At 44.7% G+C, this 60,948-nt stretch overlaps 2 protein-coding genes and 1 long non-coding RNA gene across 5 annotated transcripts; 1 reads left to right on the forward strand and 2 right to left on the reverse strand.

Moving 5' to 3' along the window:
* Positions 1-17,938: 17,938 nt before the first annotated feature.
* On the reverse strand, positions 17,939-24,885 carry PRDM13 (PR/SET domain 13). The gene is made up of 4 exons (XM_030447557.1): positions 24,745-24,885; positions 22,879-23,010; positions 22,659-22,779; positions 17,939-19,425 (listed from the first exon to the last, which is right to left on the reverse strand). The coding sequence occupies exons 1-4, from the start codon at positions 24,883-24,885 to the stop codon at positions 17,939-17,941; spliced, it is 1,881 nt and encodes a 626-aa protein (XP_030303417.1).
* Positions 24,886-36,132: 11,247 nt separating this feature from the next.
* LOC115598132 lies at positions 36,133-40,838 on the reverse strand. The gene is made up of 3 exons (XR_003987411.1): positions 40,762-40,838; positions 38,362-38,484; positions 36,133-36,208 (listed from the first exon to the last, which is right to left on the reverse strand). It is a non-coding gene; the product is annotated as an uncharacterized LOC115598132 (long non-coding RNA).
* A 2,363-nt stretch (positions 40,839-43,201) lies between these two features.
* Positions 43,202-60,732, forward strand: CCNC (cyclin C). Of its 3 annotated transcripts, XM_030448080.1 has the most exons (12): positions 43,202-43,346; positions 43,777-43,883; positions 47,746-47,830; positions 48,077-48,146; positions 49,586-49,637; positions 52,278-52,333; positions 53,568-53,603; positions 55,168-55,259; positions 55,962-56,029; positions 56,302-56,381; positions 58,225-58,343; positions 58,998-60,732. In XM_030448080.1, the coding sequence occupies exons 1-12, from the start codon at positions 43,315-43,317 to the stop codon at positions 59,050-59,052; spliced, it is 852 nt and encodes a 283-aa protein (XP_030303940.1). In that variant the 5' UTR covers positions 43,202-43,314; the 3' UTR covers positions 59,053-60,732. The 3 variants fall into 3 exon arrangements, with proteins under 3 accessions (XP_030303940.1, XP_030303942.1, XP_030303943.1); XM_030448082.1 differs by lacking the exon at positions 43,777-43,883 and having other exon boundaries at positions 43,272-43,346; XM_030448083.1 differs by lacking the exons at positions 43,202-43,346; positions 47,746-47,830 and having other exon boundaries at positions 43,795-43,883.
* The last annotated feature ends 216 nt before the right edge of the window (positions 60,733-60,948 follow it).

Raw genomic sequence — 60,948 nt, forward strand, 5'->3', positions numbered from 1 at the left:
ACAGGCTCATTTGCCCATACATTTTGGTGAATAGATTTTAAGTTCCAATCCAAACAAAGTCGATTTTGTTTCCACCTTTCAGACTACAGTGTTTTACATCTGGCACTACCTTTAATCTTTTGGAAAAATGCATTGAAATAAAAGTTCAAAACCTATAAATCCATACCTGTATGAAGTGAGTTCAAGATCCAAAATCACATGTTCAATATTACAACATTTGAAGTTTATTTCAGTTTATGCAACTGAAATTCAACTTTCTTGCACCTACTCATTCCACTTTTCTGGCCAGCCATAATGCAAGAAATCTTCACTGGCAAAGCACAAACCTATCACTGTCTGGATAGCTACTGCTAACTGATCAAAAAAAATACACTGTACAAAAAAAAGATTATGCAATTCAAAGGGCAATTTTCAGAGCCCAAATCTAGGGAAATATTAATAAAAACAACAAAAGAGCCAAGTTAAGCTTTGGAATTATTTTCTCGCCCCTGGTTCTGATTAAAAAACATGAGTTACTTAAAATCTATAAAAAATAATACAGCAGCAAGACTCTTTTTTTCTTCTTGCCCACATTCTTGGGACTATTTCTGCCAAAACAGAATCAAGCCTGTGATAGACACTGGAGCATGGAAAATGTCTGTCCAGTTCCTTGTTTGAAGAGAATACAGTGCATTCTTGACAGCAATGCTTCTTCCAGCTCTATGTGTACTCAAATCTGCAGTCATTTCATCTCAGCTGCTGTTAGATTCATTGCAGGCCAACAGATGCAGGTGTCTTTTTTGTAGCAGTCATTCCCTGTACCTATAATATCACAAAAGTGATGATAGAGGTTGCTGTTTCTGAGCATTCTCACACAATATGAGTCAAGTATATAATATTGCTGTAGGCTATGAAGACTGCTACTCAAGATCTCTCCTACCTGTCATTCAGGTATGAGGATCTTCCACCTTGAGTCTGCATATCCAGGCTGCTGTCAAGCACCAGCTCTCATGTCTCCACAAGATTTACATTCATCATTTTCTTTCTGTCCCAGCAATTATAGTCTTGGTGCAGTCCATGACAGTATCATCTACAGCAACCACCTCTTTTCTACATTTTCCATCTCTAGCAACACTCCTCTGGTCAAAACAAAATACAAAGGCAAAAAGTATCACCCTGCCTTGTTAATAAATGGACAGACTTCTATCAGCAAGGTGGCTGCAGTGTTACACATACAGAAATCTTTCTTCCTTCTGTCCAAAAAATAGAAGTATATTTCATTCTGATTACAAATTCTACAGTGGCTTACATTTAATAATTGTGGCAAGGTAACAACTGGGACAGCAAGAGTTGTCCTGCGTATTTTTTATTTTATAATTTTATATGTATTTATGCAAAAAAACAGAGCCCAAAGTAATAATGGGAAAAACAATGTGTGTCACTTTACGTAGTCTGCATGTTTTCTATTGTATTACTTTTAAATTATAGTGGTTTCAGGTAATTAACAACTACTAGTTTCTTTTAACATTAAAAAAAAAAAAAAAAAAAAAAAAAGAGCATCTCCTTTTTAACAATGGCACATTTCATCTAGCTTGCCCAAGATTCTTGTTTCTATGGCCTGGGTTTGACAGACTAAGAATACATCCAGCTGGTTTTCAAACCAACATTTTCAATAGTCTGGGGAAGGGCTGTGTGACTTGTCATAAAAACAGCTGCCTCTGTCTCCCCCAACCAGCCAGGAATAAGCTGAAGAGAACAAAACCTTGAATGAAAACACCTCGACTTTTCATGCAAGGACAAAAGGTGGTCATTATGCATACCAGGAAGGTTCTTTTATAGATGGTAATTACATATAAATTGGAGAGTTATAATAAAAAAAATCATTTCTCTCTTCATTTACCTAAAATGTGATTTCTACAGCCATTATATAATTACTGGTATTTTTCAGTAACATTATTAAGAACAAATGAGGTAGTGTTTCTGAAATAATCATAAAGATGCAAATACTGAAAGTTCCTTATTAAAACTCGTTGTTCAGCATGAAGCAAGTGGCATGAAAAAAATATTTTCTTGAAAACCACAAACTGAACTTTTTCAGTGATGAAAAAGGATCAATTTCTACCTTTCTACTGTCAAGAAAGAAATTATCCCTATTATCCCTGACACATTATTTCAAGCTCCCAATTTTTCTGTTTCTCATTTGTTCAGAAAATGTCTGCCAACCACTGACCTTCAGCACCAAACCTAAAATAAGATGTAGAAAGATCACAAAAATTCCTTAAAATTCAGGGAAAGCTACCTGCTGTCACTACTCTTATTTTTCAGAAAATGTCAGTCCACCATGAAATAAGTTATTTGTGACACCTAATCAAGCACTACTCATATATGAAACTCTGAAACGTTAGAATTTAAGCAACAGTAAGCAACATCTTAGTGGAGGAGTATAAAAATAAAGAATAACCATCTCTTAGGAGATATTTTTATCTCCATGAACTACAGACTAGGTAGCATTTAGACAGCTAAGTTAGGTCATATACGTCACCATGGTGAGCAATTTCAGATGTCTTGGAGCCTGAAAATCCATACTAAATATTTTTAAGATTGAGAAAAAAGGAGTGATACTGAGAGCAAAGGGAAATGACTTGCCTGAATTTCGGGGGAGGAGGGCTAGAACCTGATGCTTGAATATTATCATGTTATCACACAGTCCACCAGTGTGTTATCACACAGTCCGCCACAGTCCACTTCATTTAGCTTAAGGCAAATTACTTTTTATTACCAGCAGCACTTCTTTAAGTAGATAAAAATGGTCAGAAAGCACAAAAAATGAAGAAACATATATCCAGTCCTCCAGGACATTCTCTGTTGGCAGAAGGTGAAACCACTCACATCTCCACAATAGCTCTAGGGCTCTGGTGTTGGCTTTTCTAGAAGATTCCTGCTGTCCTGGGCTACTTTGGGCCACAATGGCACTCGAAGGTTTCAAACAAAAAAAAAAAATTAAAAAAAAACAAAAAAAAATAAAAAAAAAAAAAAAAAAAACCAAAAAAAAAAAAAAAAAAAAACTCAGAATATGTGAGAGCAGACAGAAACCCATTGTGTGGGCCCAATCAACCCCATGTCTCCTTTCCCCATAACACACTCTGGCCCACCAGATGCTTCTGCCTGCTGAGGGTTCCCTCCTGGGGTGGGGGGGAGAGAATTTTTTTGTCTTCTAACAGGAAGCAACAGGTTAGGTCTGAGCTGATGGTGAGAAATGAAGGATTCTCTACCAGGGTGAACAAAATGACTAATTTTCAAGACAAGGTATCTTGGGTTTGGTTTTTTTTTATTTGTTTGTTTTTTGTGTTGGTTTTTTTTTGTCACTGTTTTAAAATAATGGAGGTGTGGGAGGTTTTTTTAATTATAGCAAAGAAACTTTTTCTACACATCAAAATTCATCTGACTCCTTGAAACCTTCCCCTCTCCCACATATTCCATTGATGACAGGAAGATGCTCTTTCCTTAACTGACTCAGACTATTGAAGTGGCTTCTTCCTGGCTAATTGTTAAACAACCTGGTTCAGCACAACCTTGTTACCTTGTTCTTTCTCTTGTGATTACATGCAATGTTTGAATACCATCTGTTTTGCTGTCCTTGATTTGTAACATCACCAAAAACTCGGAGTAAAATTATGTACTTCTTAGTTATTTACTGGAATGGTTTTAATCTCATATTTCAAAACACATAGTAGGAACTTAAATTTGCCTGTGACTATGTCTGCAGTATTTGGTATAATGGACAGAAGTCCATTATACACTCAAAAACACACGCAAAAAAACACATGCAAAAAAAACACACTCAAAAACACACGCAAAAAAATCACATGCAAAAACACACACACAAGAAAACACACGCAAAAAAACAGATTTTCCACCTGTGAGTATGGAAAAAACTACAGCTTATTGATCACATTACATGACACACATCTAAATGGTATAAATATGTGAGTATCTGAAAAAGTATTCACAGGTTTGTATGAAGTTCACAAGTTCTTCAGTAGGACCCTTTCACTAAATTCACATCAAACACAATATTAATATTTCAATTAATGTCTTTTGCTTGGTTTGATCACAAAATGCACTTTACTTACATGTCTGCTTTTGCTCTGAAGTATTTACCAGTCTTTAGCTGGTATGAGCACTACTTGGTACTTGCTATTAGAAATACTTATCAGTGAGTACAGCCTTGAACCAAACTCAGAGAGAGGGTGAGAGACAAGGAAGTGGAGCCTGGATACAATAAATAAGTCACAGGAAAAATGAAACATGAAAGGTGGTAAATCATAAACAAAATAATGCGTAGGTGAATATGAAGCATGGAGTTATGGCTGCCTTTGAAAAACATTTATTCTTGCTCTTGAGTCTTGTTGCCAAACCGCAGTTTTCTGATGAGTGTCCTCAGTGAGCCTTTTCCATGACCACTCCCTTCATCTTGTGGGAGCAGATGAGACTAGATAAGGCTTTCTGCACACTATATATCACAGTGGAGAAGCAAAGGATGAAAATTAATGGGCAAAAAAATAGAAAAAAGAGTTTGGGTAGTATGTCTCATTATCATAAAGTGGCAAGACGAGAAAAAACAGTACATGGTCTCACCTGACCGTACCTATTATCAGAGTCCTGGTCAGAAGCTCTGGTTAAGGTTAAAGAAAGAAAAATCTGAGTTTGGCTGGTGGGGAAGTTTAGATCCTACTCCAAATGCTTTCCATAGGCTGATGCTGATAATGTTCTGCATTGACTTTGCAATTCAATCTCTTGCCATAGAATCACAGACCTACACTGTTAGAAGCCTCCTCTGGAGTTCACATAATCCAAACCCCTGCTCAGATCAGTCATCTAGACTAAATTGCCCAGAACCATGTCCACTGAGGTTCTGAATACTTCATCTGAAGACCAAAACTCCACAACCTCTTTGGGCAACCTGTGCCAGTTTCTCACAATTCTAACAGGAAAAAAATTGTTTTCTTATGTGCAGATGTAGTTTTCTGTGTTCCAGTTTGTGCTCATTGCCTCTTTTCCTGTCACTTGAGAAGAATCTTTCTTTGTCTTCTTTACTCCCTCCCATCAGGCTTATATACACTTTGATCAGATCCTCCTAAGCCTTGCTGAGGGTGCACTTTTCCCAGCTATTCACAGCATTAATGAAGATGTTAAACATCATTGGCCCCAGTATGGATGCCAAGAGCACACTGGCAGTGACTGGTCTCCAGTTGGACTTCAAATGGCTGATTGCAACCTTTTGAGAACATCAGTTCAGAAGTGGTTTTTTGTCCATTTTACTATCTATCTTGTTTGTTCTCCATCAGTTTGTCAGTGAGAATGTTGTGGAAGATAGTGTCAGATGCTAATGTCAAGATAGACAACTACATGAGACATTCTGTTCTCATTCTTTTAACTATGATCAGCCATGGCTCCACCAGAGTTACCAAGTGTCCCAAGCCCTGAACAACCTGACCTGAACAAGCCTGCACTGAGAGCAGGAGGCTAGTCTGGATAGCCTCTGTAATGAACCCATGATTCATTACAGAAAAAAACAGATTAATTGATCCACACCAAGAACAGGACCCAAGATTAGGATGATGCTGTTATGGAAAGAAGCTGGGATGGGAGAGATGGGAGACCATCATGAAGGGTAAAGATGACTTGTTCAGGAGGAGGGTAGGAGAGATGAGGGCAGTGAATGCTGCTGCTGGGAGGGTTCTTTCTCACATTCAGCACTGAACTGCTGTGCCAGCCCAGCATCCCACATCCCAGCACCCTCTACACTGAGTGTGGGAGCCCCTCATCTCAGCTTCATCAGCTGCCCTGGGTGGGCCCACCTGATAATTATGAGCTCTGGCTTACAGCACTCCTTTCTGAGTGCCAAAGAGCAATTCCTGGTTGTAGCAGTGGAGGTAAAGTCAGAGGATTAAATCCAGAAGAAGAACAACAGAAGGAGGTAAATAACAAGAACAGAACAGCTGATCATGCAGGCTCAGCAGCTTTCAAAAGGTCATTTTTTTCTGAATATTTTTCTATAGTTGTCTCAGACTTTCAATAACCTACAGTGCGTTGGGGAAAGGATGTTGTTATTATATGGTGCTAATGGAACTCAAAGAATACGACTTCCTGGGAAAAAGATACTTCTAAAAAATTATTTTGCTTTTAAAAAAATTCTCAGACTAGTGATTTCTTTTTGCCATTTAACACACCTGAGACTGTTGAGTCAGACATGCAGTATTGTGATTCCTGTAGCAGCATTAACTCAAAATCCACTTATAATGAGGATCAGAAACACAAAATTGAAAAAGTCACTGTTAGATGATTCTCATCTAGATTTCTAAAAGTTGCAGAATCAGGAAGTAAGTTTTAAAGGTGATATAAATAAAGGGACAGGGAACTGAAAGACAAAAACAGATAAAAAGTTACCCTGAGGGGTAGGTATGTTGAAAACTAGGTACCTGGTGAACGAATTAAGAAAGTTTCTGACATTAAGGTGAAAGTCTGTGTAACTCTGGCTAAGTTATGTTAAACACCAATGGATAAAACTGAGATAACAGAGAGGTCAGAAATTACTTCTTACTTTGGCCACTTCAATATTGTTATAAGGTTGTTAATTTTAATTTTCACTCTGAGCTCATGCAGGACCAAATCATGCTTCTCCATCCAGACTGCATGCACTTCTGGAGGCTCCCAACTTCGGAGGCTCCCACATTTGGAGGTAACATCCACACTGCCCCAAACATGTCTCATCTGTTCTGTGAGCTTTTACTGCACACCTGGCAAGCTTTCCATAACCATTACTGTCCCAGGTGCCTCTTTCACAGTCTTTAAAAGAGACACATCATTACTTCTTGTTATAAACCAAGGACTAGGAAGGAGGGGCATTGGAAATAGGAGGGATCAGTGGATTTTTCCTTTTCTATGCTCTTCCCATGCTTTGAATTATTGACAAGCATAATACAGAGCAGTGAACATCTGCTCTGTAGGACCGGCTCATCCCAACGCAGGAAGCTCCTGCAGGGATGCAGCACACTGTCACATCTCATGGTGTTCATTTGTCATCTCCCCAGCATGTGTCCTCAAGCCTGAGCTCCTTCTCCTCAGAGGGAGCCCTTGGGCATGGCTTAGCATCAGGAGCTCTCACTGTTACCCAGGGACATGGCCAAGGCTGGTGGGGAATCAGGGGCCTTCTCTGATTAGTGTATGTGTGGTTGAATCCTGAAGCTAAGGTCCTTCCCCAGGGCACAGATTCAAGAGACAAGTCACATGTCAACAAATAAGACATATTTTATTTTTGGCAGAAGCCTCTGCTGCAGTCTAATACCATAATTCCTGCTCAGAGAAATCGTGGGCAAAGAGTAGGCCCTCCTAACACTTCCCTAACACTCCAGAATTATGTAACTTATTTCACAGACAGTGATTGGTTCCCTGCACCCTGAAGTTGGCCACATACAGACAGAGTCACTCTTAATCCAGTGACTTGAGAGCAGCAACACAGGGAAAGACAGCAACATCCAGGATGTCTCTCAAAGGAAACAGATCCCACAAAAGCTCTCTCCTTCTGAGCCATTAAAACTTAGGTCTAATTGCGTAGGTATCAAGGAAAAAACAAAAAACTGTTAGCCAAGCTGCCCTCTTACACAGAAACACTTTCCTCAAACTTTTACTAGGATCTTTGGCCTCTCTGTTTTTTAACTACAGAGAACGATGGGCATCTCTTACAGGGAGAAGCAGGAATGGGTATAAAGCAAATCATGAAGCTGCAGAAGGTTTGAACTGAAAATGTATCATTTGACTAGAAAAATCTTCATTTTTGTGCTCATTTAGTGTCTGACCTTAAGACATCCTCCTGAGCAGGCTACTTTTGAAGACACCTGAGAAAAACAGAATTATTACCCAAAAAAAATGGTTATTGCAGTCACACTTGCAGTGAAATTCTTATGGCTATATAACAGTTTTATAGAGCAAGTACTAAAATTGTTTAAACAACGTTTAGGAAAGCTGTATATCCAATATAGATTCCTACCCGACACCAAGGCCAGAGCAAAATGCTCAATGCTGACATCATTGGAATCACTGGACATTCTGGAATGTCTTTCCGTACAAAATGTAGAAAGATATCATCTGGCCTGGAAAAGATGATTTGAAAAATGGTTTAGAAATAGATGAAAGAAGGTAAGTGCAAGATGTAAGAAAGTCTATAAATGTATTAGCAATACCCAAATTAATACAACCTGCTCCTCAGGACTGCAGACTTGACCTGATAACTCAAGTAAGGACTACAGGCTGGCTTGGCTTCTAAAAAGAGTTAATTCTACTGAAGAGCTAAATCAAACTCTCATAGAGAGCTAAAACTCAAATACTACTAAATTACTTACTACTAAAGAACCAACTCAAGCTAGTTAAGCTAACTCAAGCTAGACCCCAAAAGAACTAATTCTGCTACAGAGCACTGAAGTAAGATATCAGTGATTTCCATTTAAGAAATCTTTCATGTATGACTTCCAGAGTCTAACCAAATGATGCTGTTACTCCTCTACAACATATTACCAAATACCTTTAGCCCTACATCATTACTGCATACTGATTTTCTCATAACCTTCATTTCCTTCTACTTGATTCAGTTTCTGTGGCACCCCTATCCCAAAAGGCCAAATCCCTAACAAAAACTTGGTCTAGCAGATGGGAGGTAAGATGAATTTCTATTATTAACAATATTATATGGTCCAACATAAGTATGTTGCACAGCTGAGCAGTTTTTATTCTACCAAGTAGAGAGTTGTTGCTTACATGTAGTTCATTGTCAGTATTCAGGCATGGTCCATACAAACCACACAGAACAGGAACATTATTCTTGTATGATTTTTTTCCTTCTATACTCTAGTCTTATCCACTAGAGAGAACAAGATGCCTGTGGTCCCACAAGGCTTTTAAATAGTAACATGTGAAATTTAAAAAAAAAAAAAAAATTGCCAGAAAACGAATCAGAGGTGGGGAGCAGGAAAAGGGGGCAGCTCGATTAGGCAAGGCAAGCAAGAAATGGGCTAGAAAATGGAAAAAGAAAAACAGATGGGAGCTAATTTTCATGAGACCTTGAAGGAAAGGAGTCTGAACTGTGTATGGAAAGCACCTGACTAAGAATCCCAAAAGAGTGTTTCTCCATTCCAGAAAGGGCTTCTGAAAAGGCTGTGGTGTCACTGCTTCTTTTGTGTTGTCAGTCTTGTATAAGGTGTGTGAGACATAACTCTGCATCTCTCTTTGTATGTGTGTTCCTACAGCAGTGTCTTTTCAAGTTCTATGCTTAGAGTCTCTAATGAAGGTTCTTACAGTCAAGGGACAAATCAGCCTATTTTGCAAACTATTGCATCTGTAATTTTCTAAAGACTCCCAATAAGCTATGCACCAAATGTCCATCATATTTCCTCAGGAGCCAGAAACTGAGCTCCTTCAGTAATGCTTTAGCCAACAAATTCAATTATCTTGAGATACAGGTGATGTGACTAGAGCTGACTCAACTCACAATTTCTCATGCTGGATGTGGGCAGGAAAACACAAGGGCAGAGTAATGTTAGAAGCCATGTGGCATCCAATGGTCTGATAGTTGTGTATGGTCACTTCTGCAGAGCTTTCCTCTCTAGCAGCTTTAGGTGCCAAGCTGCAAATATGCACTCTAAGCCTGCTCAAAGAGCTATTGAGGGGCAGTCTGAGTCCAGGTCTAAACATGCATCCTTCTCCAGATGCCCAAATACCTTGCTTTTTAGTGGAAACCTATCATAGAGACAGCATATGGCAGACAAATTCACTTGAGTACACTCTAGAAAGACCCCAATCACATGCCAAAAGGGTAGACAGGCTTTGAAGGCAACTGAAGTCTGTCTTGTGTTTTTAGAAGCATGGCTGTACCTACCAAAGCTGTACCTACCAAACCTTGGATCAGGAAAATTACCAAGCTTTTGGGATGTTGCTGCTGACAGAAGCTCTAGCACAAAAGAGAAATTAAATTTGTGTAAACTCCTGTTACCTCTGCATCTGCTGTACAAATTCTTTAGATAAAAGGTACTTGTTAGAACTGACTATAATTCTGTCACTTGGTTCCTTGTTGGTTTTGACATCTTTCATAAGCATAGATAGAAGCCAGTCTGAAAATCTTGGAAGGGTGCAGAGGAGACATCAGGAAAAACACAAACACCACAAAAGACTGTGCCAAAACAAATGAGTTTATAAAGATCACTTTGCTATGTAGTCTATTTGAACACTGTACATGCCACATCTTTCACCGTATATCCTTCAGATTATAAATAAATCCAATTGACATATATTCACAATCTAGCACCATCTGCTGCATAGAAGAGGTAGACATTTTAAAGAACATTTTAGAAAAAGCATCTCTTCCTTTTCTTGCATGATACATCTTAACCCGTGACACATATTTCTGCTTTCACATATGTATCATTTGACTTTAAGTATTTGAAAAAAGCCATTTGAGGAAACCCTTCTAAATTGTGGATTCTCATTTATTCTTAGAATATGTACTGCAGTAAAATTAATTTACTTCTGAAGAACTAAGCTGAGAAGAAACAGCAGAAAGGTCTAGTTTGAAGTGTAGTGAATCAATCTTAGTGGACGAGATGCATGCAAACAATGAGAGGAGTTATCTTTTCTATATAAATTCTGATTTAAAATAAACATTATATCTAATAAGTGAAACAATTCTCTGCATCATCACATAGTGTTTTAATTTGTTGAGTGTATTTTTCAGCTGTTTTGTTTATATCCCTACAAGAGGTCATTTTTTTCATTAGCTATGACAAAAGCATGAGATAATATTTCCAACAATTTTCATTCAGGAACAAAAGTTACACATTTATGTGTGATTTATTATGTAAGTTATATATATATATATGATAATGAAATTCTAAGTGTCAAAGCATAGAGGCATATTCTAAAATTAATACTGGCTGCCTCAAAAAACTAAGCTTAAGAAAATGCCCCACATTTTCTAAAATTAACTCATTCATGAACTTTGCTCTTCTTCATTTTTTCAATAGTTAAGCTGCCCCATTTCATGTTAACACACAATTTGCTACAGACCACAGAAATAATTTAATACAACAAACTGATTTATTTTCTTAAGTGTCTCACACTAAAGCACTGAAAAAAATAATTTCTCTTCCTCCCTCTGCTTTGCCCAAGAGACATTATTCTTAGCAAACTGGCTGTCAGCAACACAAAACAAAGGGATGTTAAATTAACTTTCTGCTTTGAAAACAGAAAGGAAAAAAGAAAAATAGACCACAAAATGTCAGTGTATTCATGCAGTGAATTCTAGCCTCTGGAAAACCAAAGCAGTTTCCTTACAGGTATTGACCCAAAGACAGCTATCACACTGGGACACAGGGTGCTGCAAGTCCTGACCAGAATCCTGCCTGAACTCAGACTGAAGGCTGAAGATGGCTCACGGAGTCTTTCATTTCAATCGAAAGAAATTTTTGCTTATTTCTACAATGAGGGCCTCTCTCAACAGATAAAAAGTAGAAAGTGCAGGCCAACCATCAGTCACATAGTCATTTGGACATAATTCTATGCTGCTATTTAGCTGCAAATGTTCGTTCTCACCAGGATGCTTTAGCCCTGTGCTGTGGCTAGCAGGATCTTTGGTGAAGTACCTCTGAAAACCCCAGATTACCCAGCCTCTTTGATTTTTCAATAAATACAATAAAAAAATACATTGTCTGCCTTTTTCATTATTTCTTTTGGTGAGCTCATGCACAGTTTGGAGTACTGGAAAATGGGAAATTGGAAGTTTGACGCAGAAAAATAGGACTCAGAGAGCTGAAATGTATTTTTAGTGATTCAATTTTCTGAATAGAGCTTAAAAAAATTGCTCATGTTGTAAGAACCATTCATATGCTCCAAAGTTAAAGTCAGGCTCCAACTACTCTGACTCACCAGGTTTTACAAACTACAGAGGAGTATAAAGGCATCACCTCTGCCCATTCTTACAGCAAAAAGCTATCAATTATTCCTTACCACTCTGAAATTTAGTTTATTGGTGCTGAATTTCTAAATCACGTTTTCTGCATTTCAGATCAGGACTTCAGATTGCCTGTTACCAAATCACTCTCCTCAGGAGTACTTGCTCCTACAGTTTCTGAAAAAGAAAATACATACAAGTCCAACCATTATCCTTGAAATAGAATAATGCATTCCAAAGCAGAACAGATGAAAAATTATAAAATGTTAAACATCAGAAAACCACACACAGCTGCAAGTCTTAAAAAAAAACAACTTGTGAACTTTTCTTTCAGTTTTCCTTAATATTTCAGAATATCAGATGATGGCTGAATATACACCTCAGATCTAGTGATCCATTTCTTCATCTGTGGTGGGTTTTTCCAGTTGCTAAGAAATTTCTTTCTCTTTTTTTCTTGTAAAATACAAGTTTATAACATCCGACATGCTGTAGGGAATCATTCCTCATTGAGTTGACTTTGAATATACCTGAAAGCATTTTGTTGCTCCTAGATTTTATCTTCTATGGTCCAATGAACTGCAGTGAGCTTGAACCCGACCTTGACATGTTGCTCTTTACCTTCAGGTGATAATTCAGGAAGTAACTGCTCACAGTCAAGTTTAAAATCATTCTTTTCAGACAGCTCTGAGAAAAACAAAAAGATCAAAAACTATCCTTGACCTTCACGATTCCCTAACCTGAAGCCAAGTGCAGTTCGATTTTCTTCCATCCTTGTATGTCCCTGTCAATTGAAAGTCTGAATCCAAAGCTTGCTGCTCTTTTCATCAGGTTCAGGTCTGGGATTCTTTTTAGTAATGAAAATACAGTTCACAAATATAACAACTACTTCAAAATGTACTTCCAAGCACATAACTTCTAGTGAAAAAAGAAAAACAGTTCCCTGAAAATATTTTCAGCATGAATGCACCCAAATGAATTCATAGGGTTTTCTGAATCAATAAATCATTTCTTTGCCACATCAGAGTTGTGCCTTTAGAAAGGGACCCTTAAGAACACACACATTTTCATACCTGTAGCAGTCTAAGACTCAGAGCTTTCTGATCAGATCACATCCCTATGCATGTGAATTTAAAACATAAGCATCATGCAAAAGTTTTGAAACCTATGTCCTTTTAAGTATATAGAGCCATAACCTTGCTCAGAACTGATCAAGTCCTCCTCAAGTATTGTGCTAGCAACCACTCCTAAACCTAAAGCCATTTGCATGACAGCAGACTACATCCATCTCAACTAGATGTCAAAGAACTTGGCAAAGTTTAAATCAGTCCCATTAGCTTCACTGGGAAGTGTACGTATTTAACAGCTTTGCAAAATCAGGTGATTTGATGGCTTGTTTAAAGCTGTGACCTCAAGTCGTTTGTTTAAACCCATTCAGCAAGTTTAAAAGAAGATCAAGATCTCTGGTCTGTAAGACCCTGCCCTACAGCTTGGTCATTCACAGTGCCATTGACCTCCCATGTGCACCTTTGGACTGTAAACACAAAAGTACCCACAGCATCTTTAGAATCTGCTTCTTGAGAAGCAGTTCCCATCAGATATATCCATACTTCTTGATGCCATGAATAGGCTATTAAAGAGCATGTCAAAAATCATAAAAACTCTTTCTCATATTTAAAAAATGGAAAGTTACCCAAATCCATTGTTTTCACTAGAATACCAGATGCTGCTGAGCATGAAAGTTTGGAAGCTGAACAACCAGTCTCCTTCCATTACAGTCTGACTAGACTCTAATATTGTCCAAAAGTAATCACAGTGTATCTATTTTCCTTTGCTCTTCATGTCCAGAAAGCAAATGATGTTCTAGTCTTCATTCACAAAATGCAGTTTTTGTTATTCTCTGTCCAACTTCACTTAGAAAACCTGAGTTCTCCCATAGGAAATAATATAGGTAAACCTTGTCGTTTAATCCCTGTGGCCCTTGAACAAACAAACTTCTCAAGGAATAATATTTAAAGGAGATAGTTTTTCTTCAGCCTCACCACGATGCTTTCTGCCTATGCCTTCCACTTTGCATAGATCAAAGCACTATATTTTTCTTAAAAGGTCTTTTTTCTTGTAAATGTGTTTTATTTTTTTCATATTATATAACGAGGAGGACCTGCTTCTTCACTGCAGCTATCAATAACTACACATTCAGAAACTAAACCAACGTTTTGTTCTTTTATTTCCTAGTGGCAAAAGGTAGTCACTGAGGCAGGCAGCCAGCAGCAGTAGACCTGGGGATGCTGAGAACGCAAAATCCAGAGCACATTGTGCCAAGGTGGGGTCCGCAATCAGCTCAGCACGGAACCTACAACCCGCAGGTTTTTCATCACTTTTCAGACGCAAGTTCGCCTCCAGCGAAACAGAGGGTCGCAGGGACCGCCGTGACTGGCACATGACTTAATAACCCCACGAGCTGCAATCCACCAGCCCACCGGCAAACCCGAGGAGCCCACGGGAGGATGCTCCATTGACCCCCTGCACCCCGCCCTCCGCTGCCCCCCGCACAGCCCCGGCCCCGCCGGCACCTCGGGGCGGTGCCGCTGAGCGCGGCCTGGCCAATAGGAGCGCGGGACGCAGGGGAGCTCAGCCAATCAGAGTCCGCGCCGGAGGCCCGGGACGGTGCTGTGGGAAGGAGCCGGGGAGCCCGGGACTCGCAGCCCCGGGGCCGTCGCCCGAACGGGACCTGCGGCAGGGCAGAGAGAGCCCGTCTGCGCGGTTCCAGGGGTGTGCCGGAGCCCAGGGTGACGATGTGCTCCTGGCTTTCTGTCGAGCTGCTTCGTTACTCGGCCGTGGCTACAGCCCGGGCTTCAGGACTCTGCCCAAGTCGCAGAGGTTTCGTGAGAACATTGCCACCTCCTCCCTTGACCGAGAGGGAAAAGGTATAAAATAAAATAAAATAAAATAAAATAAAATAAAATAAAATAAAATAAAATAAAATAAAATATAAAAAGGAAAGGAAAGGAAAGGAAAGGAAAGGAAAGGAAAGGAAAGGAAAGGAAAGGAAAGGAAAGGAAAGGAAAGGAAAGGAAAGGAAAGGAAAGGAAAGGAAAGGAAAGGAAAGGAAAGGAAAGGAAAAACACAAGTAAAATAACGTAAAATGAAATTTTAAATAATCCAAAAATACAATAAAATTTTAAAATAATCATTATCAACCAGCTCTTCTCAAGGGAGGGGCTGCCTAAGCGCATCGTATTTCTGACAGACGGGAAGACCCACCCTAGCCCCCTCGTCGTCGTCCCCGGAGCCGCGCTGGACTCCCGCCGAACCCGGCAGAGCCGCCTGGGGCAGGGGACAGCGCGGTTGCAGGTCGGGTCCCGCACCCCCGGCGGCAGAAGTCCGCAGGGCTTGTGGCGTGGCCATCGTGGTTCGCATCCCAGGCGGGCCAGCGGAGCCCACACGCTGCCCCCGCACATGGACCTGGTGCACCTGGGGATGGAGTGGGCCTCTCCCCTGCCGGCTTCCCAGGCGTGGGGCTCTAAAAATGTAATTACCTCTCCCTGTGTCTTCCCTTGTGCTTGTATTTCCACTTAGCCGCTGCGTAGCAGAAAAAAAAAAAAAAAAAAAAAAAAAAAAAAAGCCACCGTGTTTTGTCTTGTTTTAGGTGGTTTGGTGGTTTGGGTTTTTTGGTTGGTTGGTTTTGGTTTTGTCTTTTCTCCACCTCAGTTATTTGCGGTTGGTTTTATTTAGTTCGGTTTGTGTTCTATTTCTCGATTAAAACACTCAAACAATACATCAAATTTTTTAATCGTTAATTCCCACAAATTGACCGTCCAGAGTACCTTTTATTTCCCTTTTGAAATGTAGCTGAAGTGTTACTATTTGATGGGACACTTCTACTAAAACACACAAACTCCACTGGCGAGTAAGTTCCCCTAACACGGTTTTGTTATTTTACCCTTTTCATGACCTCATAACGTACCTGACTCGTCTCTCCCCGGCACCAGCTCCATGGTGGGTGCCTTGCTTTTAGAGGGAAAAAAAAAATACTGAAATAATGAACCATTTGGCTAAATTCCTGGTCCCGCTGCTGGTGCTATCTATAAATGACAACACGATTTCCGACTCCAGCGACAGATAAACAAGATGCCTCTCTCGGCAGGAGAGTCTTTTTCCATTTACTTTCATGACAGGAACACCACTTGCGTCCTGGGATAATAGTGAATAGAGGAGGTGGGTATTTACAGCACAAGCCAGAAGAAGAATTTTAAAATATATCCTCAATCCCACAGCTTCTGAATCTAAATCATGCCTTTAAAGGAAACCCAAGCCTGGCATTTGATTTCTCATGTCCTATTACTGATAAGCACGTTTAGCCTTAAGAGACAAAAAAATAGAATCAGAAATTCTGTCAATTTTGTTTCTGAGATTTTCAGATGCTACAAATAATTTGACTGTATTTTACATTGCATCACCTACACCCTGAACTGAAGTAGGGCCCGATCCTGGAAACTCACAGCCGCATCAGCTGAAGAGTTTTACCACCTGCATCACAATTGGGAACCACGCAAAATCAAAAAGCGGGAGTCCCTCCTGTGTGCTCCCCATGAAAGCATCAGTTCGGATATGAGCAGGGAGAGAGAGCTGCGCAGCTGGAGGATCACTGGCGGCAGAGTTGCATCGCTTTGCGAGGTGACCTGGAGTATTTTCCAGGGGAAACAGATGTTTTCCTGACAGTCTTTTTGAAGCTGGACGCGTTTCAGGTTTTTCAAACCACCAGTAGACGAAGACTTTTTTTCCTTCAGATAAAAGTACCAATTGTTCTAGAGACAATATTTACAAAAAGAGAATGCTTGACAGAAAGCAAATAAAGCAGATTAGTAGTGCTCAGCCCTTAATGTCTCTGAACTTCCCTGTGGGAAAAAGAGGAAAAAAAGAAAAAGGAAAAAAAAATGTTTTCCCAAAGTCGTAGGCATAAGGAAGAATGGATTAGATTTTGTTTGGGTTTGTTTTGCTAAACGAAAGAAAGAAAATTCTCATTCCTTAGAGCTTGACCCAAATACAGTGAATACAGCGGGATCTGGGCCGAGCTGCCGATCATCAGAAGAGGTGTGGAGAAGCAGGAGATCCTGCTGACAGCACTTCAGTCAACTAGACAAACAGTAGTTTGTCAGTAACTTTATTTAAAAAAAAAAAAAATATATCGCATGACAAAGTGGAACCAAGACCAAAATACTGTATTCACTGTACATCATTCATTAGAAAACGAACATACACCACATTTGTATTCTACCAAACAGAGAGTGTATTTCCTTTAAAATTATATAGTGCGTGCTTTTAGATGCATGCTTTTCAGTATTTATTTTACATTTGTTACTCAAATATTATCTGTTATAAATAATTGCAACTTGATCAAATGGTGCACCTGTTATCATATGGGAACCTCCTGAGTGCTGCAAGTGTGGCCTTTTTTTGACTTTTTTTCTTCCTTTCTTTCCAAAAAGCTGTTGGTATTGCTTTATTAGGACCCAAGAAAGCACGTCTGAGGGTCAGATAAAGTGTACAGATGCCAGAGGCGCTTGCAGACCCCGGGGCTGCTGCTGAGCCCCTTGGGGGTCGGACCGCTGGAACAAGTGACGGGAGAGCACATAGAAAAAAATCGTTTCAAAAAGGCACAATTTCCTCGACACAAAGGTACAATAAAAATATATGGCCACTGAAATACGGGCGCCTATGGGGAAGCGGTGCCTGCCCGATGGGATCCCGGGCCCGCCAGGGTTTCCCCACCCACCCCCACCCCAGCCCTCTCTCGGCATCACGGCTGCAGCCCGCGTACTCCCGGACGCCCCGCCGCCCGCGGGGACCTGCCCGCCCGCGCTGCCCGCCACACGGCCTCCGGTGGGACCGCCCCGGGAGCTCAGAGTAAATGGGAGGGGGGTCTGCAGCGCTCTCCCCGCCCCGCCCCGGTCGGCTCCTGCATCACTGCTCGCGGTTCCTGCTGCCACTCTCCGGGTCGCTCTGGTCGTCGGTGAAGCAAACGTCCACGTCGCTCTCGTTATCAGTCTTTTGCTCCTGCTCGGGGTGCGCGTAGCCAGAGTCACTCTTGTCCTCGGCTGCCTTGCCGAGGCTCTGCCCCGGATGCCGGGACTTGACGTGCCGCTCCAGGTCGCGGCGCCGCACCAGCACCTTGCCGCAGTACTCGCAGCGGTAAGGCGTGTTGCCCTCGGCGTGCAGGCGTATGTGTTTGTTGAGGTTGCTGGGGTCCCCGAAGGGCCGCAGGCAGACCTTGCACTTGAGCGGCTTGTAGCCGGTGTGAGTCCGCATGTGGATCTTCAGCCCGTACTTGCGGGAGTACAGCTTCCCGCAGTAGAGGCACAAGTGCCCGGTCTTAGGCTTCCCGCCGGCCGCCCCTGCCGCTCCCGCCGGCAGAGCTTCCAGCCTCCCGCGGCCCTTCTCGGCCGCCAGCTCGGAGAGCTGCTGCGTGTGCATGGCGATCTCCCGGTCGATGCTGGCCAGCGAGCCCAGCTCGGCGGCGTGCAGCCCGGCCGCGGGCCCCCCGAAGTACGACACCGACTCGGGGTACTTGAGGAGGCCGCCGAGGTGCAGCTTCAGCGGGTAGTAGGGCGCGGCGCCGTACAGCAGCTCCCCGTTGTAGACGGTGAGCGGCATCACCGGCAGCCCGCACTCTCCCGCGTACGCCTTCAGCCCCTCGAAGGGCGGCAGCGCGAACCGCTCCAGAGCCCCACCGGGCAGCGGCGGGTAGCGGGCGGGCGGCAGAGCGGCGGCGGGCAGCCCCCGCTCCACCTGCCGGAAGGCCGAGGCCTCCTCCAGGGGCGAGAGCAACGGAAAGGCCCGTAGCCCGCCACCGCACGCCAGCCCCGCCGCCGCCGCTGCCGCCGCCGCTGCCGCCGCCGGGGGAGCGGCCTCGCCCGGCAGCGCCCCGCACTTGGGCGGTGCCTCGGCGGCGGTGCGTCCCGCCTTCAGCCCCCCCAGCAACTTAGAGAAGCCGAGGGCGGTGGCGCCCCGCGCCTCCTCCCGCAGCGGCCCGGCAGGGCGGAAGGCCGAACGCGCCCCGGTGCAGAGCGCCAGCCCATTGCCGCCCGCCGGGCCCAGCAGCGGCCCCGGCCCACGGGCGGCCCCCACGCTCATGTCCAGGGCGCGCTCCTGCTCCTCCTTACCCACCGCCCTCTTGGGCAGCCCCTGCTTGGCGAGAGGCGGGGAGGCGGCGGCAGCCTCCCGCTTGACGGGCTCCCGCGGGCCGCAGCCGGGGGGCGGGTGGCCGCGCAGGGCGGTGGCCGGCGGCTCCTTGGCGGGGAGGCCGAAAGTGGCAGCGGAGGGCCGACCGTGGTCGTGGTGGAGGAAGGGCCGGCCGTGGCTCAGCGCGCAGTGGAAGTGGACGTGAGCCTTGAGGCTGTTGGGGTACTTGAAGGTCCTCCAGCAGTACCAGCAGATGTACCGCTCCTCCCCTGCAGAGGCAAGCGGAGGGGCACGTCAGAAGTGGCCGCATATCCCCGCGCATCCCCGCGCATCCCCGCCACCGCGGCTCGTCCCTCCGGTGCGGGCGCTGCGCGGTGCAGGCTGCGCTCCCGCAGACGGGGCGCCGTGGCGCCGGGGGGGAGCAGCTGCTGCCTCGAGTCGTCTGTCGGGGGGCCCATCTGTTGGCGTTTGCAGAGGAGGTAGCGTATGTCAGGGAGTCGGCTGCAGCGAACAAAGGCCAATCTAATGATCGTCAGCCCCTCATTACGCGGCGAGACAATATCCGATATGTATGGGCCATATGTAATCATTCCCTTTCAGAGGACAATGCCCTTTCTGCCCCGTCCCCTAAACACTTCGGCTTCTCTCAAGCGGAACAGACCTCGGTGGCCGCGGCTGTGATGACTAGCCGGCACGGCGGAGACGTAGGATTCTCTTTCCCCAACCTTGCCCTTCCTGTCACCAATGTCCCCTGCCAGAAACAATGCCAGTAGCCTCTCCCCAGCCCCGACGGTGAAACAATTCCTCTACCTGTCTGAATACCTCTCTTTCTCTCCTTTCCTTCCTTTCTCTTCCTCTCTACTTCCTAAATCCTTCCTTCCCCATTTTTTCCCGTTCCCTTTTATTTTCTCTTCCCCTCTTCGTTCTCTCTTTTTTTATTTGTCTACGTGTATCCACATCTCTCTCGCTCGTTCTTCCCGAGCTTCAGTCACTTCAATACACCGAAAAAGCTTTTCACAAATGTTCTCCCGATCTGCTGCCCGCCTTCCCCTTCCCCAGCTGATCCTCACTCCTTACTTAATGCACCGAAACCCCAAAGGTGAGGCCAAGTACCACACAGAACCGAGAGGCACCCCGGTCCTGACACCAGGAAGTTCTTTGGAGGACGGGGCGGGGCACAAGCGGCCTGGGATGCGGGGGCTTTGGCCCTGCGCTGCATTCCGGGGCACCCGGGGGGGTGGGGTGGGTCACCGAGGGGGACACGCTGGCTGCTACCATCCTCCTCAGAGGGCTTTTCATGCCCGGGATCAGCCGGTGGAACTCAGTGAGTGCATCCAGGACCTCTGCGGCTGAAAGTCGAAAGCTTCGCTCTCTGTGGGAAACTCAGTCCCGAACCCGCCTGGAAGGATCCAGCTGTGCTGCGTGTGTTTCGTCGTCTGTGTCCTTGCTGTCTTTCCTGGCTTGCCGTGAGAGAGGTGGTCCGGCGCTGTGCAAGCGATACGAAGTTCGTAGACTTCGGGGGCGGGGGAGTTATTTGCCCCGTCGAGGAGTGGGGCAGGCAGGCAGGCGCGTGTTTTCTTGGATGGGGGGGGGGGGGGGGGGGGTTAGCAGTGTAACCACGGCTGCAATCCCACCGCCATGCTCTAGAAAAGGGGTAGAGGAGTGGCAAGGACCGAAAGCGTGCATTGGCCACGCATCCCCGAGGGCTCGGTCTTGGCGCCTTCATTTGCCTTTGCGGGTCTCTCCACTGGGGTGGCTTGGCCTTGTCTGGCCAGAGACCGGGTGCATCCCGAGAGCCACCGAATGAGGCGCTTTCCCCGGCTCTGTTCCAGCCCATAAACCGTAACTCGAGGAAAAAGTTGGGGGGAAAAAATATATATGTATATACAACGACAAAAATCGAAACAAACAAACAAAAAGCATGGAAACCACTTCTTTCTCATCACGGTACACCCAAATAACTGGGGTCAGACACTTAAGATTTCCAAAGATGTGGGCTGGGTTTTTTGTTGTTTGTATTAAAAAAAAAAAAAAAAATTTCTTCCGCACGGTTTTCTTTTGTTTTCCGACGTACTATCGTTAAATGCTTCAGCATTTTGATACACTTATTCTGAGCCCGTATTTATGAGCCTGTGTGCAGGGTAAGACAGCAACGAATCCTCACTTCGACGGGACGAGGAAGATGCCACATGCCGGGTGCCGCTCGCAAACCTGAGCTTTCTTTCCTTTGCCGAGAAGCACTGGTACCCATCCACTGGCAAGGGCTGCTGGTCTGGGGCCACAGAACCGAGTACCGTGACATCCCTCCTGCATCCGAAACTTCTCCAGAGCTTTTAGAAGGGGTGGCCCTCCGTAGCCGCATGGCCTCGCTGCCTTTTACAGGGGGGTGACACAGAGGTGACCAAGAACTTCTTTTCCGAGTACGGTTTTAGTAAAAGGATGGATTCGGGATCTTATGCATCGCAGGACACTGATGGGACGAGAGCTGCCAGCGTCTGGCGTTCCAGCATTTATCCTTCCAGGCCATATCCTGATTATTCCGCAGAGTAGCCGGCCCTGGGGGGGTAGGACTCGGCCGCCTCCCCGAATGGTGGTTCTTGTTCGTTTCTCAGGGACACCTTCAGGCCGACGGATCTTCTGCGTAGGGCAGGAGCAGGCGGGGTTCCCTCGCCACTACAGCGGAGCGGGCTTAGCCCGAGGTGAGCGAGTGTCTGCAGGTGGCACCGAGACGCTGCCACCCCCCCCCCCTCCCGGGACCGGGATTAGCGGTCTGCCGGGATTAGCGGTCCGCCTGCCGCCGGCCCAGCACGATATATGAACGTTGAAGGGTTTCTCCTTCTTTCACCTCGTTTAATGTGCTGCCACCTTACCAGTTTTGTTAACATTGGTGTAATTCCAGCTAAGAATCACCTTGCTGCTTGAAACAAGCGATCCCAGTTGGCTGTCTTTCCCTTTCCAATATCCTCGGATATCCTTATCTAAGTGTAATTAGATGCCAAATTATTTTTTATCTAATGCATCCTAATTTCTAGGAACTGCCAACTACCACCCGTTTTGACTTGCCTTGATCTGTCCACAAAATAATCTGAAAAGTGTCTCTGTAGCTCTGAAAAAGGAAAGCGGCATTTTGAAAATCTAAGAAGCCAATTTACTGTCTCGCATAATACTACCGTTGCTGCAGAGAAATCCCATTTGCCTATCAAAAGATCATTAGATTGTGCCAATGACGGAGGGACTCGAGGCACGGGGGCCCTTTCCATACGCTACCGAGTTAATAGATCACCCTTTAAATATAAGCAGATGGGGTCTTAGTTTAAAGGGTGGCAGGTTAAAAGTCCCCGCAGCTGTGCTGGCATTAATTTTTCTGAGGACACGGATTCGAAAGGCCAACGTTTACCTACCGCAGTCTGAGTGAGTTCCCGTTAAAATGTCAATTAAAGAGAGTTTGTTTGGTTTGTTTCATTTAATTTGGTTGCTCTGAAATCAATGCCCTCATCTGTACCTTTCTCGTCGTGCGTCGGGGTGGCCGTGACGGGGATGTCAAACCACTGCGCCAGAGGGTTGGAGTACCAGACAGTGAGCTCCTCTCCCGGCTGGACATCTCTCAGAGCCCGGTAGAAAATCTGGGAGGTTAAAAAAAGAAAGTTCTTCAGGAGGCTTGAGAGGGGAGACAGGTGACAAGAGATAAGTGGTAGGCCGGCCCGGAGCCGCCAGTGGGGTACCTGTCCTCCTGGAAGATCCGCAACAGCCTCCAGTGTCTGCTCTTGGGAGTTTCGGGCAGCCCGGATTAACCCTATCCACTCCAGAGCTGAACTCCCGGCTTCATCCACTAATTCCCCTCTCACCATCCGCACCTGGAAGACAGGCGGCTGTCACTTCCACACGAGACGAAACAAAAAGAAAAAAAAATCTTACCTCTATCCCTGCCTGCCTGCGTGCTCTGCCTTGCCCGGCAAACCTGCTTTCCCACACCGAGCAGGTGTCTGGGCATCAGATCTGGGAAGCAGAGGCGAGAGCACCTCATTTTACCACGAGTTTGATTCTTTCATTCTCACCTAGATTGAGGTAGCACCTACCTCGACCAGCACGTTCCTTGGGAAAGCTGGTGCTGGCCTGGAGTGGGCTTGTTCTCTGTGGGGGTAAGGGTGGAAGAGCCTGATCCCGGCTAAAACCTGCAGCACTTGCGAGGGAAAATAGGATTTTTCCCTTGGGTCGCACTGGCACAAACGCTCCTTGTTCAGCCACAGCTGCTGAATTTAGCTTAGCGCTATATTAAATGCCCAGGTGAGATGTTATTTTCTTGGAAGGGTTTGTGCAGCCTCTGAGACAGTGCAAAACAATTGCGACATATACGACTTGTCGGAAGACTGGGAGGGGGAAAAGGGAGAGGATTCTGCTTAGCTACAAAGTCTCTGTAGCCCCATACTTCATAATCTGCTTGGCTATACAAAGAGAAAATGAAGTGCACATTCGCTGAATGACCGTGCAATAAAAGTCATTGGAACAAAGCAGTCTAAAGGGAGAAACCAAGGGAGCCAGATGAGAAATAAATTTGAGTGGGCTGGCAGAGCGTTTAAAAACAATTAAAGGGCATTAAAAATCCGAGCGGAACGCGTGAGCCGCGGCTGCCCGGGGGGTGGAAAGAGGCATCTCATCCGCAGCCCCCTGAGGAGTCTGATGGACGGGGCGAGTACCCTTCACCGCCGCCTCCTCCTCGCTCCTTCACAGCTCGGACATCGACTGACCCCGGAGCATGTAGCCGGGTGGTCGTCACCCCCTCCCGCTCCTGTTATGCAGGTTATTTTCTGCTCCGGGGGAAGGAGATGGTCCAAAGCTTTGAGAGAAGGCCGAGCTGCTCTGGGGTTGCCCTGAGACCTGCACACCGCCGCTGCCCCCGGTGGAGCCCCTGGACAGGCCTCCTCCCACCATCCCCCCTCTATCCCCTTGCGCTCCCCTCCGGCCCCAACCAAAAGACTCACTAGACCCTTGACCGAAGAGAGGGATGGAGGGGAACAAACCCGAGCCAAACGCAGAAGTAAATCGGTGCATCTGCCTCTCCCCCTTTTACTTCCCCGGACAAAACCCGGAGGCTGTGAAAGCCGTGTGCCCCCTTCTCGCCGGGGTTCCAGGGACCAGGAGCCAGGCGTGGCACGTCCTGGCCCTGCCGGGGAATGAATGATGCAGAGCCCCGAGGGGCGAGGGCCGGGCTGCCGGACCAGCGCCCACCGGCACCGGGCACGGGGCTGCAGCGGTGCCTTCAGCACGTCTGTGTCCAAGGCGGGTGGGCGTCCGCTCCTCCGGGAGAGCCCCCGGGTCCCCTGGCCTTTCGAGGAGGTCGGCCGGGCTAGCGGGGCGCCAGGCGCTGGGGAGGAGAGGGAGAGGGTACGGGCGGGCAGGCTTTCCTGGCAAAGCCGCGTGGAGACATCTCGGGACGCTTTGGAAACGCTTCCCTTTCCTTTCCTGGCTCTCTCTAAGAAGGGAAGATCGAAGAGGGAGGGGGGAATAGCAGCCTCTTCTCCCAAGCCGTCTTCCCCAGAGCCAACGAAAAAGCAAAGTCCAGCGGTGCAGGAGAGACCGTAGGAAAATACCTTTTTTTTGGGTCCTGGCTCCCTGCGGTCTGACAGGTACTTGCCCAGTTTGAAGATGCCCGGCACGGGACCCAGCCGCAGCCCTGCCGGGATGCAGCTCTCGGCGCTGACGCTGATGGCCGGAGCCCTGCTGCTTTGCATCGCTGCCTCTGGGTGAGAGCTCTCGGGAACCCCAACTACTTAAGGGGGCCGGAGTGACAGCAGCGGCGGCTGGGAGGATGAGCACAGGCTTATCTCCGCCCGCAGAGTGACGCGGCAGTGTGCGAACGCCGGCTTTTCAACGGGAGCAGGAGGGGTACCCCTTGGCAGGGGGATGCTCTGGGGCGCACAGTTTGGTGAGAGAGTTTGGCTCCTCGAGCAGCTGCGGAGTCCCATCCAAGAGGGTCACATGGAGCCTTTCCCTAACCCTCCTGCATAATCAGGCGGAGTGAATGGCTGGCAGACAATGGGCCAGGCGACCTTCCCATTCCTAAAAATCCAATTTGTCAAGGGCAAAGAAAAGGAGCTGGTGAATCAAAGGTCTGGAGGGACCATTAATCCTCAGCATGGGGTATTGTCCCCGAGACAGTTACGATATTTTAAGTGACAAATCCACTGTATAATTTCTCCATAAATTTTACTTCCTTTTATTGTTCCTCGACAAACCAGTTTTGGAAAATAAGTGACTATTTTAAGTCTACTTGGCTGAGCCTTTTGAGGTTTAATATACTTCAAAGATTTTTAATTCTCTTCCCTTGGCTTTATTCTAAAGGAGATTAAACAAAGAGATGGGGAATGTTTTGAGGACTTGTTAACTTCTATTGATTCCCGGCGTGTGCCATACAGAAATTGGGCAGGTACTTGATGGGAAAACACCAGAAAATACCTACACTTTTTTTTCTTTTTTTTTTTTTTTTCTTTTATTTTTTAAGAACGACCATATTACCATTTCAGTAGGTTGGTTTCAGGCCAGTACTCTGGTTAGAAGAGCTTTGCTCCTTAAGGAGGAGGAATAGCACAAAATATAAGAGGCTGTAGCCCTCTGTAAAACACAAACCGCTGCGTCTACTAGCGCCGTAGAAGATGTGTCTGTAAATCGTGCGATTAGGAAATAGAGACATACAGCCACCAGGAAACAGAAACACGGCCAGCAGATTAACACAGATGTCTAGCGAACAACGTGCAGCTGAATTCCTCGTTTAGTACATCCACAGGTCCCTCTCCGACATGCAAAACCACTTGCACCGAGACTGCTTTCGGAGGGGGAACCTATAAAAAAACGACTGTAAATAAAGACAGAACTAAGTGATGCTAGCAGAGTGCGCCTAAGTTCCTCCTCCTCGGATAAATATTTCAATTAAGACACCGCGAGGAGCTAGGATTAGGTCACTTTATAAATCAGGCTGGATAAACTTCTAATAATTCTCCAAGAAAATTCTTCTCTACTGAAAAGTAAAGGTGGGAGACTTTTTTCTTACACACATGCTGCTATCCAGATGTGCCTAATTAGACTAAAGAGCACAGTAACAAATTCAATTTTCGAGTACCGTTTCTATTGTCCTGTTTAATTCCCGATAGCAGGTTTTCTCTACTCCATAACTCATAACTCTCCAAAAAGCTGAATTCTTTACCTTTCTCCTATGGAGAAGTTGCACAAGGCAGATTTTATCGCTTGCTTTCAGAAGCAATTGCAGGTATGGAGCTTTGGTTTTGTTTTGTTGTTGTGTTTTGGGTTGTTTGGGTTTTTTTCTCTGCCGTTTTTCTAATAGTCAGACCTAATAATTTTCAAAGCAAAAACGAAAGAGCTACGCTGAGAGGTGTATCTGCCGGTAGGGGCCAGGTAACCGAGCGGGTTCTTCTCAGGTAACCCCACCGTCCGCAAGATAAACCTTGGCACGTCTTTTACGATGTGATGGTTAGCATGGGCAGCTATCTGGATTTGTTTGCCTCCCGTCACGCCTCGCACCGTGGGAGGCAAAGGCCACAGGGATGAGTACGGGGAACGAGAGAGAACTGGAACAGGCGCCTCTCAAAAGCTGGCAGTCGCAAAGATGCTCTTCACTTCTCCCTGGCTGGCACAGCGCCGGCACCGCAATGAAAGCTCATCCTGGCCAGTGACCACTGCCGATGGGGTGACATATGCCAGCGCCGCTAGCTGTTGGAGCTGACCCGGCTACTGCTAGCCCACTGCCCTCCACAAGCCACCGGCCTCCACTCACACAGTCGGGGCGAGCCCTGAAATGCCACCATCCTTGCCATCGGGGAGCAAAGGGCCGGCCGACCCGCCCGTTCCCGTTCCCCCCTCGGGCGCTGGGAGGGGAGCTTTGGGATCCCCCGTCCAGGCGGGACAGGGATGGGGACTGAGATCCGAACGGGGCTGGTACCACCGCCTGCTCCGGGAGATGCATTGAGTCCTCGTGGGCCGTGTATGTGTTTTTAGCTATGATAGACATTGGCGCACACACGAGATAAATGTCGCGCCTGCCGCCACCAGAATCAATGATCACCGATTGCATCTCTCCGGGGAGCGACGGCAAGGACCGGCCCCGAAGCGTGTGTGTGTGTGTGCATGTTTCTTTTTCACTTCGGGGAGGGTAAGAGGGGAGGAGAGGATGTGGGGAACTGAAGATGACCCCTTTGATCAGTGGCCTGAATGGGGAAAAAAGGATAAACAAGAAGTTGAAGGCAATAAATTTCAGCCGTGAACATGTCCCGGTAACCTCTGGCCTGGCCACTCGAGGATGAGACCGCGTTGAAATTCCGAGAGCCGCAGAGGTAAAGAGAGGGTTTTTAAGGCGACCAAGGTACCCTACTGCTCCGCCTCGGGAGCCGCTCCCTCCCAGGCCTTAATGAGTCAAAAAGCGTGAACGACACGCGAACAATTTTATCAATAGGACCATGTAAAGGCCGACTGTGAGGAAAGTTATTTATTAATATAGCCGATTGTGGCTGGTTCCCATCCACTCAGAAAAGAAAAGCCCTTGCTCTGGAAGCATTCACACCAGTTCTCCAATTTTTATTCTGTCCTGTGGCTCAAAGTTGAAGTTCCCCAAGTGAAATAAATTGTCCACAAAAGAGGAAAGGAACCACATTTTCTTTTATTTTTCCTACCCTAAAAAGGAAGGGTGAAACCGATCTAATGTGCCCACTGGAGCAAGATGCAGCATGAAAGGCTGGGTGTTAAAAGTAAAAGCAGCCTTTGGAGCAAATGGGATGGAAAATTAAATGAAATTAAATAGCTTGAACGACCGTATTGTCCCTTATTAAAAAGACACATTAATTACATGGTTTCAGCTTTATTCAAAGACAATGTTTAGACTCAATCAAAACATTCCACTATCGCTCTTTATATACTTAAATCGGGCTACTAGAGGCACCATTAATGCGAGATCACTTTTGCCCAGAGATGCGTTGAAAGTTATTTTCCTCGGCGGCCCTTATTTATGCCCACCGCTGAACTGCCGGTGCCCCTGAGCAACACTTTGGCACACTGTTCTCCCTGATTTAACAGGTTGCCCCATAATGAGGCATGAATGTTAAGGAACAACAGTCATCCAAAGAGGCACAGTTGCAGAGAGCAATGTCCCACCAGGGAGCTCCATTCAAACTACCAAACCGCTCCAGCACAGAGAAGGTTCAACACCACATTCAGACCAGCATGAATGCCTGTATACAGGGCCCGGCTCATTATTCCGCGGAGCACCGCAGCGGAGGCTTGAACAAAATGCTGCAAGTTCATTCAGCAGGCCATACTCCGGCGGGACAGCCCAGCCGGCGGCTCCTAGGGTGACCTTTTTCCCAAATGACTCTGCGCCGCCGAGACCGCCGTTCCCTGGACTGGGAGACGGGACGGGACTCCCCACCCTGCCCGGGCTGGTCTCCACCACGGTCCCGCCGCAATGGCATGGGGATGCAAGGAAATGGGCTGAGAGCAATGGGGGGAGGCTTGCTGAGACCCTGAAAAACGGAAATCCCCATAATACCGAAGAGACCGATAAGGTCTGAACCTCTTCTCTTCTCTTCTCTTCTCTTCTCTTCTCTTCTCTTCTCTTCTCTTCTCTTCTCTTCTCTTCTCTTCTCTTCTCTTCTCTTCTCTTCTCTTCTCTTCTCTTCTCTTCTCTTCTCTTCTCCTCCGTTCCCTCCTTCCCTCCTGCCTTCCCCTCTCTTTTGTATTTTGTTAATATCTCCTACTCGATAACGCTCGCTTTCCCTCTTTCAGACACTTTCTTTCAACCTCTCCTTCCCTTTACCACCCTTTCCTCCTTCCCTGTTTCTTCCCACCACATCCATTCCTCCACCGCGACACCAACTGCAGCCGCAGCAGTCCCGTCGAGGCGCTGCCGGTGCCTGTGCCCGGTGCTGCTGGCGGGCGGTGCCGGTTGGCGGTTCCGGGCGGTCGCGGCCCGGTCTGGCGGCCCCCAACCAGCTGTGCGGTGCAGACGAGATGCGGGTGGGATATTAAAACAGCTTTTGAATAGTAATTCTGGTTCTATGGGAAACCGGGCAGATGACTGGAGCTCGATTTGGTATTCGTATTGTTAATCACGAGTGTCAGCCCAGATCGGATTCAAACACGTTTTGTTCTCGTTAAAAATTCCAGTGTATGGGGCTGAGATTTTTTTTCCTTTTAGCCTAGCTTTAGTTGGAGGCGATACTTGCCACATAAAGTATTCAAAGTCTGTCTAAAGTTGCCTTTTAACCGGATTCTCCCCCTCCCGCAGCCCCCACCGTATCTCTTGGTTCTTTCGGTTGACATGGTGCAAATAAAAGTCAGTAAACTTGTTGCTGAATTGCAATGTTTCGGTGTACCTTATAAATTCATACCTTTTCTCCCTCGATCGCCTCAGAATGAGCCCCTGACTCAATTCGATTTTCCTTGCTGTTGGGCACATTTAGGAGAGAGTCTATTTGTGAAGTTCATTTCTAGGCAAATGTATTCAAGAGCTGATTGGGATGAATAGGACCGTGTGTCAGCCGCCCCTAATTGGGATTAAAGCACTTCGGACCATATGCAGAGAGTGACAGAAATTCTCAGGTTTCATTGTGCTCAGACTTCCACCCGCCTGGACACTCCCCCTGGAAAAGGGAGGATTTATAAAGATTTTAGCAAGAAGCTGAGAAAATAAAGGAGAGGCAGAAAATGACCTGGCTAATGTCCCTCTGCTGCACTGCCAGCGTGGCATCTGCCGGGATACGGACAGGCAGCGGCGGGACCCGGCGAGGCGGAGGGGCAGAGGCCAGGAGGGGCCGGGATCGGACCGGGCGCCGGGGTTTCTCTTCGGAGGGAAGGGAAGCAGGTCTAGCTTCTCTCACGCCCGGTTCGCGGTCTGGATTGGAAATCCAAAAGCCATAATTCCGGGGCTGGGGGTTATATGGGATGGGAATGACAACCCCCAAAGGGAAACTTCCCCGGGTGTTTCTAGCCTAAGGAACAAACTCCTAAGAGAGCAGGGAGGCGAGGCAGGCAGGGAGGAGATATGTGAATTACAGGCAAAAGCAGCTCCCTGCCCAGCCCAGCACTGGTAACAGGGAAATGAGGTTTTTGGAAATGCAACCCTGCTGCCGGGGGCTGTACTTCCTACGCTGGGTCTGCCTGATCTAGTGAAAGATGCTACGGCCAGGGGGTTGGACTAGATGATCTTTAAAGGCCCCTTCCAAACAAAACCAAAGTCAATGTTTCCAACTTAAAGCAGCTCCATGTCCGTACTCATCCATTGCCCTGCATGCCCGCCTCTCTGTCCACCTGCATGCCAGCTGTGCAAGGGCCACCCTGGCAGGGTGTTTGGCTCTGTCTGTCCTTGCGGAGCCACAGCAAGAAGCAACGCGCAAAGCTCAGGCCTGGCCGTATCATGCTGTGACTTATCTGAGTGTGAGATCGCCTGCACGCTGCAATCCAAACCCTAGAGAGAAAAAGTATCATTCAAGTTAGTGTCGTCGGTTATCAGAAAAGCTATGGTTAATCCCATCAGAACCAGATGGTTAAGAGACTGAACCTCTGTAGCCTTTGTTTGCGAAGGCTACTTTGTCCCAGCGAGGTGACCGAGGGCAAGGTGACTGCCTCGTTCTCTCCACGCTCCTCTGCAAAATGCCCACAGCCCCGACGGGGCGCTTTAGTGCCGGTGGCCCATGCAAACCCGTGTGGCGCTGGAGGCGCAGCCCATGTCCCGGCGGGGACTCCAATCCCGAGGAGCGCCCTGCTCCCCCCTCCCGTTTCACATCTCCTGCGGAGCCTCCGAGGAGGGCTCGACAACCCCGGGGAGATACGGACTCAACTTCCCTTGGCGATAAAGAACCAGGTGTCCCCCCCGCAGAGGAAATTCCCTGGTACTGTCTGCAGGCTGGTCGTAGCGGTGGGAAGGGTCTCGCCCGCTACTCATGATGAGGCAGCAATGCCGCTCGCTTGGGTTGGCATATTCCCATGTCCTGTGGCTCTCTGGACAGGAGGGGAGAGGAAACGGGATAGGAGAAATTAGCCGAAGCGTGCCCAATGTTCCGGGCATGCCGAACTGGCCTTGGGATGCTATGCACGAAGTCTGGACGGCCTGGGAAGAAGCAGCATGAATCTACCTTTAAGAGCAAATATTATTTAAATCTCAGATCAGGGATTCCATTCTCTGGGACGGGTTTGGTCCTGAGAGCCGTCCGCTGTAAGTGAAAGGTCTGGATTAGAGGAGACTGACAGAACCAAGAAAAGCCCTCCGCCTCTCCTCCCTCACCGCCGGGCCTGGGGCACGGCCGATGCCACCTCGGCGAGGACCGGACATTTCTGCAAGACTAAGAGCAGAGGAAGCGGTGGGCACGGTCGTGCGTGGAGGTGTGCGGGGCTCGGGGCACGGCGAACGGTGAGCCCGGGAGAAGCCCTTGACATAATTTCTCCGCAATTGCGCTGACTACGGGCAGGAGGAAATGCACAGCCTTGACATATCTCCGCCCCCAGACGGCTGTGATAGTTAAATAAATAAGAAAAGAGCACCCCCACACCAGCCGGCAATGCTGGCCCAGCTTTTCTGGGGGGACATCCAGACGGGTTTGCTAGTGTAGCCTGAAGCCAGCCGGGGAGCCTCGTGTTTGCTCCACCCCTGGAACCAAACCTCTGCCCTCTCCCAAGCCCTAGGAAAGAATCGCGGGCCTGGGTCAGGACGGAGGGGCACAGGCGCCCGGCCCCCGGCTGCTGGTCGCTCTCGGGCAGCACCCAAAATTGTGGCCCGTGAGCCCCCGCTGCCGTTTTTCTTTTTCCTCGGGTTAAAGGCAGACTGCGCTCAGCTGCCTGCAGCTACAGCATCCATACAAACACCTCACATGCAGGAGAATTGCGGGTTTGCCTGTGTGTCCTCACATAAACAGCCGGGTACGTCTGTATGTATAGGCACACATTTATTTAAAAGCCTGGGTGCTGGAGTCACTGTTAAGCACTCCCTCTTTTCCTATGGATTTCGTGACAGACGGGAGAAAGGCCCTTCCGCTGCCTCCGGCCGTCCTCGAGTGACAGGGCTGTGACTTATGGAAAAATATAATGTACATACAGAGCCAGATGTTACCGAGCATATACCGAACTAATGGGCTAAGAAGCACCGACAAAGATCCGCCTGGCACTAACTGAGTTGCTTCTGCACTCCGGAGATCAGGAGAGTGAAGAAGCAGAAGGTCCTTGCTCCCCTTCCCGTCCTCCCGCATCAAAAGTATCCCCGGGAATCCAGTTCATAGAGTTACATTCTCATCTCAGCTCCCTCTAAGTCGGGCTTTGTCAAGACAGTGGTCGTACCACTCAAATCACCCGGTCCCACCAACTCTAGGCAGGCAAGTTACTACTGACTTTTGAATCCAGCCTGGGCTTTAATTGTTTGTGGTTTTGCGTTTGTTTTATTTTGTTCTGATTTTTGTAATACAGTGGGAGTCCCCTACTCTGAAGATTTCAACAAACTGTCTCTTTCCATCCTGACAGCTTGACAGATCCGAGCCAGACCCTGAATCACTTCCAGGGATGAAATTGTGCAGCGATAGAGGAAGCCAAAGCACGCAAGCTTAGCGCGCATGGCGCAGAGCTCCCCTCCTCCTCCTCTTCCTCGGACCTCTTTGCCGCGCTCCGATCGGCTCAAGACGAAAAAAATTCCTTGAACACCGCGCAAATTTGTTATGTTTTCCTCACGAGATTAAAGGGGTGGGCAATTTCTCTTAAAATCAGCCCTGCATTTAGAGAGGATTTGCAACTGTAAAACGAAGCACTGTAAATCTTCACCCCGAGGGGCAGCGTTATAGTGCGGTAACAGCAACGACGTAGCTGTAGTTTATTGGGGGGGGAGAGGGGGGCTGTGGGAGGGTGTGTGGTTGCCTCAGCAGATGCCAAAGACCGCGGAAGAAGCAAGTGCCATCGGTGCCGGGATGGGGAGCCGGGGGCATGGGGGAGAGAAGGCGCCGACCCACTCCCACTGCAAACGCCCTCGGTTCAGGAATCGGGAGGTGAAACCGATGGTGACTTCGCCTATTAGGATCCCACTGAATCCAGCACTTGATCTGAGAAGAGGCAGGGAAACAAATCATTGGCACGGAAGAGAGAAAGAGATGGGGGAAAAAAATGGTAGCTGCTGGAAGGAAAATCTCTCTCTGCAGTGGCACCAGAGAGCAGGGCAGAGATTGCTGGCTGGCTGGTCATAATGTAAATGGAGAAAGAGATAGGTTTTGCCAGCAAGGAGAAAGGGCTGTAAGAGAGATGACTTCCTAACGAGTGCATATAATGTTGTAAAGGGTTTTACCATTTTATGCTTTTCAAGATATGACTATCAGCAAGGAAAAAAAAAAAAAAGTAGAATTTAGCAAAAACGCAGCCATCAGAAACTGTTCGTTACACTCTGGTAAACATTCCCTCATGGTGAAATTGTTGGTGGGGGCGGAAGGCAGGGCAAGAAAACGATTCTTCTTCTAGTAGATGTAGCTCTCTAATTAATGAATCTGACAAACTGAAAGGTCTTCCTCTGGTTCCTGTGACTTGACTTCTTTTTTTTTTTTTTTTTTTTTCCTTTTTTCCTTTTTTTTTTTTATTATACCCAGTAAAGATGTTTGAAACAAGGTAGTATTTGGTTTAGATAAGCAGAATAAATGAAGTTAAATCCATGTTATCTAGGACGTATCTGAAAGTACACGATGAAGTACAGACCTTTTTCTTCATTTCTGCATTGCATATTTTGATGCTGAAGTATGCATCATTTTTGACAGCTTCGGGGTTATGAAACCAAAGAACCTTGTAGGTGTCATCTGTCGGAAATAATTTTTCGTTATAGCCTATTGATTTGATGTTCTTTCTATTCATTGTTTCTGCTATTAAAATAAAATCTAAATAAAATTATTCAGTATTTTTGCCCCATCGCCTGTGGACCGCTGGCCTCAGCTTCCCCATTGTCACAATCTTTCCATCTAAATATTCAAATATGCATTCAGGAAAAAAAAGACACATTAACCTCAAAATTTCCGTCTCACCCTATGTCCTTCATGCCGAAAATTAAGAGACACTTCGGGCACACATATACAGAAGGGTTATCTCTCCCAAAACTAACAGGAAAAATCCCGTTTGTCTTCTAGTATTTCCAACAGGGCTTGATATTCGGCTGGAGGTATCTTTTTAATAATCTTACCTCCTTAAATTATTTGAGGAATTAACACTTCTCAAAAATCATAGCATCATATAATCATAGAAAGTTAGGGGTTGGAAGGGACCTAGAAAGATCATCTAGTCCATCCTCCCCTGATAGATCAGGGTCACCTATAGCAGGTCACATGGGTTTTGTGGGCATTGTGGTCAAATGGGTTTGAATTGCTCAAACACCCGTCTAACTACCTCCAGCTTTTGAGTCACCGGCTTTAAAGTTAAATGATGATGCCCACCGTATAGGTATTCCCTGAGAAAAGTGACTTGTCACCGTTGTGTTTAAACCCATGTCCCGAGGTATTAAAAGAAAAAAAAAAATCGAGTGTGCTCGTTCAGCTGCCGCTGAGAAGAGGTTTTCAACAGCCCATGTTAGCCAGAACAGCACCCGGAGCATCCGGGCTCACCCCTAGGTACAGAAATTCGTCTCCGATGGGTGCCAGATTGGACCGTCTACAAACGTAACCCCATATAGAGGGAATACTTGACTTTTAAACATCTCCTGTGAGCCTTCCGGGCAGCTCCCCTCGGAAACGTGGGACGCAGCCCAGCCTCCGAGATGTCCGCACCCTCCGGCACAGGTTTCCCAACGCTGCACCAAGCTGTCTGCACCACCACCCTCCCCATCCCCCTCCCCAGGTTTGGGAGCTGCTCTGTCCACTCCCCAGGAAGACCCCGCAACCCTGGACATAAATTGTTTGGGAAAGGGAGGCTCCATCCTACAGCCTGAAAGGAGATGCGGTGAGGTTTTCTATTAATCCTTTACCTTGCAAAGAAGGGGGGGGGAAATACTATTTTTATTAAAAATTCCTAGGGAGCAAAAATACACCTGTCCCCTGTGATGAGTTCCTAGGAAATAAAGTATCTGGATATTTATCGTGTTACACCTGATGTTGCTACCCTGTCCCGCTGTGCCAGTGGTCACAGAGAACCCCGCTCCTCGCATCCCTCAGTCCCGATAAAAAAAAGCCTCTCCCCGACCCTCCCCGCTGGAGGCAAAGCCCCTGCAGACCTGCGGGATGTGCAGTGGCGTTGGCAGTGCAGCCTGGCGTGGAGAGGCGGAGGATGCTGTCGAGGGGGGGTGTTGGGGTACCCCCGCCGAGCCGGCCCCAGAGGTCGGTTGTATTGGAGGTTGTTGAAACCGGGTGGGAAAGGACAGTGGTTTCTCAAACTCCCTTTGGGAACCCTCAAAACAGGGTGGCAAAGAATGTGTAGACACACATGCATGTGTGTGTCCGCAGGTGTATGAAATCTGTCGGGGGGATATAGGCAAGGAAATATAAAACGAGGTAGTGATACATTTTCTATCCCGGTTACACAGTTTTTGCTCACTGTCATAGTTTCAGAAAACCTCTCTGAGCTTCTGGGTTGGAGAGAAACCATTTGCTACCAGATAGAGCGAGCCAGCGAAGCCGCCCCTCGGAAAAAAAGTCCCTCAAGCGTAATCCAGTGAAGATGCAATTAATTAAATCGCTTCTCTGTTTTCTGCTCATTTCTTCCCGGTAATGTCAGGGGTTCGTGAGGGAAGGGGTATGTGTGGGGGTGTGTGTGTATAGGGGGTGGTGTTTCTCCTCGGGCCAGGTTCCGCCGTGAGCACCAGGAGCGGCAGCCCCTCTCCCGCCTGCTGGGTTGCTTCAAGGTTCCTCCATACCTTTGCGAAGCCGTGCAGAAAAAAAAAAAACACGTCTCCCGAGGTCCCACGGGACCGAGTCATGCAAGAAAATGCGTGCTCCTAATTTTATTCGAGTTAATAAAAGCGACAAAACAGGCTTGCAAACACGGGCGGCTGGGGCTGAAGGCGGACGAGCTTCTCTTGGCAGGCGGAAACGCAGGTTTTTGAATTGTAACCTGGAGGAACAGCAAGAAAGGAAGGAGAGGTCCTGGGGAGGTGGAGAAAGCTTCTGCGTAAGCCTGGGGTGACACCGGAGCATCCACGGTGTCCTGCGGGAGGAGGGGAAGGAGGACGACGACCGCGGGCTGTGTCCATGTTACGGTACCTTCCTTTCCTCCGGAGGGGCCAAGAGCCTACACCTTCGGGGCAGACTCGCTTTCTTCCAGACAGTGTTTAGGGTGCAGAGAAGTCCCCGAGAGGGCACCCCCCATGGGTAAGGAAGACAGACAGATAGGGCTCCTGTTCTGGACTGAGCGGCAGCCTTGGGCAGCCTACTGTCTTTTCGGGACGCCTTTCATTGCCCACAGCGGCTTAATATTGCTTTAACTTAAGGCTTGCGAAGAGGTACGAGGGAGATAAACGCTTCCTGTGAGGGGGCAGATTAGCTCAGAGACCATCAGTTCCCTCCTCGTGTCCTCTCTGATGTCTCCACCGGAGCTACCCTCCCTCTGCCAGCACCAACACAGAAAAAGAAGAAGCCATGGGGCAGGGGGAAGTGTTTGGTGGGGAGAAAGAGAGGAAATCCTAAAAAAAATATCGTTTCACAGGGATTGCATTTCCCGCGGGGAACGTGCTCTATCCAGGGGGGAAAGTCCTCCCTGATCGGACTGACATACGCCCTGGGTGAGTGCAGGGCCATCAGGATTCCGTATGGCAGGGTGATCCACAATGGCTTCCAAGGTTTGAAAGGAAAGGTTAAACCCCCTCTCAGCCTGGACTGGGTGTGCTGCTCAGGATCCGATCCCACACGGCGTGGTCAGAGACACTCCCCGCACATAAAACCCTGAGCCATGGGGGCGGAGGGTGCGTGTCCAGCTGACCAGGGCGAAAAAAGCCTCAAACCAACAGAACACTGATTTGGTACTCTGTCCTGCATATATATTCCTGCTGTGTATGTTTTACTGAGAGACAGAGGTGGGGTTAAATGCCAGACCCAAATATGAAAACCTTTTGAAATAATAGGCTACTGTGTGGGATCCTTGACGATTTTTAAAAATTATTTCAACTGCAGGTTGGCTGAGAGCATCCTTCTGAACCAGTTATCCTTGCCAAGCAGTTGTCACAACAGTAATGCCTCCATCTCTTGTTATTTATCCTTCCATTGCAAACTGGACTCTCATCTGAAGTCCCCCATCTGATTAAATTATCCTGAATATTTCTATGTAAAATATTAAATGGTTGCCTTTGTGTGTCATGTGTGTGTGTGCACAGGGGGGGCTAAGGGTTCTTCAAATAAAAAATTCTCTAATAAAAATGCTTTGCCCCTGAAATTCTGGATCAAGAACAACAAGATCTTTATGTTCAGATATGAGCATTACTGAGCAGCTGAATTTTTATTTCATATAACATTGTTTGTTAATACTTCCTACTGGTTTGACATAGGGTCACGTCCAGAGTCACTAATCCTCCAGTCCACCTCCCCCATTGCAGAATATAGCCTAAAAGACCACCATTATTGGGAGAAATATCAGACAACTGTCACATTACCTAACTTAGCGAAATCATAACAAAAGCTTCCATTAGAAGTGACACAACATAAGCTGGAAGGGGTTTTCAATTCCACTTACACTTCTTTCCCCCGTTCCTTCACTGAAATGTCTCACATTCTCAGCATGTTTTGTGGAAGCTTGATTAAAGTCAGAAAATCTGGGTTTGTATCACTCATTAATTTCCTGAGGGGATATTAAACAGAAGAGGGCAAACAGCACTTATTGTCAGATCTGTGAGAAGATTCATACATTTTCAGTTATTAGATGACTATGTAAACATGTAAAAAACCCCAACAGTATTAGCAGAGACTATTTTTTGTGCACAACTAAAGACAAGGGTGACTGGAATTGTGGAGGAGGAGTCATGAACAAAAAAACTGAGCAAGCATCCTCCTTCCATAATTTTAAATGCTATTTATAACATGTGGATTGGGAGAAGTATTTATTTTGTAATAAAAATAATCTATCTGACTGTCTTGTGTATATTTTTATCTAGTGATGGAGTAGTAAGTATATTCAATATGTTGGTGACAGGTTTTATTAGGGGGGCAGAGAGGGTAGAGATCAGCAAGAGCTGACAGATAATTTCATCTCACAAATACGACAAAGTATAATTTTACCTGCAGGTTCTTGGCTGCGATTTTTTCATCCTATATCTGGATGTCCCTCAGAGCAGCAGCCAGGTCCAAGGCTGAGCAGGAGACAGCAGCACTGCACATCTGTTTCATGAAATCTTCGTTCGCCTGTTTTGACAGAAGCACATAGAGAGGACATGGTAAATAATGTGAATCTCCACACAGCTCCTGAAAAAGAAAGGCTGCAAAGCAATGTCAAAAGGAAAAGGTTCTGCCCTGTCTGCCCTCCACCATTCCCCTGCCCAGGAAAGCACCTCCCAGCTGGGCCTCCAGGGAGATGGAGCCACAGCAGCATCCATGTCCTCCAAGCAACACAGGAAACATCACAGGGCCATCAATCTCCCCTGCGCTGTGTGAATGTGGTCCCCCAGCTCCATGTCAGCCACAGGACTCCTGGCCTGGCAGCAGGCATCCCCAGCATGTCCCAGTCAAGAGGAGCATGCCCCAGTCAAGAGGAGCCCTTTTGATTGAGTCAAGGGATGCTGCAGGGCTGAGAAGGACCCCCCAAAGGTCCCCCCCAAAGGACCCTCCCGGGTGTCATGCCACAGGGAGGATCTCCAGCATGGAAGTATGTCCCTTCGTAGGGCATGTAGGAGGGTGGCTGAGCAGGGAAATGTGTATCCCAGGGGCTCTTTTCTTCTCTCTGTCTCTGGGTCTGTGTCACCAAGTGGACTTGCTCCTCCTCCATAGATCTGGTTCTGGTATGGTATGCTGTGGTGCTGTGAAATCAGGTCATGCAATATGGTGCCTGTCCTGCTGGGAAAAGGACAGCCTTGGAGCAGGGCTGGCATGTCCCTGCAGTGCCAACTGCTCCAGTTCCAGCAGCATCAGACAGCCCTTGTGGTGTCAGGTGCAGGGCAAGCAGAGCTGTCCCCTGTGCCCAGTGTGCAGCGGAGCAATGGTATTTATCATAGCTATGGTAAGTCTCTTGCCCAGTCCCTACTAATTATTTCCTGCCATGCAGAAACACAAATCAATAACAGGAGGTAAGAAAACAGAGGTACCAAAGCAAAGCAAGAGAAAGGCAAGGGGGCAGGTAGAGAAGAATGGTGAAACAAAAAGATGCCTGCTTGATGTGATAAGCATCTGAATGAGGTCTGCTGCTATTTTGGTTGCTCTGGTGCATTCATTGAAGCAATGACAGGCTCTGTTGTACAGCAGCTTCTCTCTCTGCTGGCTCCTGTGTGCTGTGCTAAGCTGGGTGTGATGCAGTTGTGGGTGGCTGTGATCCAAAGGCATGTGCTGGCAATCTGGTTCCTCTCTTTGTAGCTGTGGCATTGAAATAGCGGAATAAGGACTTTCTTTGAATTTTCGCATGCTCAGCAAATTCTGCAAGGTCTTGATGGCTTTCTGGAGGAAGAAGTAATGTCAGAGGGACTCCACGGAAATCCCACAGAACTCTGCCTGTGGTGTCCATCATGTCTCCTTGCACTGAGAAGGGAGAAGTAAAGGAAACACAGCCACAGTATGCAAATTCTTTCTTTCCTACCTCATGGCTCAACCTCACATTCCTAGGCCTCAAACCTAGATTATCTCTGACATGTCAGGAAAGGTGTCTCATTCCACCAGCAAAATCATTTAGAAACCTTACTGTATCCATCTTACCCTGTGCATCTCCTTATAAAACATCTCCTGCATCTTAGCTACACCATCAACAAGAGATCACTGCAGAATCCTGTGGGAGTGGGTCTGAAATGCCTCTCAGAGGTACTTGATCAGTCTAAGGACAACCACCAGGTGCTTCTTGCTGCTACTGCCACACAGAAATTCTTGGTTTACTGTTTCCAGTCCCCAGCCCCTGACAGTTTCAAGGCAAAGCCCAAACTAAGTACTCCTTGTATACTTCAGCGACAGGGAGGGACTTTCACGGACTGTCTCTGTCATGATAAGATGATAATTCAGGTTCCCCTACACAAACACATCTATGTATATGCATGTGTATGTATATGTATCTATTCATACATATATGTACATATGAATATCCCAAATGATACCAAGAACTACATTAATTATATTCTGAATTATTTGCTAATTGAATACGTAGAAAGTCCCAATGTTAAATTTTGTTGAACTGAGCCATTTTCTTGCTTACTGGTGACAGTGGTGATGGCTGCTTTGCAGGATATTTACTTCTGACACTACAAACAACCTCTCAGTTCAGGGTAATGAAGCTGACAGAGATGGAGAGAGTTTGCCCACTGTGAGGAGAACCTCTAGGGAGCAAGCAGGCTGCTTGGTATGCTGCGTGCAGACCAACAAAGCATACTCAAATTTTAGAACAAATAGGTTTTGTCAGACCATGCAAAAATAGTCATCCTATGCTCACAGGTCTTGCCAACCTGTGCACCAAGCACTACTTAACCCATAGAATAAACCAGGAGTTACTTTGCTGAGGTTCTGTCCTGTGAGAGAGCTTCTTGCTGTCATCGTGGTGGCTGACAAAAACTCTGCTGACTTGTGGGTGCAAGGATGGGTCTGAACCCCAGTCTGGGTTCAGGACAGAACAGGAAGGTCTCGGGGGCTGCAGCTTTCCCATAGCAGCTGCCAGCTGCTGTCTGTCTGTCTTGTGTGCAGGCAGCCTTCCCCTTCCTGCCCATATTTGGCCCTGTCAACTGGGCTTGCAGAGGGAATGCACACACACACTCATCTGTGTATAACATCACACGAGTATGTCACTGGACTGGGCGGGGAAGGAAATAACCTCCCAGTCTTGGTTCTGCCACAGTAGGGTTCCCCTCAGACCCTACTTGATGACCTCAGAGGTCATCAAGTCAGACTGTTGATTTTTGCAGTAAAAGGAGTGGTAATGGGCAACAAACCTGGGACTGACTTACTCAGCCCACTGACTTTATGTACAGTGGGTGTGGAGGACAGTGGAGATGAAGAGAGTAATGTAACTTCTGGTACCAGTGGACATAGGCAGAGGTTGCCTCAAAGACCCTGAGAGTTTAATCTCTCTTAACAAAGAGGTCCCTTTTACTATATCCATGCTGGCACACCATACACCAGCTCCATGTACCAGAGTCCCGAGGGCACCCATAGCCCTGCCTGTTCCTGCCTCTTCCTGACAATCCAATGGGGCTGCCTCACCCTGTCCATGGCCCAGGACTGCATCATCGAATCTGGAGTGGTTTAGGATATAATAGAAGAGTGGATATCTCCAAGCACTCCCAGCCCTGACAAATGCCAGCCAGGCTTGCTCACCTGAGAGGAGACAGGACAATTCACCTAGACCTTGGCAGCCTTTTAAAATATACCTTTTTTTGCTGATCTCATAACAAAACTTAGGTGTACTTCCCCTGGTTCAAGAGCTGCTTGGAGAAATGAAGGCACCATCCCTCCCTCCCCCCCCGCTGGAAATGCTGTACAGGCACAGGGACACACGGCTCCTGCCTTGATGATAGAAAAATTTTGCTTGGAAAAGACCTTTAAGATAATCAGGTGTAGCGGGAGGAGCCATTCTTGCTCCTGATGCTTGACGAGCTGCTGGTCTCTTCCAGGACTCCAGCCACCACACAGCGCTTCCAGGGTAGAAGTGTAGTGGGAAGAGCCTTTCTTGCTCCAGAGGCTCAACGAGCTGCTGGCCTCTCCATGCCTCGCACCAGAGTGAGCTGAGGTTTTCTCTGTGGGTGTGTGTCCCACCTTTATTGGCCCCCCTGGCCTTGCTCATGCCCAATAGGGGCCTGTCCTAATCAGGCACAGGTGGACTCACACCCACTCACTGGCAATTCGAGGCACCTGGTTGACAATGTCTCTCTACAATCAGGTCCAACAGATAACCTAGCAGACTGCCAAGGCCACGACTAAACCATGTCCCTAAGCACCACATCTACATGTCTTTCAAATACCTCCAGGGATGGCGACTCTACCACTTCCTGGGGAAGCCCATTCAGTCCCTAATAACCTTTTTCAGTGAAGTTTTTTCATAATATCCCATCTCCACAGCAGTACATGTATTGTATTACTGCATTTCAGATCCTCCTCAGAAGTTGAGAGCTCTGAGTGCTTTGTATGCTACCACAGGAAAGAGCATAAAAAGAAATCCAGCCCAGCATCCTAAACCTTAAAAAAAAAATAACCTCTGGAGGCTCTGTCCAACAAGGAAAATTCTACCAAGCAGAGCCCTGAAACCCTAGCAAGGGGTAAGGTTAAAAACTAAATGGTCTTCAAGGTCCCTTTCAACCCAGACTGTCGTATAGTTCTATGAATCTGTGAAATTTAGGTGAGGTGGAGGCAGCTGCCAGACAGCCAAGTAAGTGATGTCATTGGGACCATCAGTCTGTGTGGCCTTCTAGGGAGCAGGCTGGTACCAAATTTAGACAGCAGTGGATTTACACGGAAAGGATGCAGGTTTATACTGAACACAGAGAAGAAATATTTTATGATGTGGGTGGTGAGACACCAGGACAGGTTGCCTGGAGAAGTCGGGGATGCTTCCTCCTTGGAAGTCTTCTAGGACAGGCTGGATGGGGCAGCTTGTCCAGTGGGAGATGTCCCTGCCCTTGGCAAAGGGGATTGGACTGGATGGTCTTTGAAGCCCCCTTGTATCCCAAACTGCTCCCTAAAGGGCAAACGCCACGCAGGAAAGCCTTGCAAGGACAGCGGGACCTCCAAGAAGCCCCTGCCACCCGCGGTAGTAACACGGCGCCTTCGCACCTCACCGCCACAGCCTTTGGCTGCGCATCGTGTGCTTCTGCAGTCCCCGTGAGGGCCGTGAGGACAAGGCAGCAGCCATGGCTGCCGGGGCAGGCGGAACCCGAACGCGGGGGAACGTGTTTCCAGCGCCGTGTGTTGCCGGCCGGCGGCAGCGGGAGCGGCGGGGGTAGGCGGGAGGGGGGGCGGTGTCGGCCGCTTCCCTTCCTGCTGCCGGCGCTGGCGCGGCGGGGCCGGGACAACGCGGGCCCGGTCGCCTCCTCCCTTCCCTCTCTTCTCCTCCCCATGGCCGGCAACTTCTGGCAGAGCTCGCACTAGTGGGTGCCGGGGGGCGAGGCGGGGATGGAGCGGTGTGTGTGTGTGTGTGTGTGTGTGTGTGTGTGTGTGTATGGGGGGGATGTGTGTGGAAGCTGCGAGGCCACCGCCACGCTTTGTCCGTCGGTTTCCCGGTGGGGCCGGGTCCGGGGGACGCGGGGCACTGCGGTGTGGGGAGGCCCGGCCGGGGTGAGGGGAGCGGCGCGGGGCTGCGGCCTGCTCGGGGCCTGCTGGGTGCGGAGCCTTGGAGAGAGCCGGGATGGAGGGCGAGAGCAGTCGGAGCCAGAACGGCTTCACCTCCGTGCTGGTGGCTGTGTTTTGATAAAGGGTCCCTTCCTACAGGACAGCACCACGACCCCCACCCACCCTCCCTCCCTTCCCCCTGTGATCTTGGCAAAGAGGTGGTGAAATTTGTTTTCCCCCTTCCTTCAGTTTACAATGGATTTTGGATAAACAAGATCTGTTGAAGGAGCGCCAGAAAGACTTGAAATTTCTGACCGAAGAGGAATATTGGAAGCTACAGATATTTTTTACTAATGGTAAAGCTGTTTGTTTGTTTGTTTTCCTGTGGAATATCTAAAAGCAAGTTTGAATTAAGTAGACAAATGTTTTCGTTGTGGTGTTACTTAAGCTTTCACAACATTTTCACAACTTTTTTAACAGAGAACTGTGGTGTTAGCAGCATCTTAGGAAGAAATTCTTTACAGAGAGGGTGATCAGGCATTGGAATGGGCTGCCCAGGGAGGTGGTGGATTCTCCGTGCCTGGAGGTTTTTTAAGAAGAGACTGGATGTGGCACTCAGTGCCATGGTCTGGTAACCACGGGGGTAGTGGATCCAGGGTTGGACTTGGTGATCTCAGAGGTCCTTTCCAACCTGGATGATTCTGTGATCATTGTTCATCAGCTGCATTACATGAGAATTTACAGGCAAATTAGCCCCACACATAATGTTTTAAGCTTTGATGGGACAAAACACAGTAAATTTTCTTATTTTCAGGGATTTCTTACAAAAACATGAGGTAAAGCAAGCAGAAACTTCCAAATTAGGGTGTGAAGGGCTCAGTGTCAAACATTAATACTCAGACTAGGCTTTTGATGGGCTCTTAGGCCGTAGTAAGTATTTTAGGTGATCTGTCATCCTACTAAACAGCAGATCTTGAGAAAATTGTTACTTGTTTTTAGTTATGTGATTTGAAACCTGCACTGCAGCCTGTGTCTTGCCATGTGATTGATTACCTAGCACTAGGTGGCCCTCAAATTGTCTTCAAGTTTCTGAGAGCTGTTGGCAGGCAGCTTGTTCTCTCAGAGAGTTTGGGACTTGTCAGTGAAGTTACCCAAGACCTACTTCATCCTGCAAAGCACTTGACCCTATGAATGGCCACGCTGGAGCTTATCACATTATGCAGGCACTTAAACTCTTTTCTTTGCAATTGTTTGGCATTTTCATAAAATCCCCTTAAGCAAAAGGATACTGTTAAGTAGTAATTTGTTTGCACACAGCTCTTAAAATATTTTTTCACAGCTGTCCTCTACAGAATACTTATTTTTTCAGCTATCAGGCCAAAAGTACTTGAAACAGAAGTTAAGGGATTTTCCCAAGGCCACTGGTAGATCTTATGTCTGTGCTGGAATTGTATTTGTAAAAGATACTTATCCCAGATTTTCTCTTAGCTTAGCTATTTTTATAATTTTTATAATTTGCAAATGGGATTGCTGTGGATATTTTTGTCTTATTGCTTGTATGGCACCAGGAAATCAAGCAAGCAGTAATTTACCTATTTGATGAATTCCTGAAGTTCCTTGACGTTTAAACAAAGTGTCATAGCTTTGGAATGCAAAAAGAGAAAACAGGCTACTGATATCTCTAAAACCGTATTTCTATGTTGATTTTCGCTAGTATTAATTTGGATTGTGAAATATGCTTTTTAAAATGTTTCACTTCAGTGTTTCTCTTGAGTAAACAAAGGTTTACAAAGTAGACAAAGTGGTTTTAGTTTGTGGTTCTCGGGCTCCTTTTCCCTGACACTCCCTGCTTACCCTGAAGGTACAATGGCAGCTGGAGAATGGGTCTGCCAGCATTTCCCTTGTGTGCTTACGAGCACAGCTTACCCTGGAGGACAGAGTGTTGCTGGGCTTTCATCCCTTCTGTAGCAAAGAGAGGCATCTTCATGGGGGAGGCAGTCAGGGGCTGTTCTGTACTGGTAGGAGCTCAGGCAGAGCTTGCAGTGCTCCAGCCCTTTATTTTTTGTGTTGTATCATCACCTGCCTCTGAACAGGGACCCTGCTTTGGGTTTATAGAGCCTTTCCCTCTTCACTCCCACCTCCTGCTGTACGTGGGTAGGGATATGAGTCTCAGCCATGGCTTGTCATGTTCAGCATCTGTCTGCCCAGGAGATGGTTGTTCCCTAAAGCAACCAAATGTTACCTGGGGAGGCAGTTTTCTGCTGCCTTCCATTGGAAAACAAGCACAGCAAGGCTGGTTGTATGGCCACACACAGCTACTCAGAATGTTAATACTGTAGAGAAGGGAAACTGTTGTCTTAGCTAAAATAGTTTTATGAAGGAAATTGGTGTTGATTTCTCTTTTTGGAGCACCAAGTCTTAATGGAGTTTTTGTTTGAAAAGTGCATTAAGTGATTTCCTTTTCTATATTAAGGCAGAAGCTGTAATGTCTGTGCTACAGGCTACTCAAGACATTCAGGTTTAAAACAATCTTTATTTAGAAGGAGCCAACGAAACCACTTATTTTATAAACATAAATAATCCAGTAGTTTCTTTAAAAATATTTTAAAAATTGATCAAAACTCTTGGACTTTTTCCCAGCATATACAAGCTTCCATTTCATTAAGTCTCTCTAGGCTCTTGTCCATTTTTTTCCCTAAACCACACTTCTCTGACAGCAGATGGCCTAACTGTTCCTGAAAATCCCATGGGGGTGAGAAACATATTTGAAGAATTCTGTTTAGCCTAATATTTGAATTTTTCTGATGCCCTAGTAGGAAGACAGCTTTGTAGCCCCATGGTCAAATGAAGGAGAAAAATCCTTTCAAACCTCCCAAGACATGCTGATATATATTTTAATATTTGTACTGACAGTACATACTAAGCTTAACCTCTTTTCTGGCAGTATTGCTTGTCCTACCTACCATCACTGTCAATTTGGCATTCTTATTTTTAGGAAGAGAGTGATATGACACCATCTCAATGTTGCTTTGAGTGATCGTAGTGGTTGAAAAATTAGTGACTTTTTTCTGCGGGTCATCAGTGCTGTTCAGGGTGGTTTTCTTCTTTTCTCCTACATTCAACCCTTCTCTGTCCAACAACATCCTTGGTATTTGCATGTTTTAAAATGCTGTGGTGTTCATTAAAGGTGAGAGTAGGGTATACTTTGAATACTCCGAAGGGATACAGGATAAAAGCATGGGGGAAAAAATCTGGACTTTTGTGCTGAAGTAGAGACTAAGAATTTAGGTATTCCTGGTAATGGAATTCTTTGTTTTTCCCATCGGTGGTCACTGTCTTGACCTTACCTTACGTATCTTAAATATATATTTAGGTGCATTTTAAATTATTGGTTTGGACATTTGTGTTGAGGGAGGGGTAAAAAGAACAGAGAGTCTTAATACAGCCAAACCTTAGCCAGAATTGTGGCCATGAAGGAATACGGGAAAAATAACAAGTAACAATGTTCTGTTCCACTCTGCCATTCTCTATATCTGACCCCTGCTCCTAATCCCAGCTTGATGCATCTGATTTGCTTGGCACCTCTCCTTTGCCTGGGAGGCCAAACAAGAGCTACCTGCACAGATGACACCAGGGTTGTTCCGTGGCCAATTGGCAGAGGACCTCTGTGATGGAGCAGCTGACACTACATCCTCTGGTCTCCCACCCCCTCTCCCTAGACTAAATATGTCATATTTTTAACACCTGCTGCCTCTTCCAAATTTAATGACCATGTTTGCGTTGGCAGCTTTAGTTGTTCGGGGAAAAAAACCCCCAAACATCCATTTTGCATGGCACAGAAAGGCCATAGACTTACATTTTAAGTATTGGATCTTGGTTTGGTCTCAAATGGAATACCCAAGCTATTCCCTTCCAAGGTTTGTGTTGTCACCTTCTTCAAGGTCCTACTCACTTTGTACACAGAGAAGTCAAGTTATCTTTCCCTCTTTAGGATACCCCCAAGCTTCACAGTGCAGTGCTGCCTCTTCACCTGCAGGTCTGTAAGTTTACAGCAACATTTTGTGTCTCCAGAAGGATGTATCTGAACCAGGGGACAAGGCTGTGCTGCTGCTCCTTGGAATCTCCATCACTAATCTTTATTTTAGATCCTTTGCTATTTGGTGTCAAATTGTTGTAAAGACTCAACTCAAGCTTTTGTTCATTTTTTTTTTTTTTAAGTTATCCAGGCTTTAGGTGAACACCTTAAATTAAGACAACAAGTTATTGCCACTGCTACAGTCTACTTCAAGAGATTCTATGCCAGGTAGGACTGTTTACTATGATGGTACGAGAGTAAAACATTTGCTAGGCACATTTTGGTAGCCCTTTTAAAATTCAATTCTGTATTAAAACCAGTGCCACTTTTGTTTTCTGGATGGTGTAAAGCTTTTATGCTAATGAAGTTAACTTAAGCTTTGCTTTTTTTTCAAAAGGAGGTGTGGTGCTCTTAATAGATTAATCGTTCTACATGTATGAAACAACATATTACAATTTTGTTATAACATTTCAGATATTCCCTAAAAAGTATAGATCCAGTATTAATGGCTCCTACGTGTGTGTTTTTGGCATCCAAAGTAGAGGTATGAAGTATTACAATTTTTTAATGTAAAATTATGTGATGTATGAGAGTGAGAAAACGTTTAGGACTTCTAAAATTTTTGTTGTTCTTCATGCTTTGGGGGTTCAAACCTTCTATTTTTTTGGTATGGATTTCTGTAACAATTTAAGAAAAGGAGACGGAGAAGGCCTTCAAACATGTTATTTAGTATTTGGTGTTTCACAGTTTCATCTGAATTACTAACCCTGAAGTGCCTCTGAAAATTGGAGAGTATTTTAAATGGCTGTTGCACTGTGGCACAGCATTTACATTAACCATATCTTAAATTGTGCAGTGTTGCCTTTCTAGTGTCTTTCCTTTTTATGTTTACTCAAACCTTAAAACATAATTTGAATTTTTTTCCTAATTATCCTATTCCCTTTCATATAGTGAGGGATCCTCAGAGTTCACCACACTTTCATTATTTGAATTAAAAGTATATTGTAGCTCGTATGGTGTCTTTGAGAACAAGGTATGATGGTGAGAAAGCTCCATGCCTTTACCATGAAAAGTCCACTTTAAATGTGGCCAAGAGTTGGGTGCTGCTCTTAGTCCTCTGTAATGAAAGAAGTTTTTCAGCTGTTTTGAGAAGTGTCACAAATTGGCCAATTTGTGATATTTCAGCATTCATGAATTTTGCAGGAGGAACTCAGATACCTAGTGGATGGTAGAAGCAGTGTTAGTAAATCAGTTTTTACATGTGATACTGTTGTGTGTCATACTGTGACACATTCCAGTGTTTGGCAGAGATAGAGGAAAGGAAAAAGATGTAGAACACTGTTGATAGTATTTTTTTTAACAGCTTGTTAATTAAGCCTTTAAGAAAGTGCAGACGTGGAGCATGCATATACCAATTCACCTTATATAATATAAAAGTTTTTAAAAAGTCAGTGCAGCCTGCTTTATGTAACTTCAGAGGGCAGCTGTAGTGGTAATGATCTTGCTACGCACCTTTCTGAAAGAACATTTCATATAGAAATTTTCCAGCTTGCTGACTATCCCAGCAGAGAAGCTAAGGCTTCATGGAAACATAATGAAAAAAGGTAGTTAATGACAGATTTTTAAAGGCAGTTTTCTCTCCAAGCAGGGTAAGGAAAAACAACATAAGTTCTTGAAGCTCTCTTTTCTATTTTATATGTAGAGGGTTGGGCAACTAAGCTTTTGTGGCTTTAGCACCTTTCAGAAATACTTACTGTCCCTCTCGAACAGCAAAACAACTAGTAAATAAAGACTCTTTACCTAAGATCCTTTAATTTCTCTGTTCACCTTAAGAAAAAAAAGGAAAGAAAAAGGGGTGGGGAAAAAATAGAAATACTACATAAAGAAGCTCAGTTTAGTAAGAAGCCATTATTTTAATTTGGTAACAGTGTGAGTGTATGGTATTTCAGGCAGTTCATCTCATTTACCATTCATTTTCTTCAGGAATTTGGTGTTGTTTCAAATACAAGATTGATTTCTGCTGCTACTTCTGTATGTAAGTATTAGTGATTTTCATTATACTGTAGTGTGATACCTCTGTAGGGAGATCATATGCTTTCTTTGTGTTTTGGGTTTGTTTGCTTGTTTTTACAAGATAGCCTTTTATCAAGTCTTGATAAAGCATAAAAAGCAATAAAAATAAACTATGGCAGTTTATAAACAGTATTGAGCAGTAAAATAATTTCTGAACTACACTAGATGGAATTGTAAACCTACCTGCTACAGCACAGACAAACAAAGCCCTGTGTTCCAAGGAAGTACATGCTTTCAAAATTTTTGGTAGGCTCCATACCTCCCATTTTTTAATCCTTTTTTCCCCATCATAAAATTAGTCTGTGTATGTAGTATTTAATTCTAAAAATACACTTTGTGACCTACATATAGTTCACAAATAAATGCAATAAAATTACACTACAGTTACTTCTGTCTTTCACACCCATCGTGTACTTTTCAGTTCCCGTACCTTGTGTCTCAGCTATCAAGGTCTTAAAGTGATGGCTTCCTTAACTGAGTGCTATAATTTGACCCAGAAGGTCCAGCTGCTCTCAATGGGCAATTTCTGGCTGTTCTCTTCAGAATGTAGGTCAGCAATTTCAAAATCCCTCTTAACTGTTGAGGGGACAGCTGACTGGCTGCATCTGTAGCCTCCACATGCAGTGAGTCCATGGGGCTTGGCTGTGTGAGGGTTCCACCACCAGGAACTGAAACGCCTCTTCAGTGCCAGCCTGACCAAAGCCAGTACTGAATCCAGCAGTAAGTTGCTATTTTGGCAGCAGTAGCATCTCAAAGCACAGATTGTGGGGCAGTTTAGATGTATCAGTGAAAAAGTTAGATGGATTCTGATAAATATGCAGTAGTTGATTTTACCTGGAGTTCTGCTCTTGAGCTGTGGTATTTCTGAAAATCCCAAGTCTCAGAATTCCACAGAAGATTCCCCTCACAGTTCTGCCTTCAGACCTAGAATCCCTGCCTGCCCTGCTAAGTTCTCTGCATTTCATGGAAGCAAGGATAAAAACAACAGGCTTGTTCCTCGTGTTTCTGTTTCTTTTACTCTACCCAGTCTTTTTTTACTGGTGTTGCTTTAGAAGCACGCAGCAGTTTGGTTTTTAAGGTCTCTGTACAAAAGGAGAAAAAAGATGAGGTAAAGAGGTAAAGGAAGCTAACAAAAGAGACAGCGGTCGACTGAACAGGTTTGTTTGCTTTTGATTAGGTAGAAACATGAAGTTAGTAACACGTGCTTCCTTTTTAAGGAGGATAATCTCAGATCGGTTTCTGGCAACCTCTTCAAAAGCTTTTTGCTCTGTGGCCAGAGCTCTTTAACAGGAGAGTTCCATATGGTTATGTCTGTGACTTGCTTTGTGGGAAAATGTTTTGGTTTTCCATCTTCCTGCTCAAAGTTTTGTTTGATTGTCTGTTTTACTATGTATCTCTCTAGTTTGTGTGCTTCTTGATAAAACTATTTTATTAATTCTTCTCTATCTTGAAATAATAAAAATTTCCAAACAGTAGCATAGTCTTACTGTCCTACAGCACATTATCCTGCAAAGCTTACCATAGGTATAAATGTTGAAGTCTTTTGCCTAGAAGACTATCACTATCTTTTCATCAGTTATTCAATAATTTACTAACTGCCATTTAATATAAGGAATACTGTACACTTCCAGGATATAAAATATTACATGTTTTCCCTTGAGTACAGGGAACCGAGACTTAAAGCAGATTTTAAAATGTTTCACTTGTGCAAATCTCAAATCCACATCTTCCAGTGTGCTTAAGTTTTTCTTTGCTCATCATTCTATTACCAGATCACTCTGGTTTTGCCACTCCAAGTGCTTCTTAATACCTGTTTGTACCTATTCTTGTAAAATGCTTAAAGATAATAAGGCATCTAAATCATAAGCTAGAAAACTGAGTATATATTCAAACATTCTCTTGAAGTTGAGAGTATCTTTAATCATATCACATATCTAAGTAGATGCATTTACATGGGAAACTCAAGAAGAAAAACACCCTTGAAAGGTGTCCAGTGCTTAGAACTTTACTCTGCAGAGTAGTGAATTCTTACTTTGAATTTGAGTCTGGTTTTTGCATATCCAAAATCTTTACACTGTGGACATACAAGATCTCTTGTCTGACCTCCCTCTTCCCACCACTTTTCTTGCTTTTCTGTACCTTCAGTATGTGGTTTCCATTCTTCAATATTGAAAGCTCAAGCCTATCTAAAAAAATCACAGGTGAAAATTCCACTTGAATTTAGTCATGGAACTGAGATCATGAAGAGGTTGCTGAATTTGGAGTGGCATCAGTACTTAGATAACTCTGTGAATGATAACCTGAGGCAAGTTAGGTGCCCCTAAGCTAGTTAGTAGTTAACCAGAAGATCTAATGGTGTCCAAAGCAGCAGGCAAGTATTGGACCGAGTACCTGTGAAAATCTGGGTTTCAGGTGTATGTCTCTTCCCTTTTCAGGATCTTAAATCTTGCCACTTAACTTTTCTCTTTCAAATACAATTTTGTGCTGCAAGCAGCTGTACTGCTGAATGGATTTGAAGAGCTATACAGATTAATTAATGGAGAGGAAAAAAAGTAAAGTATTAATTACATTATTTTAACATACTAATTTCTCTTCACTCCAGTGAAAACTAGGTTTTCGTATGCCTTTCCGAAGGAGTTTCCTTATAGGATGAACCATGTAAGTATGCTATTTAAAATGGAACTTCATTGAATAAATTAAATGACAAATAGTAGGAAAAAACATCATTTAACTTCTAAGAAATATTTTCATACGTATGTCAGGGTGCGCATAATTAATTTTGGAAAGATTATCAGGAAAGGTACTTTAAAAAGTAATTAGTCTTCTGTAACCCTTTTTCCATAAATTGTTGAAATGCTGTAAAGAGAAGTGAAGTGACTGCGTGACTAAAAATGCAGTCTTTGTGTAGAATGATGATAAAAAGATTTAGTTTTTTGGGTTTTGTTTTTTTAATGCTCTTGTTTACAAATACATTGCTTCAGGGAAGGTAAATAGCCTTTGCACCTGGGATGCTTCCAAGCTTGCACACAGGAACAGTTGGCTTGGAGAAAACAATTTTATTTTTGTCTTTAAAATGTGATGGCTTTTGAAAACTATTTTAAAATTAATATTTAACATTTAGATTTACTGATGGTTTCAAGACATTCTCAATCACAGTGTTGAAACCATCTTTGACTTATGGTGTCATATTTTGAAAGTTAAACAAATCTAATTATTTTTAGATGAAATACTGCTTTTTTATTTGTTTGCTTTACACCTAGTCTAGAAAGCCAAGTGATATGTCTAAAACCTGGCAATAAAGCTGCACTGGTATTTTACAGATAAAGGCAAATGGAAATATGTTTTGGAGTATTGCTTTCCTACAGTTCAAGGAGTCCAGTCTTTTCCTTGGTATTATTAATACATCACTAACTCTTTGGAAAACGAGAGCTGATTTAATTGCTACAATTGGACAGAATATTTAATATGACATTAAATATGAAAACACATTAAAAGGCCATTTGCCATGTTTGTGGTCTGTTGAAGAGGCTTTGATTCTATAAAGGACTTCTCTATTGCTCTGAAGTGTTAATAAACTGGGAGCAATTTGCTGCTGCCAGGATTTGAAGCAAATCAGACGTGCTGCCAATGAAGTGATCTTTCATTATAAACTTGATCTATAACATTTAAATCCATTGTTACTATGGTTGAAGTTAAATTGTAATAGTGGTAAGGCAATGGTTAATAATGATTTGATTTCTGTTTGGTTTTGTAGTTTTAGATGAAATGTATGTAGTACTGTTGGAAATATGTGTAGAGCATTTCTGTGCATTCATGTTAAACTGGATGCCAGTTAATTCTTTCTGCTGTCTGAAACATGCTGCTGTTTAACCATGAGTTTCCTTCCTTGCAGATACTAGAATGTGAATTCTATCTCTTAGAATTAATGGTAGGTGGATTTTCTTGGTGGTTTGCTTTTATGCCTTTTTTTTTTAAACTGTTCTTACAGTTTACTTTTTACTGATGAAGCCAATTTTGAATTTTGTGCTATGAAACATGCTTTATGCTGTCTTTTTTTTTTCTTTGTTTTTTTTTCCCACACTCCATTTTCAGACTAATGTCCATGCAGGTCTAACATTTACATTTTCATCAGAATGCTATAATTACTGTGCTGCTGTCTAGGCTGAGTGAGGGCTTTCTCATCTCCTTGCCACTGAAGGTGGACTTATCAACTGAAAGAATGTAGGCTGCAGAATGGTGAGGCAGGATGACTCCACATCCTAGTGGTTAGAGCACTGTTGAGAACCATAAAGTATGATTCTGTTTCCACAACTAATTTTGTTTTTAAAAGAAAGATAACCATATGTAAGTCCTGATGGAGAGACTAGGATGTCCTTAGAGTTACATTCTTTTTATGCCATCATCTTCTTGTCTGGAAGAACCTGAAGCTAGGTGGCCCTGCTCTGGCAGGGGGGGTTGGACTAGATGATCTTTCGAGGTCCCTTCCAACCCCAAGGATTCTATGATTCTATGATTCAGCTGAAGGTGTGGGGAGTATCCCCCCTTAGGCTGGTCTGTAACCTGATAATTAGGGTAATCCTCTAGGAATTGAGGTATGGGTTTGAATCCTGTGAGGAAGAAACTGAATTTAGTGCCTCCTGTTTACTGAAATGGTGCTGAATGTTCTGCTCAAGTGCAGAGAAGAGGAGAGAGAAGTCAGGGAGAAGCCTTGTGAGTCAGGCAGAAAAGGAAAAGGGATACATTTGGGGAGTAGGGCACAGAGGAGGTCAGGTCAGAGTTTTCAACCCCTATTTAGATACCCTGCTTAGATTTAGTCCTTGATGCTCCTCCTATACATAACAGGAACCCTTGAGTTTTGTGTGTGTGCAGGAGTTTTTATCACAATTAACTGCATTTACAAGAATTTACCTTGTGGGGATTAACTTATTTTTCCAGTACATTATGCAATATATGGTATGTATATAATAACTGTGTCTCACTTTAGTGTTTAGCACATCTAACTTAATGTGGCTTTTCCCTATAGTCTCCATACAGTTACCTGTCCTCATTGAGTAGGTTATCCCTTCTTGTTTACAGCAACCTGGGCCTGAAAAGAGGAGATTTGAGAGCAGTGGCTTTTTTCTTCTCTTCCCAACCCAGTGTCAATTATTTTGGCTTGTTTTCTGTGTATGGTAATTAGTGACAGACTGTTTCCTGGCAGTATTTTGTATTTCCAAGTGGGAATTACGGGTTTGTAAGCAAATGAGGTTTCAGTGTGCTGCAGATGTGGCTTTCTATGTCTCTTAGGGGAAGGACATTGACAGACTGGCAACCATGCCATGTAATGGTATTCTAGAGAGAGCACTGCCCTCATTAGTGCAGGGTTAGGTGTCAGAATGCTGCTTAAAAAAAGCCCAAATGGTAATTGACTTGTAAACTAAATGTTTTTAATATAAAGTGACAACACATTCTGCATTGTAACCTAACTTTACGCCTGTTGACATTTTTCCTAGGACTGCTGTTTGATAGTATATCATCCTTATAGACCTTTGCTCCAATACGTGCAAGATATGGGCCAAGAAGACATGCTGCTACCTCTTGCATGGTAATGAAGATAGAAAGCAAGTGTTTAACTGTTATGCTTCAAAGTTGGTCAAGCAAAAGCATGCTCAGTCATATTGGAATGGAAAGGGTGCCCTAGTTAACCTGTGCAGGTGTATGTCCCTGATTTAGCTTATTCTGTCCTTAACCCTGTAATGATTTGACTTTGCAGTGATCTAATTTTTATTTTTAGACTAGCTGTAATAACACAGGGTTTTACACTACTGAATGGTGGCTATGAGTAGAGGTAAAGTTTTTCTGTTAATGTCAGCTTTATGTTGTATCTTGTGGTTGGAGGGAGAAGCAATATATAGGAATATTTAGCTGTGTTAGCAGAGCTCTTATTCTTTTAACTGTTTCTCAAATACAGAAAGGCAATAAAAATACCACCTCTATGCTTGCCCTCACTTGTGAAATAGGGATAATTAATTAGTGGTATGTGTCAACACCCTCTGCAGAATGACATTTACAATGCTACAGTACAGTGCTTCCACATAAACTTCTGCTTGAGTACAAGGAAAAAAAAGAAAGGCTTCAGAAATTTTTTTGCATGGAAAGAGATCTCCTCTCTGGCTGTTTTGCCCTGAAGCCTCATTGTTTCTGCTGTCTGGAAAACTGGCAAAGTATTTATAAACTGACAGCAATTTTTGAAGTCAGAAAGTCTAAAGATGAATAGGATGATACTCACAAGTTCTTTTTTGCACAGGAGGATAGTGAATGACACATATAGAACTGATCTCTGTCTACTGTACCCTCCTTTCATGATAGCTCTAGGTGAGTAACACAAGTAATGTCTCTTGTCATGTTTAAATGAATGTATTCTGTGCACTGTCACAGCAACAAGCATGCCTTTGAGTGCCCTCATAAGATGTTTCAGTTTGCCTTTCACAAAGTACTGACAGTATAGCCTTGCAGCTTAAGAAGTCTTGAAGAAAAATCTGATAATCCTGAATTTGCTGAAATGCATAGTGCTTACAGAAACCAGAATGTTTCTAACTGTATCGAGTGGAGCCTTGTTCACTGTCCATGTTACCTGGTCTTTGCAGCTTGCCTACATGTGGCCTGTGTTGTCCAGCAGAAGGATGCAAGGCAATGGTTTGCTGAGCTGTCTGTTGACATGGAAAAGGTACAGTGTTTTTTCCTCCTGCCATCTATTATGGACTGGCCAGAAATGGTTGTAAAACTACTGTCTTACATGTCTGCAGTATTGATTTGAACTTGAGTCAGTGATCGTATGTCAGGCAGTGTTGAAATAAAGTAGATTTTTCAGAGAGGGAGACTATCAACTCATTTCATTATAGAATCATAGAATTGTTGGAAAAGATCTTTAAGGTCATTTGAGTCCAACCATTACCTCGCACTCTGAAAGTCAAAACAGAACCATTGCATAACAACAGAGTGTTGCTGGTGTTGCCATTTTCCAGGTGGAAATATAAAACCAGTATCCTGTTCATTTTTTGCCAGAAAAAAATAATTCCCAATGTTTTACATCATTCAAGATTGCCATCATGAGTTTGACTTTTAAATTCTAATGCATGTGATTTTCTGATTTGCCTTTCAGCATCATGCCTGCACAGTGTCCTCATTTTCTCCCTATAAATATACATAGTATAGCAGAGCATAAAACATTCCTGGGACTTGCTGGATGATCAGGACCGTGTTAAACAGGGAGACTCCAAGATCATGCAGTTGAGATCCCTGCTACTGCCAATCATCCCCTTCATTAATTTATTAGGTTCCAAGGTTCAGTTGTTCTCATACATGTTCTTCATCTTCAGAGTGCTCTTCATCTTCACTAGTTTCTTTACTTTGTTGGGGTTTACTTCTTTAACCTTTGTTTAGGTCCTGCCAGTAATCCAAGGTAGTACTCCTTGTCACTGTTTCACTCTGCTCACGTTTTTCAGTCTATCTTTTTGTAATTTAAGTGCCCAGAATTGAATAGTGTATTCTGGATGAGACCTACCCTTGTCCTCTGTGCCTTCCGTTTTGCCCTTTTTCCTAGTGCTGATATCCTGGCATTTTACTTGCATTGCAGGATTCATTTTGAGATTTAAATAGAGAGTGGATGCTCTCCTGCATCAAGAGTTGTGTGAATTATTCTGTTATGCATGTAAAAGCTGAGTGATAAATTGGCAACAGAGGAGAACCAACCTATATTTGACAGATAAGGTTACTATAAGCTTGATACTGAATATGACTGAATGTTTAGATGTCTGATTCTCCTGTCAGTGACACAACTTAACCTTGGTTTTTTACAGTAATACCACTTACTTAGCAAACTATGACTTATGTTTCAAGGATAAATAATGGTCAAGCAGTTAATCAAAGTCCACGTATTAGAAAAAGAAATCTACCTTATTAATACAGTGAATGGTGAAACAAATTACAAACCAAACATTATCCTATCCTAACCAAACCATAATATACTAACAATATATTTATATAATAAGAACAAGAACGATATAATAATAAGTCTCTAGACATGTCTTGGTTCTTTATTTCTTGGAGGGAAGGAATTCAGACCAATGTTTTGTGATTTGGGTCTTTTTTTTTTTCCCTCTACACTGTGCTTCTGGTGTGTATGGAATATTTATAATCCTCAGTTACTGTATTTTTAATCCATGGGCATCTAGCTGCTATTGTGCTGGCAGGGGGTTGTACTTTCCCAGCAGCATGGGCATAAGGTAAAAAAAAAAGCTACTCATCTTACAGAGAAGTGGTGTATACAGTTGAATGGGAGGGAAAGTGTTCTGTTCAGGATTCCATTGGCAATTAAATGAAAAACAAATTATAGATATGATTGATTGCCAGATCAGATTAAATGTGAGAAAGCTCTGTTTATGAAATGAAAATCGTGCTGCTTCATTTCAGTTCAGAGTGTGTTTAATTAATTACATACTTAAACTGACTATGACAAAAATGAAATCATGATTTCATCTGACCTAAGTATCTCTTTTCTTTCTAATCAGATTTTAGAAATAATCAGGGTTATTCTGAAGCTCTATGAGCAGTGGAAGAATTTTGATGAGAGGAAAGAGATGGCTACTATTCTTAGTAAAATGCCTAAACCAAAACCACCTCCAAACAGGTACTGTACTTAAATACACTTTTTGTATGGAAAAACTGAGCTACTAACTTAACAATGAATAAGTGTTTGAGATACAGCATTATTTTTTTCAGTACAGACCTTTCTATTATAAATGGCTAGTCTGATAGTCCAGGAGCCAGTCAGATGGAGAACATTCATTGTTTTATAAATAGCAAGAATATGATTAAAATGTGATCAATACAGCTTAGCAAACACCAGGAACCCCAGCGTGAGGTTCCGTGGCTGTACCAGGGTGGAACTGGGTCTGCTTGATCTTGGATTTAATTACCGTGATTAAATATCACTGTTGGGAATCTGCACATACAAATTCCTGTGCACACACTTATGTAACGTGAACTTTGAAATGTTGACTTCAGAAGTAGAGTCAACGTGTCAGCACATGGGGATATATTGAAATTATTATTTAAATAAATACACTGAAGTTATTTATACATGCTGAAAAAATGACATTTGAATTTTTATGAAACTGAGCAGAATATCTTAATCTATTTGTGTAAGTATTGAAGTTTCCTTCAAAAGGTCTTGACTGCTTTCAGAATACTGTATTTTTAATTAAAACAAAATAAGATAAAATATGTGATGCTTCCTTTTTAAGACATGTTTTGTTTTGTTTTGTCTTTTTATTCCAAACAGTGAAGGAGAACAGGGTCCAAATGGTAGCCAGAACTCTAGTTATAGCCAATCTTAAGACATTCCAAAGAATTTCTTTGTTGACCACTTTGACTCAAGACAGCCTGGGATCTTTCCTGTGTTCATGAAGTGGAAAGAAGGTTTTAAGAACATCTTTGACAAAGAACTTGAAGAATAAATAGCTTGTTTGTATCAAGCATTTGGAAAGCTTTTTCTTTTACAACTGCATCATTTTCTCTGACGCTGGAGCAAATGTACTAAGATTTTTCAGTGTAAGGAATCAAACATTAAGCCAAGCTACAAAAGAGTAACACTGTCCACGCAAACCAAATAGTTCATTATTGGTTTTGTATGCTTTGAGAAAACTGTAACTTGCCATTGAAGTGAATTATTTTTAAAGCAACAGTAACCTGATGCCCAAGTGTAACTGTATTAACGACCTATGTTGTCTTCATTTTGTTTGTGACTGAAGGAAGATAGTGCACTGTATATTAAATCTATTATTTTGAGTTTCGTTGATTTTTAAAAATAAATACGGATTCTACAACAAGTAACACAGCAGTCCTTCAGAAATGAAGCCTAGAAGAGCCTGCAGAGAATACTGTTACAGTTTTAATGGAAGCTGCAGGAGAGAAATTAAGTTCCTCTATTGGCTTAGTAAAATGCTGTTTTACTCAGTAGATGTACTTGGATGTTTTTGCCATGAAGCACAGTAGCCCAGCTTACCAGAGAAGTGCAATATGTATAGTGATTCTGCAGTTTTCTTAAAACATTTCAAGTGTTAGGAATTAAAAACACCCAACATATTATGATTTTTTTTCCAAGTAAATGTACTGAATAGTACAATCATAATATTTCAGAATCAAGAACTAATCTGGATATGATTGCTATTTTTTATAGTGGATTTTTCTTGTGTACAGAAGATAGACACTGTTAGTCTGCCTTCACTGTTAGTGTGAATTTGTGTGGTTCATTAGAGAATTTATTTAAGAGGATCAAGCTTTTGGTGAGCTTCATACTGGCTAATTTTAATTGTGATGTTAGGAGCAACTCTTTAAAATGACTGAAATGGGATTCCTTGGTTAACTATATGCTGGAGAAAATGAGATTCCTTCAAACAGAAGGCCATATCCTGTGTTCCTTACTCAGGCAGATATCCCACTGAAATCAGGAACTGGCCTAAATCAAGCTTCTTGATTTTTAGATTACTTTGTTTCTAATTAAATTCTATACAGCTTCATTTTGAATCATAATGACAACTTGCCCAAAGCACGGAATGATAAAATAAAGTACAGTAACATGTTCGGGTTTTTTTGTTTTGGTTTTTTCCCCCTAATGAAACACATTTCACTACTCTGAAATATTGGAGGGAAATTCTTGAAAACCTTTGCTCTATGATGTGTCTTGTTTCAAAAAAACAAGTCCTCTGGTTTTGCAAATACCTGTCTTTGTAATTGGCTGGTCATTGAGTCAAATATAACTGAAGGGTGTATGTAGCCCATTAGGCTACTAGCATTTATTTCTGTAAAGCATTAGGTAAACAAACCCAAATCACTGTGGTGAGATAGAAAACACATACATTTTGGTCTTTGCTACTTTTGTTGACATTTCATGGACACCTTTTATGGACACTTGATTGATAAAGTGGAATTTGGCTCTTTGCCTTTGTTTTTTGAAGTCTAAAATGTGCTATTTGTAATGTGGACTTGGGGAGTAGAAATAAACCAATGCAACTTGACCACTGTGTGGAGTTCTTGAACAGGAACACAACTGCAGGTAAACATCTACTGAAACAGCTAATCTGTGCAATTAGAGATTTCACTCTATTAATGAAGAATTCTGGCTGGAGTGACTAAAAGTTTTCTTGCTTCTTAAAAGCATTTGCAGACTTTACTTCACAACTGCATTACCCATGACCTGTACCTCAGAGCTAAGATATCAGGCACTTCTTGAT

Source organism: Calypte anna, chromosome 3, assembly GCF_003957555.1.
Source record: "Calypte anna isolate BGI_N300 chromosome 3, bCalAnn1_v1.p, whole genome shotgun sequence".
In the NCBI taxonomy this organism is placed as follows: Eukaryota; Metazoa; Chordata; class Aves; order Apodiformes; family Trochilidae; genus Calypte; species Calypte anna.

Bases quoted from the DNA above. Each gene is read 5' to 3' on its own strand.
- PRDM13 (XM_030447557.1), bottom strand. From the start codon at position 24,885: ATGCAAAGCAGCAGGGCTCCGGCCATCAGCGTCAGCGCCGAGAGCTGC. The intron at 23,011-24,744 runs GTATTTTCCTAC...CCTGTCTTCCAG, and splicing joins AGCCAGGACCCAAAAAAAAG to GTGCGGATGGTGAGAGGGGA. The intron at 19,426-22,658 runs GTACAGATGAGG...TTGCCTCTGCAG, and splicing joins CCCGACGCACGACGAGAAAG to GGGAGGAGCGGTACATCTGC.
- CCNC (XM_030448080.1), top strand. From the start codon at position 43,315: ATGGCCGGCAACTTCTGGCAGAGCTCGCACTA. The intron at 43,347-43,776 runs GTGGGTGCCGGG...CCCTTCCTTCAG, and splicing joins TTCTGGCAGAGCTCGCACTA to TTTACAATGGATTTTGGATA. The intron at 56,382-58,224 runs GTACAGTGTTTT...CTTTCTAATCAG, and splicing joins TGTCTGTTGACATGGAAAAG to ATTTTAGAAATAATCAGGGT.